Source organism: Diadema antillarum, unplaced genomic scaffold, assembly GCF_040938485.1.
Source record: "Diadema antillarum isolate AM-2024a unplaced genomic scaffold, OU_Dant_1.0 seq00000769_RagTag, whole genome shotgun sequence".
Taxonomy (NCBI): domain Eukaryota; kingdom Metazoa; phylum Echinodermata; class Echinoidea; order Diadematoida; family Diadematidae; genus Diadema; species Diadema antillarum.
In genome coordinates this window covers 438069-510157 of record NW_027271659.1, presented here as the reverse complement: position 1 = coordinate 510157, position 72089 = coordinate 438069, and the positions used below count along the sequence as shown (strand labels likewise).

At 39.1% G+C, this 72089-nt stretch overlaps 3 protein-coding genes across 4 annotated transcripts in view; 1 reads left to right on the top strand and 2 right to left on the bottom strand.

The window, feature by feature from the left end:
• Positions 1–10878: 10878 nt before the first annotated feature.
• Positions 10879–28902, bottom strand: LOC139738825 (eukaryotic translation initiation factor 5A-1-like). Of its 2 annotated transcripts, none has more exons than XM_071649460.1 (5): positions 28857–28902; positions 23229–23413; positions 18138–18242; positions 15609–15740; positions 10879–15003 (listed from the first exon to the last, which is right to left on the bottom strand). In XM_071649460.1, the coding sequence occupies exons 2-5, from the start codon at positions 23391–23393 to the stop codon at positions 14941–14943; spliced, it is 465 nt and encodes a 154-aa protein (XP_071505561.1). In that variant the 5' UTR covers positions 23394–23413; positions 28857–28902; the 3' UTR covers positions 10879–14940. The 2 variants fall into 2 exon arrangements, with proteins under 2 accessions (XP_071505561.1, XP_071505562.1); XM_071649461.1 differs by having other exon boundaries at positions 28825–28881.
• An 8104-nt stretch (positions 28903–37006) lies between these two features.
• LOC139738824 (uncharacterized) lies at positions 37007–49859 on the top strand. The gene is made up of 7 exons (XM_071649459.1): positions 37007–37122; positions 40634–40697; positions 41362–41395; positions 44919–45008; positions 45611–45913; positions 46655–46930; positions 48913–49859. The coding sequence occupies exons 1-7, from the start codon at positions 37062–37064 to the stop codon at positions 48994–48996; spliced, it is 912 nt and encodes a 303-aa protein (XP_071505560.1). The 5' UTR covers positions 37007–37061; the 3' UTR covers positions 48997–49859.
• An 18421-nt stretch (positions 49860–68280) lies between these two features.
• LOC139738841 (peptidyl-prolyl cis-trans isomerase H-like) overlaps positions 68281–72089 on the bottom strand; it is a 9146-nt gene continuing 5337 nt past the window's right edge. The window contains exons 5-6 of the mRNA XM_071649477.1: positions 70719–70847; positions 68281–69058 (exon numbers count right to left, since the gene is read on the bottom strand). Coding sequence (XP_071505578.1) covers positions 68990–69058; positions 70719–70847 — 198 coding nt within the window. The 3' untranslated portion in view covers positions 68281–68989. The remainder of the gene's footprint in view (positions 69059–70718; positions 70848–72089) is intronic.

Genomic DNA, 72089 nt, shown 5'->3' with positions numbered 1-72089 from the left:
AGACAATAACTTGATATCATTATATCTAATAAGGAGTGATCAAATTGTGCGTCCCAACGCAAAATGATTGATATTGAATCTGTATGCGACATCATACCGATTAACGTCGCGTAGATTGCGGTATATACCATTATTTATTGAAAGGATTGGTCTCATATAGGCCATCGCATGTCGGCAGGTTAGATATAAATAGCAAGGATGCCGCTTAAAGGTACTGTTTACCATTGGGAGCAGTGATTTCAAAAATGTTCGAGTTATCACATTATTTTGATGCATATGTGTAGGTCAGTTTTATCACAAAACATCCTACCATATAACAATTTCGCAAAAAACCCCGTAAAATATAAGGAGATATCACTATTTCTATCTCATAAAACCATAATTGTAAACTATTCTAAATTGTTATTCTAAAATTTTATTATAACGATTGTTCGCATTTGGAAATTTAACTATGATATCTTAACATTGATTATACTGATTAATATTGTTACATTGTTTGTTTCTATTACTAACTCACATTTATTATTTTTTTAATTTTATCTGTAAATAGTAAATAATACCTGAAAATGGTATAGACATGCTGCAGCAGATGGATGACCTCAAAGTGACCCCGTCCCCTATCCTCTCCATTCACTCCTATGGTGTTGGGTCTTTTGTTGTTCACTGCGTTTTTCATGATAGAAACTTACATCTCCCTTGTAACAGGCGAACGATGTCTCAAAACCCCCACTTATTGTATAAGGCTGGCAAAAGTAGGTTTCACGCAGGCTTGAATTGGCGATCGGACGCACAAATTGAATTTGTCCACCACTGGAAAAGTGGTTGACGCGAACTTGACTTCATTAGATTGTCCAACTCTTGTGAGGCACATGATTATCATTCGAGGGAGAAGGAGAGTCGGAATGTGAAGAAAGCTCCTCCTCTTCCAATCTCCGTAGTTGGTGTATCAGATTGAAGAAAAAACGATGAATATACGAAGATTCTGATGACAGTATAAGTTATCTCCGTGTTGCAGTGTTACCTGCAATTACCGGCAATGGAGAAAACCACAAGTTGATTCGAAAGTCAATTGACAGTCTCATTACTCTGTAAGTGCAATTCCACTCCTGCGTTCCAGTCGACTTTAATAGGATAGAATTACCTCCCCTACCCATCCACCCACCTCCCTGCTCAATCGAACTGATGGGGGGGGGGGGGGGGGTCATTGAAATACACATGAACCAAAGGGCGATCAGACTTTAGAGTTTCACAAGATTTGACGAAATAGTGATTTTGGTAACATCCACACAATATGTAACCGAGAGGAGCACTCCAGACCTCGACATCCAACCAACCATGATTAAAACATCGTCATTTTCTAGGTAGTATCTTCAACACCAACATGGAGGTATAGGGACATGAACACAATATACCAGTATTTGGTGAAAAATCTGATCATTCAATGTCCAGTGCTTGGCAGGGAAAGCTTAATTTATGTCATTGATGATCCATTTGACCTTTAACCTTTGACCGCAGGTTCAATTCGATTCAATTTATGCCCATCATTAACAGAATTTAATAGATAAAAGTATACATGTATCAGTTAATGAAATTGAGCAATTTGAAAAAAAGAAAGAATACTGATCATGAAATGCACTACCATATGAATACAGATAATTTTGGAAAAGCAATGAAACTTTACAAATAGAAACCAAGAAAAATTAAAAGAATGCTTAATTATTATTGTACATATGGGAATTTCTTGCACAAAATCAATTAAGGTAAGCTGAATTGACCATTGCATAATCTTTTACACAAAATCAAAGACAACGTAAATGGATGTATGAAATTGATATCGTTTAATCAAAGTTAATGGTAAGGTATGGCGGCCATTGTTTACCAAATACGGGAATCTCTCACAGCCATAAACAAAGAGTAAAGTATAGCGACCACTGTATTCCATAAGTTGTGGAAGTCTCTTTCATAAAACAAAGAGTAAGGTATGACGACCATGTATTACTATATGGGAATCTCTAACACACACTAACACACACACACACACACACACACACACACACACACACACACATACACACAAATAAGAACCGTAAGGCATGGTGACATTGTATCAAGTATAATATGATACAAATATGACCATTGTATCAAATGTAATTATCTTACACGTTTAACGAGGCTAAGGTATAATTACCCTTATCAAATTTCCATAAATTTTTGCCAGTCAGCTATCTGACTGCTCTTGCAATCTCAAAGTCATAGCCGTAGAACCAATCACTGAAGAGTAATACATGTAATTGGCTTCAGATATAAAAACAAAGGATATCACTGAAGCAGGCGAATAATAATAACAAAAACAAACAAAAAGAAAAACGTTGGTCGGTCGGCTTGCAGCCTTTGAATGAAATACACTGTAGTCTGCAGAAAGCATCTCAATCTAAAGAGAGAGAGAGAGAGAGGGGGGGGGGCAGGATGAATGAAATAAAGAGTAAAACATATCAAGACAGTATTAAAGGGTGTGTACAGTTCTGGTCGAGGTGAAGATTTGGCTTTTAACGTTTTGCGAGATATTCAGAAACCACTCTATGAGATGTCAAAGAGCATGCAGTATTAAGGGGTATCAAAAGTTTTTTCGATGAAAATCGGTTTTGAAATGGCTGAGATATCCAAAAACAATGTGAAACAAAGAGATCCTAATAAAGTTGTGGCATGTCGCCTTTTATTATTAGCACTTTTTTGGATATCTCAGCCATTTGAAAACCAATTTTCATCAAATAAACGTTGAATCCTTCTTAAAATTACATGCTCTTTCCTATTTCTTAAGAGGCTTTTCATTATCTCACGTAGGAATGTTCAAAACATGAATCCCTACCTTAACCAGTACTGTACAGTCCCTTTAAGTCAACTCGAAACCAAACACCATTATACGCTCATGGTTCACGCTACGCAGAGAAAAGGATCCTCCTTGTGAGTAAAAGTTTTTGATACCTTGTTGCCATGGCACCAAATGCTGGGTCAACCAATTCTTCTTTGTCCATTCAATCTTTTTCTTTCTTCTTCTTCTTTTTTTTTGTTGTGTCTTCGACGACAACGCTTGATGCATTTATCCAAGCCAATTACTATTAGTATTAGTACTTAAATAACCACCTCAATGTCAGCAACGTGCCGGCTTTTTGGGACCTATGCAGGAAAACGAATTATTCAGTTGACCTATCAGGTACTAGAACCATATTGTGCGTGGATTTTTAGATTGCTGCTTGACTTACTGCTTTCTTAGACGATCTTGCTGATAAGGAAGTACCAGGAAATATATGAATGCGTAAGTAAACTGCTTCAATATGCTGGCCACTGTGGAAGAGATTCGGTAGGTTAAAGGGATGGTATAGTATTGGTGTAGATGAGGAATTGGCTTATAACTTTTTTGTGAGATACCAAGAAACCACTTATGAAATAGCATACAGCGTACCATTCTAAGAGGAATTCAAAGTTTATTTGATGAAAATTGGTTTTGAAAGGCTGAGACATCCAAAAACAAAGTAAAACAAAGTGATCGTAATAAAAGGTTGGTCCCACCTTTCATTAGAATCGTTCTGTCGATGGATATCTCAGCCATTTCAAAACCAATTTTCGTCTCAGAAAATGAATGTTGAATTCCTCTTAGAATTACATTCTCTCTCTTGTTTTATAAGAGATTTGTCATAATGTCACCGAAACCTGAAGTTAGGTCTCAACCAAAACTATACGATCCCTTGAACTCCTTGTGTGATTTAGAGAGCGAATTGGCACACTAGAAAATCCCAGTGGTGTATACACTGTCCAAATTACCTGGTACAGAAAGGTTAACCGTCATCCCCAGGGCTGCCAGGAACCGTGATTATCAATTATCGGAACTTTCGTTTGCTCTGGAGGCCGGACTTAAGAACTTGTAAACACACTTAAAAGCGTGTCGGAAGCATCGAGGTAGGAATTCACACGACATATTCACATAATTGTAGATAGGCACAAAACGTATACCAGTGGATAGGCCTTTACCCTCGGTCGTATACATTATTCTACAGAAGCTTATAGTGCCATCGAGAAGGCGAGATCATTCCTCGCTTTCCCGACCTTTTGGGGTCAGAGTAGGCATGAGAAAGCGAGATATAATCTCGTCTTCTCTCTCCTTTCTGGCCTGAGAAGTCGAGAAGTCGAGATCCGACATTGCCCGAGATCTCATCCTCTCAGTTATGTGGGTACTACTACAAGAAAACATTCTGAAGCTACATTGTGTTACAAAATCAAATACAATGGTGTATACAGTCTATATATATATATATATATATATATATATATATGTATATATATGTTATTATTGTTATCATTATTATTATTATTATTATTATTATTATTATTATTGTTGTTATTATTATTATTATTATTATTGTTATTGTTATTATTATTGTTATTGTTATTATTGTTATTATTATTATCATTATTATCATTATTATTATTGTTATTATTATTATCAATATTAATATTATTATTATTATTATTATTATTATTATTATTATTATTATTATTATTATATTATCATTATTTACAAGCACATCACAAATAGTATGAAGAACGGGGTTAGCCACTGTGATTAACCGTTAGTCGGTTACGGAATGCTCCCAAAGATGGCGCTGCAACAATTTCCAAGGACAGGGAATTCCAGCTCCTGAAACTGTTCTCGGAAAGAACAAATGACGATGCGATTCAGTTCTCGCGTGTGATGGTATCATTCTGATATGAATGTAGTTGGGTGGCTCTCGTCAACTAAGTAACCTGCTTGATATTATAGTCCTGTGCCGAAAGATGAGCAAGATTATTGAGTATTTTGTACATCATGGTTAGCATGTGATTTTCTCTGCGCTGTTCCAGAGTGATCCAATCAAGTTCTCGCAGCATTTTAGTGACACTAGAGGTATTATTATTATTATGATAGCGATTAAGAGCGAATCTCGAAGCTCTTGTCCTGACTATTTCCACTTTCTGGATGCGGTTCAGTCATGTATACTAATACAGCTATAGTCATTACACAAAACCAACTTCATCTTTATTCAGTTTTATAAGCAAATTTGTATACACTTTACAGAATACTGGAATTGTTGTAGAAAAATAATACATCGTCTTCGAACTAGAGTGTACTGTCTGGTTTATTCGTCTGTTTGTTCGAAGGATTGTTGTTTTTCATGTTGAGTTATCGTTCGCATCGCAATATACTGAAGTTCAATCAAGCTATCGAGCTCTGAGTTTTCCGTTGAGTTTTCATGTAATCAGGGGCGGATCCAGGAATTCCATAACGGGGAGGCGCCTTCACAAAATTAAAACGGGGGGGGGGGGTGCACGAGCCCCCATTTCCTCTTTTTATTTCTTTTGTTTAAAAAAAATGGAGAGGGGGCGCTCGCCCGGTCCCCCCCCCCCCTCCCTCTGGATCCGCCACTGGTAATGGTGACTAACTTGAAGAATGGGTCTTTGTCAGAGAGATCATACATGATTTGGTACTGTGATTGTGTGAGCAGGTTATACTAATCCAAACATAACTTGTTTAAAAAAAGAAAAAGCCAGGTTGATTGTGTCATCAAAACTTCTTGAAGTAGTCCTTTACAGAAAACGATCCCTCTTATGCTTGATTCTCCATTACCTTTACCCTTCTCCTGTTCATGCGTTTCATTATGCACGCATGAACTTTTAACAAGTATACTGGTATATATCTGCCCATACAGAGTTCAACATGTATAGCTCAAGTGAATTAATGCATGAATCACTGTCTTGTGTTTTTCCCAGAGCAGCCAGCAAAGTTTGGATGAATTGGGGTTAATCATTGGTCTCATCAGCGTTGTTGACGTCATGATCTTGGTGTTACTAGTAGTCAGTCAGAGCAATGATGTCGTGATTTTCAAAGTGTCTCTTTTTTTTCTTTTTTATTGAGCGATCTTAATCTTGTATTCGTCTGCGATTAACGCCTTCTGATCTTCTGATCTAAGAGCATCGCTTCTTACACGTTTTTTCAAAGAGTCCTGTGGTCGGATCTTTGGTCTTTTTTTATGGTGGGTATCCCTTCTGATGTGATAAAGTCGACAAAGAAGCTCGGAAGACTCATTTTTGATGTTGGTGTTCTTGAAGCCCGGTCTTGAACTTAATGCTTTTCATCACCGCGTTTGCTATAGTTTCTGCCGTCAAGTCTTCACAATCGTCTAGTTTTCTTGGTTTGAGCACCATTTCATAATCATAATCAGAGGGAGAAATGGTGTCTCAGGGCAATGACTTTAAAAAAAAAATTAATGAGTGCTGATATTATCCCCTTTTGAGTTTTTAGTTTAAAAATGGAGAAAATATCCACCAAGACGAATTAATATGACACTACAGCTAAGAGACATGATCAGCAGAGCCGACTTTTTGCATGGCACCTTGTAGTCTGTTTCTTACACGACCAAGCCCTAAGAGGGTCTGGATTGTCCTGTTCGTATACTGTTTCCAGATTTTCGCATGCAGCATACTACATGTATCTGCAATAAATTTGTTGACCGACCGGAACGAAAAAGTAGTTACACGTGGTAAATTGCTATCCTTGTTTTTGCTTTGTCACGTGACCAGTATCGACATCCTTCTTTTAAGTATAGTGTTTTTCTCTTTTTTTTTCTCTCTCTCTCTGTTTTTAATGAGTCGCGGTCAGTATGCCATCACAACTTCAAATAGTTATAGCTTTCCCAAATGTTATATTTGCTGTTGTTTAGTTTGATCATGAGAACCCTATACGTGACCGTGCATCACAAAACAAACAAAAAGACGCACCCCTTTGTTTTACGTGAGGACTCAAAAAAAGGTGAAATGGTTCAACCAAGTCAATCTTGAGTTTAACATATTTTCTGAAATAACTATCCTTCTTCTACATTATTCTTCAGTTTGGCATCTTAACATGAATGGGAAAGTGTGTTTTTAGCAGTTTTTCTACAACCCTTTGGGGGGGGGGGAAGAGTAGAATGATCAGTTATTGATGTCTTAGAGGCCCCTTTTCATGTTTTGAAATCCTGTGCACACTCTTCACTTTTAAGTCTAATAAGGTTTGAAAGGATGACGCTACTGCTTTGAAAGTTAGCATTAATCATGGGCAGAATGTGTTAATAGAACATGCTAGATTTCAGCTTAATCTGATAATCCCTTCATTGTTGTTGCTCCGGTGGTTTACATCCTGTGTTTTGTCCCTTTCATGGCACAGCTAGCACGGCTTGGTAAAGATTAAGCGCTTGAATAGATTGTATACTTCAAAGCCTCTTCTCGAAGTTCACACTTTTCCAGAGTGTGTGCTTTCTTTCAAGTGTTTAGGTAGGTTAGGGGAGTCCATTTGAATTGAGTTATACATCATTTTAAAGCTTAGAGTCTGCTTTTTCTGAATCTGCCCTTCACTAAAAATCCATGTCTGGCGACTTTTTGTTGGTATTGTGGTGCAGGGTCACATACGGTCTACTTAAAGCGAATAATAATTATGCCTTTGGACTTTGGTTATACCAGAGGCCATAAGTGCGAATCCTGCCCTGTTTGAACATCCTGTATAATCAGGATAGGAGATTGGAAAACATACCACTTGACCCTGGAGTAGAAATTGGGTCAATGGCAAGAGGTGGGGGGATAGTCTTTTGCAAATCTAGGCGGCTCGCTATCTACAATTATTATTATTATTATTATTATTATTATTATTATTATTATTATTATTATTATTATTATTATTATTATTATTATTATTATTATTATTATTATTATGTATATTTGTATATACATATTGACAGCAAATCTTGCACATATAGACGTGGCTGGTGTTGGGTAGCACCCCTTTAATCATCTAGCTTTCGGGCGAAGTGCCCTTCTTCAGGATCTACACAGTCAATGACAACACAGTATAAGCAAAACCAACCTAGGTGTAAAATCATACTAAACTTAACTAACCTTATATATTATACATTTCAAAATATACTCAACATAAAACATACCTCATTTCAGCGCATTTTATAACAAAAAACAAACCAACATACTTTTACTAAATACAATCTCAAAACAAAACTTACTGTGTTGGTGCTGAGTGTGGTCTTGTAATGTTGTCTGTGTGAAAGTTACGAGCCTCAGTACAGAAACGCCCCCCCCCCCTCATGTTATACACAAACACATATAAGACACACCCGACCATAACTTTCACACAGACAACTTCAGCATTGCCAAATCTAATGCAAACTATCCCGAGGACCTAATTGGTTAAACGATTGAAGCGTGGGTTTCGTTTTGCTAAAATACGTCATTCTCGACTTTGGCATGGCAAAAAGGGGGACCGTCATGCCTATCTCACACAGAGGGCGCTGTTTCAGTTGCCGCGTATCACAGGACTGGTTTCTCACTGTGAATATTGATTTCTGTGTAAGAATATGGTACATGTACAGCGGACTGTGTGTGTGTGTGTGTGTGTCTATTTATATATAATATATTATATCTATTATATATATATATATATATATATATATATATATATATATATATATATATATATACACACACACACACACACACACACACACACACACACACACATATATATATATATATATATATATATATATATATATATATATATGAAGAGTTTGTTCGCAAAAACCGATTAGTCCATTTTTGAAGATTTTGAAGTACAGTCTCTGTCATAAAGTACAAAGTGATACCTTTTAAATGATGTATTGGTCACTACATATAAAGGTACATTTTTGAACTTATGGTCAAAAGAAGCAAAAAATTTCTTATTATTCTCTTTATTTTTCTTAACCTTTAATCGCAAATATCTTCATTGGGCAAATATGGACTTATCGGTTTTTGCGAACAAACTTCATATATATATATATATATATGTACCATGGATTATGTGGGTGTGCATGTGTGTGTATATATATCTATTAAATATATATATATATATATATATATATATATATATATACACACACATTATTTACGTAGGCCATTTATTATATGTATCTATCTACATATACATAATTATATACATATTTGCATGTGTGTGTGTATGTGTGTGTGTGTGTGTGGTGGGTGCGTATAAGTAGACCAGTCTGCAGCTCTACTTCTGAGGGGAAAAAAAGTTTAAAAAAAAAACATATACAGGTATACATGTACACGTATCACACTCGCTTGACTAAATACAGCTCACTACTAGCAGGGAGGTGTTCGAGGAGTGGAATCTCTCCGCAATTTGTGCAAATCTATGCATAGGTTCCATAGCATGACAATAATTGAATGCTCAGCATTTCACTGGCTTTGATGTTCCATGCCCCAAGACACTCTTCCATGGAGTTTGGATATGGAGACAAAAGAAGAGCTTCTTGATTTGAACAATTTTAAGCTGTATTTCAGGGGAAATGTTGAAATCCTGTATGAAACTTGGTGGTAATCTTGTACGGTAGAGCTACGTCAGGTTTAAAAAAATAAATAAAACTGAATAAGGAGTAATAGAATCTCATAAAAAGTCAACACGAGTGCGTACATTTGTGCAAAATAATCATTGTTCATCAGGCTTAGCACTTACTGTTAAATCTTTCGAATGAAGTACATGTACTTGACTAAGCGTGTTTCAGAGTGTTTAGTAGCATTTTACTGTTAAAGAAGTACACTTTCTACTAATCTTCTTCATGTGTCCCATATTCTTTGCACACTTTACAATTGCCGCAGAAAATTCTGAAGGGGACGGTGAATTGCTGCTGGCTAGGTATGTTGTATTTCAGGAATGCTGTTCTTTGCCGAAGCAATTTATTAAAGGGGAAATCCAGTCCAATGGATACGTTAATTTGACAAAGAAGAATAAAATCTTACAAATTCAAAGGTAAAAATTTGACTGAAATTGGATGGAGAATAAGGAAGTTACAGTATGACATTTTGAAGTTTTGCAAATTTCTGCAAAACAATTCTGGTACTGTGGATATGAATATGCATATGAGTCATAAGCTCACAATTTTCCACTGATTGTGTACACACACACACACACACACACACACACACACACACACACACACACACAAAATGACGAAAATTCAATGTTTCTGTCATTGAAGTCTCAAACATGTTATTCCTGGTTGAATAGCTTCAAGAAACTGTTTCCTGAAATATTAGCGAAACTGCAAATTGTCGTAACTTCCTTATTTTTCATCTGATTTCGATCAAAATTTTACCACTGAACTCTTAATATTTTACTCTTTCTTAGGCCCCAGTCACATATAAATACGGATCCTCAAGGATCTACACGGTGATCCGCGGAGATCCAGGATAGTTTCGACCTTGATGAAGTGTCGACGAGTGTTGATATGATTGTACACACAGTATCAACATGGCAGCTACACAGATTTAAGGCCAGAATAGCGCGGCGTCTACACGGACAAACACGGCATCTACACGGATCAACAGGGCAGCTACAAGGCAGCCACACAGACCATCCCGGATTTCTCAGCCAACATGGCAATCCCCGGATGACCCCGGATGTTTTTGACCTCGTGTTGGCCTCCCAGATGTGCCCGGATCTACACGGACATACACGGATGTCCAAGGATGTCCAAGGCGTCAACACGGATCTCTCCCCAGATCTGGGGTGGTCCGGAGTGGTCCGGGGTGATCCGGGATGTCTATGTGACTGGGGCATTACCAGACTAACTTATATTTGGACTGGATTTCCCTTTAACATCAGTGATGGAGCACATAACTTCTCGGCGGCACAGAGCATGGGTACAAGGAGAGATTCTTGTTTCTTCTCCTTCTCTCAACGCCTCCCTGCTACTAGCTATGTCAGCATCAAGAAAAGACACACAATTCTGGACAGTTGTTCAAACATTTTGAGTTATATATCTTTATTACATTGTGTCTTGAGAACTCCTACAGATGTAAATGGTACATGGACAAATCGGTAAATGCTAAATCGAGAATTGTACCTGAATTTGTGGAAAACATTTCTAGCTTTTGCATGCACAAGCTACAATTGCTTTGGTGATGTTACCTCATGTGTATATAAAAGCAAAGCTCTACATGTTCTCTTTTGTTTTTCCCAATACAGGTTGAACTACTGATAATCTACAGTCTGGGTATCATTCTTGCATTAATACTGAATAACCCATAACTTCAGAATAAAAATTTAGCATAAATGTAGCAGTAATGGATTTTTTCTTTTTCTGTCTTCCATCAAGTGCTTTGGGTATACAAACTGTCGCTGCATCGATGTGAGATACTTGTCAAGTGCTAGAAATTCAATCACGCTATCATTTTGTCTCCTGTCTTTGGAATTGCGGAGAACGATTCCAATAGTTTCCAAGGGAAGAAATGAAAAAACAAAAACAAAAACAATAACAATGCAAGGCAAAACGCAGCATACAGAAGGACATCTCTCTTTACTATAGAAGTGAGCCCTCTGTGGTCAGTTTCTTGCCAGACACTTGCTCCACGTGAAATGAACCATTTGTTGCTACATCTATTTCCCTCCCGTAGCACTCGGGGTTTGACGGCAATGTACATACCTCTCTGACATGTTCACACGACAAGAGATAAATGAATTTGCACTCACAGGCCCTGCGACATATATCTCTTTTTACTCTTCATTTTTTTTTTTTTTTTGTGCTCACTACAGATCCTAGAAGAAGACTGATTCACTACAAAGCCATTTGATGTTTTCTCATCAACACCAAACAAACACAATTTCGAAATTTTACACACTGTAACAAGAGATCTTACTCCACCCCCCCCCCCCTTGTTAATGTTTCCCAAATATCCATTCTTCTCTACAAATAGGAATAGCAGTTTGAATAATTTCATGAAAGAAAAAACAAAACAACAACACATGATGCCGTCATCTGCTTAGAGTGTATCAGAGTGTCACATTACATATGCTCAGTCAACCAATCTTGACCTCGCTCTTTTACTGCCGTCCCACAAGGACCTAAAACAAATTTTCGGCATTGACAGCTTTGCGCACGGAAGTCCACCCTGTCACCCTACCCTACACAGGCTGACGGCCGAGTCTCTACTGGTCTGCAATATCTCAGTGCAGAATGACGTAACAAAATCGATCCATTCTGCAGCGTCACTCGCCGACAGAAAGCGGTTCGGGGCTATGGATCGTCGAAAGAGCATCCAGCCCTCGGAGGAGGCACTGGACTGCAGCACACTCGTGGCACGGCAGAAGTTTACAAAACCGTCCACGAGCTGGAAACAAGTACATCTTTAAAACATTTTTTTTTCCCCTATTCCAAATAAAAAAAAAATCAATAGATAATTCAAAGAAGAAAAAAAAGACACTGACCACCGACATGTATTAATTCCTTTCTTTATAAGCACTCAGGTTTACCTGCTTTCGAACACACTGGATGGGACTATTACAATGCACCACACGTGGCATCTGGGAAGAAATGCTGCTTTCGTGAGGAGAGCGACAATGATGCAATAGAAAATCTGCATTCCACAGTAAAATGTATTCTTACTGTACACAAAATCAAGAACATGTGAGGCTCTAATGCCAAATCGAATGCAGGTTCTTTGTAATCTAGCTAATGGTCAATTGGCATCTGCCTCTTCAATTTTTTTTTTTTTTCAAAATGCAGAAATGACCATGCTCCAGTGACACTGGAGAACAAAATTGTACACAAAGGCGAATGACGAAATGACTCCCATGGTGCTCCTGGGCTGAGAACCGCTCCTGTGAGTCCTCAAGCGAGAATGGGATGAGATGGAGCAGAAGTCCATAAAGTAGTAACATGGGATGCAGTTCAACATGAACCATCACCAAACACAACATAGAGGACCGACTCCAACGCGTAACTACAGTGTACTCAGGCACAGTCTAAATATGCAATGATAATTTGCTTTTTCTTTACTTACAACAAAACATGGCTCCCGGCTGACAAATAAAACCCCCCACACAATAACCCCTCTTATCTATCATAAACAGAAAATATTTGGGAGAACACTCTACAGGCATGTGTTGACAAGAAAGAGAAAAAAAAAATGCCATTAAAACAGTCCAGGAACAGACTTATTAATAACATAAAAACAAAAACAAAAACAGAGAAAAAGTAAGTTTAGAAATGTTGATATTATTGTGACATTCACACAGACAGTATGCTTTTGCCAAATACACAGTACAGGGGAATCTCGTTATAACGAGATGCTTGGGACCAGTGAAATTCCTCGTTATATTGGCTTTCTCGTTACAACAGGGACAACAAAAGAATATACAATGTAGAAGGAATGGGTAATGCAAAATTACCTTGTTATATCAGGTGTCTCGCAATATTCGACCTCGTTATAACGTGGTTCCGCTGTATTCCTAGTTTTTTTTTTTTTTTGCTGGTAAAGTTGGGCAGCACAAATCTATTAAGAGTACACAATCTTGAGCAAAACAATGCTGTACATATATTTATTTATTATTTTTTTTTTTTACCACATGATGCAGATCTTTGTAATCCACTCACGGTCACAGGATACAAATAAATCTCGTTTCATACAAGATTCATTAGGCTTTGTTCCATTTGTTGCTACATCTATCATGCACACAGACATATGAAAAAAAAAGATCATTGGTTTCCACCCTCCACATCACTAACAAATGTGATGCGTCATCACGAAAGCCAAATGTCAGGAAAATGATTTGTTGTTGTTTGACAGATATGAATTTGCCCGATAAGCTGTAAATCGATACATAATTTGTCCCACTCCATTACAAGGAAAATATAAATTAAAAACAAACAAAGAAAAATTAGAAAACTCTATGGGGCGTATTGCCAAAGTCGGCTTCACGCTCACTTTTCTTTCTTTTATAATCTCCGCATTCATACGGTATCATGATGACACACCACAAATTAGAAATAAACAAAAATGTGAATAGAACATACATGTACAAAGCCAGAATTTTAAAATATCTGTGACACATAGACTCACTTTGTAAACCTCAACTTCACCAAAAACGGCCAAAGAAATGGCCCGATGGTCCAATGCGAGATAACTCATTTTTTTTTTTTCGTTCTTTTATAGAAAGATTGTCATGCTCTATCTTCTAGTATTTGCTGTTTGTTTGTTTAATTTTGTTTAAACATAATATGACTGCATGACTGACATCATTCCAGAATTATGATTTTCTCATTTATACGCAGTGTTCAAATTGGCATCACCACACAGAATTCCAAAGACCTCTTCTACGACAGGGTCCCGTCAAGGCTAATTCTTTCAAATACAGGCTCCAGGAAACTTAAGATTTACAGCGGCACATACAATCAAAGGCTGGTATAGATCTCTTCAAATGTCACACAAACACAAGAAGTCGATCGGGCGCAGACCGCGAAAGGGGAAAAACTTAGTGCCCAATCTTCTTTCCTGTACCAGCTGTGACCTGCCCATGCATTAAACTATAGTCATGACAGGAATGAAGAACAAAAGATTTTATCACAAATTAGGTAAATGTAGTCACACAGTGCACATGCAATCAGTATTATTTCAAAATGATTCAGCCCCTCCCATTATTCACAAGATATTGGTGATTTTAAAAAAATAAAAAAATAAAAAAATCCTTCAATTCAACTCTTATCTGCTTGATTAAATTTATCATCACTTTTTGTTGTTGTTCTTGTTGATCCTTAATAAAGTTTATTTCATGCAAACAAATGAACGAACACCTTGGGTTTTTTTTCTTTTTCTTTTTCTAGGAATGGAAAGATGAGGAGCCAAGGAAAGAACACGCGATGGGACTCTGTACCGGAAAAAGAAATTTGGATAAATTCATTCTGAATGCAACTGATGTGCAGGGGACAAAGCAGTGGACCCGCGGTACGAGAGCACTGGAGAGTGGACGCAAACTCTTGACGGGTTGTCGAGTCTGGTTGTACGCCCATGCCACCAACAACACAGTCTCTCCTAAGATGTCATGTTTTTGATACCAACGACACTCTCTTCACCCATGGCGGTAAGCACAGTGCACTGTAGAAGAGAAGAGAGAGAGGGAAAAAGAGAACAAGAAATAATAGTCAGGTGAAAGGGCAAAACCGACTGAATAAATAATTGGTGAATTTTCCAAACAAACAAGTGATGATAAGTTCTTGTCTGAAAGGTTAATGCATCAATTACATTGACAAGAGGTACAATGTATACAGTAGCACCACAGTAGCCTTCCAATGAGCCTACCAACGAAATGTCCCTGGCACAAGAACGAGAAGATATGGTGCAGAATAGTCCCCCCCCCCCCCCAGATCTCGGCCATCAACAGCACGATCGCTATGTAAATCGGCAGACACATTGCCTGCGGGATTATCTATGAAATTATCATCTATGCTAATTCATGCATAATGTATGCATGAAATCAGACCATTTCGTATAAAACACAAAAGAAAGCTCCAAAGAGGCACATTTTTGGTGTACATATTCTTTCCAGAATTCTAAAAATTGTGCCATCAGAAAAAAAAAAAAATCTAAATAATTCTATCGTGGTTTTTTGAAATTTCCTATTTTCTGTTTCCTATTTCTGTTTCCTATACGCAACAGAGAGCTGGAAAAATGCTGCATTTCTCGCTTCCAGCAGAGCTTACCAAAATCTGGTCATCCTTCTCGTAGCGAGTTGTGATCTCCTTGCCCAGGTCATTGTCTGGCAGTTTGATGTCCTCTCTCACCACACCGGCATCGTCCATTAAACTGAGGTAACCATCATCGATGTTGGTAAGCTGAGGAGAATGGAAGGAAAGAGAGAGGCATCATCCACATCATTCCATCCCAACATTCAAAACATTCTCAGACTTTGGACAATATAAGGAGCATGAAACACAAATATTGTCTATACAGCCAAACCTGCCTTAGCGGCCACCTGTATATAGCGGCCACTGAAAAATTCCCCATGAGAAAATCCCTGTTAAAGACCCTTTGTATAGGGGCTACCTGTCTAACGCGGCCAGCCGCCACAAATTTTGTCTCCCGCGGCAGATTTTACCCGTCTATAGCGGCCAGAGACTCGATGGAACTGTACCCGAGCCAATAATTCAGTGTGTTTTTCTGCTTTGTAGCTGTGCCAGTCATTCATGGGCAACCTTCAGTGATTGCCATCGCTGCATTCATCACTCATTCAGTCATTATCATGCACTAGGGTTTAGCTTTCTTCGCGACTGTACACATGCTACTGTGCCACAATTTTATAAACACCAGCATTGTTCAATGCATGAAACACACGTGTGCATACGTACACACATACAAATGTACATGTACGTGTAAGTACTCATAGATGTATACAACGATGAAACACGTAAATGTAGGCAATGCACACAAAGTTGGATAACCTCTCTATAGCGGCCACGTGTCCATAACGGCCACTTATTTAGTCTCCCCTGGGTGGCCGCTGTAGATAGGTTTGACTGTATAATAAGTGGACTGACGGAATGCACCAATACAATAGTACAATACACATCAGCAAAGTTTGAAGAATGTTGAAGAGTTTTCAATTTTCAAAATTTTGGAGCAGCCACGCTGGATGAGATGACTACTAAAGTTCATGATGAAAAAAAAAAGAAAATATACAGAGTTCCACAAAATGTCATTTATTTATGAAACGTACACATTCCCTCGACTTGTTACTGACATTTGTTAAGGGTAATACACGTGGTGTATAACTCCCCGTTTACTCGAAGAGGTAAGTCAAATCTGTCATTATACTTGAAAAGTGAAAATATGTTGAATCTTACTCTGCACACCAAATGAATGAGCAACTATGTGCATGTTATTCCGAAGGAGTAAATTTTGATGAGCTCTTTCCGCGATCAGCATCACCAATAAATTGAGTTCACTGTTGGTTCACCTACTTTATGCTGTACTTCTGCAAACTATGACATTTCTGCACATGTCAAACTGTAAACATACTGAAAATAGGTTCTAGAAATATGCCTCCGCCATATCGCATGGTTCTCCCAATACGTAGGTACGTCTGGACAATGTGAGATGACAGTTTCACAAAACTGGCAAAAAATTGAAATGAGTGTTTACATTCATTGACCTGGGCTTCATTTGCATGGTTAGCTTTAATTGCTTACTACAGAGAGCAAGTAGTTGGGAATTGGATCATCGTCGCTTGACCTTTGATCCTTGCCATTTGACCCCATGACCCACAATTCTTCAAATAAGCTCTAACAGGTTTACATCTATTTTCATGCCAATACTTTGAGGTATTTTCAAAATATGGTAAATAATTGTGATATTTCAACTTTTTCACTTGACGTTTGACCCCATGGCCAAAATCTCTCCCTACAGAATTAGTTTTGCAGCAATGCATGTACAATCCTAGTATGATTAAGTTTATACATTGAGTAAAATTTGACCTTTGACCCCAAACTTCCCACGAGAATCATCGTCAGGCAGTATAAGTTTCATAAAAATACCTCGAGACATTTCCGAGATATGTAGAAAAAAGAGAAAATTTCAGCATTTTCACTCAACCTATCAAAAGATAACCCCATGGCCCAGAACTTTCCCTAGAGAATCTTTATCCGGCAATATATGTCACACAAAGTTTCAAGAAAATAACTTCACACATTGCATTGATATATATGGGGGAAATGGTGAAATTTTAATACATTGACCTTGACCTTTGACTTTGTGCATGAGAACCCAACAGCATGAATGCCAAGTTTCATTAGGAAACCTCAAAACAGTTTTTTTTTTTTTTTTTACGCTTTCCACAAACTAGTTTACAGATCAAAAGACGATGGACAGACATCCCGAAAACATAATGCCTCTGGCGACACTTTGTGGCTGAGGCAATTAAAAAATAAGTACATCAATAATCTCAGTCTAACACCATGTGTGTTTTTTTCTCCCACAACCCCTGCCTTATTTCATCCACCATCATTTCTGGTTCTATACGTGACTATGACAAGATAACTCTTACCCATCTTCTTACTTTTTTTTTTCTCTCATCCGAAAAGGACATATACCAAGACACGAAAACTAATGGCTGGAAGATGTTGACGCAGCAATAATCATCATAGTAGCCCTACCACCACCAGTCAACATACCTGAACCAGATTTCAATTTAGCAGTGTCGACAGAAGATTTTGGAACATCTGGTAGGGACTTACCTGTAGATCTTTCCTCGAAACGTTAGGCACGTTCATATTGTGGGTGGATGGACAAATGTCCTCATACTTTTTGCCGGTGAATATATCAATCCCTACAAGATGAACCTGCATATTGGGGGGAGGGGGAGAAGGGAAGAGACCAAAACAAAAATAATGAATAAACAAACATGTTGATTACTTGTTATTCAACTGACACAATTTGCAATTTGACATACATGTATAATAAGACAATGTCAACATGACTACACGTACCGTAGAAGGTCATGGCTTTATAAAATGACCCATCAAACATGCTCAAATTTTGTCTACATTAATTGTAAGCTGCTAGCTGTACAATGCCTCCTCCTTTCTGGAACAGAAGAGTAAGCTCTTCACACAATCGTTACAGGGATTCTTGAATATATCAGAGCCGGGGCAGCCTTCCCACTCCAAAGTACACATCCCGATGTCGCTGTGTCTTAACATGTTAAAGGGATGAGCTAATTTGGCTGGAACACACGTTTCCCATAGACACCTGCCTGAGTGTACTCGGGACTGGCCTTCAATGGGTTAAAAGCCCATGGCCATCACAGGCTACCAACATACATCCATCAAAATCAGAAAGGTTCCAAAGAGTGATCGGGGAATTCTTTGATGCTGGATGCATCTACACATGCAAAGTGATTCCTAAATCAAGATTTTTTTTTTTTTTTAAATATTCTCTTTACAATGACATCAAGAGAAAAGTTTTCAGGAAGCCTCATGCAGAATCACAGTGACTTGGCATCATAAGGAGACTTCTTGAGTTTATGACAGGGAATTTCACAAAATTTCATTTTCGGAAAGAATTATACATTCCCTTGGCTTGTCACTTTATGTATATGAAGGGTAATATTCTTTATTTCCCTTGCCTTTTAATAAGAAAGAGGCAAGTCAAGTACTCTTTTATTATGTGAGAAAAGTGAAACAAGGCAAGCGCCAAAATGTGTCTCGCCCATTCGCATAAAAGAAATTAATGTTTTTCTAAATCCTAGAAGTTCATTGACCCCACCTACGACCTTTAACCTTGTGGTGATCTTCAACTCCCCAAGGGACATTTACCAGCCAAGTTTGGTCACAAACAGACATACAGTATGGATCAAAAGTTTTAAGCCATAATCAAAACACGACATAAAAACTTAAAGGGGCTGTAGAGTACTGGTTGAAGTGGGGATTCATGTTTTAAACATTCCGAAGTGAGATAATGAGAAACCTCTTTTATGAAATATGAAAGAGCATGTAATTTTAAGCAGGATTCAACATTTATTTGATGAAAATTAGTTTTCAAATGGCTGAGATATCCAAAAAATGACAATAATAAAAGACTACAGGCCACGCCTTTTACTAGGATCTCTTTATTTCACCTTGTTTTTGAATATCTCAGTCATTTCAAAACCGATTTTCATCAAATAAACTTTTGATGCCCCTTAGAATTGCATGCTCTTTGACACCTCATAGAGTGGTATCTGAATATCTCGCAAAATGTTAAAAGTTAAATCCTCACCTCAACCAGAACTGTACACACCCTTTAACATTGAGCCCTTAAAGTTTGTTGACCCCTGTCTGTGACCTTTGACCTTGTGGTGACCTTGAACTCCCCAAGGGACATCTACTATGTACCATCTAAGTTTGGTCACAAACAGACATACAGTATGGATCAAAAGTTTTGAGCCATAATCAAAACACGCCATAAAAACTTAAAGGGGCTGTAGAGTACTGGTTGAGGTGGGGATTCATGTTTTAAACATTCCTAAGTGAGATAATGAGAAACCTCTTTTATGAAATATGAAAGAGCATGTAATTTTAAGAAGGATTTATTTGATGAAAATTAGTTTTCAAATGGCTGAGATATCCAAAAAATGACAATAATAAAAGACTACAGGCCACGCCTTTTACTAGGATCTCTTTATTTCACCTTGTTTTTGAATATCTCAGTCATTTCAAAACTGATTTTCATCAAATAAACTTTTGATGCCCCTTAGAATTGCATGCTCTTTGACACCTCATAGAGTGGTATCTGAATATCTCGCAAAATGTTAAAAGCTAAATCCTCACCTCAACCAGAACTGTACACACCCTTTAACATTGGGCCCTTAAAGTTTGTTGACCCCTGTCTGTGACCTTTGACCTTGTACTGACCTTCAACTCCCCAAGGGACATCTACCACCCAAGTTTGGTCACAAACGGACATTTACATCAAAAGTTATGCGCCATAATCGAAGCACTAAAGCTGTTTTTTTTTTTTTTTCTTTTTTCATAGCCTGCAAATGTTAGCATACAGTTGTAGGCTAGTAACTGATTAGTGGGAATCAGTGGGAATGCTGAGGGATCATTGTTCCAATCCTTGTGGGATTCATTTAAGAGTACATTATATATCTATTGTTGTGTGAAAATTGTTTGCTTCAGAATGGTCTCATATTCAAGTAATGAGCAGTTTAATGTTCCCAGGTTAGCATGCCTGTACAGTGACGGGGCATTAAACTGCACATTACTTGAATATGAAACCATTCTGAAGCAAATAATTTTCACACAACAATAGATATATAATGTACTCTTAAATGAATCCCACAAGAATTGGAACAATTATCCCCCCCCCCCACGCATTCCCACTGATTCCCACTGATCAGTTACTAGCTATCCCCTTTAAAGTCCTGTAACTCTTTACTTCATATCTGAGCTCAATGAAACTTGTACATGTGGTATTTTCTATCCATTCAGGCTAGTATGTCTTCACACAGAGTGAAGGTGCGCTTCAATTCTTAAGTGAAGAGGCAGCTATCAAAGGAAACACCCCCCACCTTGCTTTCAAAACATAAAACACATAGTAGCCTAGCAAATTTCAACCGCACTCACAATATTTCCAAGTCTTTATATGGCATGTGACGGTGTATGTGGGTGTTTTTTTCAGTCTGTGAGGAGCGTACTGAAACTGTACCAAGAATTTCAGCAGCCTTGTCATTTTGTCTGACAGGAGAGTTACAGCAACAAAATGAGGTTGCCATTGGTCAGTGTATTAAAGGCACCCACAGACAAACAAGAAAGAACAAACACAAGGCAAGTGCCATAATGTGTCTCGCCCATTTGCGTGAGAGAAATTGTGACCCGCGACAACGGTTTCAGGCAAAAGTCGCAAGAGCAAATTCCCTCCTAGGCGGGGTACAAAGATATTTACCATTATTTTTGTCGATTTTTGGTTTTTTGCAGAAATCGAATCTTTGATATGTTTTCTACATCTACACTAAATTTCATAGCATAAGACTACATTTTTCCTATCGAAAATGGAATTTTAAGCACCCTATGTTGGATCGCACTTGTCAGTTTCGAGCTTCTTTCGAACACCGCGCCAATATCCCCAGCGTTGCTACGGCGCATGGTCTCGCATGCGATTGGCTGGTGCGTCGCACACATTTACATAATTCGGCCTTCGGAGACACCAGTTGCAGCGTTTTGGGAGTGCTTTGTCCACGCGTGCATGATTACATGCTCCATTGTTCTTGTTATAGTGGTTTATACGCTCGCTCTGTCATAGTGCGTGCTCTTCGTTTGGCTTTCTATCCAAACTATTCTACCGCATTGTTCGACAACGGAAGTGAAACAAAAATCATGTAGCACAACATAATCGTGTGAAAAGAAAAAAATAGTCTACTTGTACATGTAGTAAGAATTATGACAGCAGACTGACTCAAGGGAAGGATGATGAGAGGAAAGGAGAGGTCACATGTAACCAGTTATATTCAAATACTACACATCAAGATCTCACCAAACGAGTCGTACGTGTTTGTTTGTTTGTTTTGATATAATCAACACCACCGAACAAGGCAAAATATGCACTGTTTGTAAAAGCAAAACAAACAAGAATCATGACCCTTGCCAGCACTGGCATTTTTCTGCCTTCAAAAGGGTCGTCAATGATAAAGTCAAGTCAACAACAATGAAAACGCGATTTGTAAATGTGTGGATTCGCCACCCGCTCCCGTTTACATGCACATGGTCATGGCGTGTGGACCATTGCGTCATGCGTATACCATACACAATGTACACAATACGTGCAATTATCGTATCCGCCATCTTGAAAGACGTACTGGTATCTACAAACCCGAGCGAACCGCATTGTTTTTCGGCTCACGCTGAGCTACTAGGAAGGGTGCCCGGGAAATTTGACTCTCTCAGTGAGCCAATCAGAAGGCGATGTGGTTGCTAGAGGCGGAGCTTAACATCGATTGGCACCATCGTACGGATGGGTGATTCTCACCTCGCATCGCCGCTCGAACATTGTCTTTGAGTAAGAGGTGAAACTTCAAAGCCCGTTTTCTCGCAATTTTGTCAGGCTAACAACTTAAAAAGTGCATTTTATTTCGCTTTCCATGCCAACTTATGGTGCCGAAGAATACAAGTGTTTTATATCAATGCAAAGCTTAGGAAATGGGCAATGTGATTCAGTGAAAACATGAATTTTCAAAATGCCCGACTTTTGCCTGAAACCGCTGTCGCGGGTCACAATTGTTCGTGAATGGGACATAACAGCTAAAAAAAAGAGATACAAAAGGGTACAAATTTATGGCAAAAAAGAAACGTGCCATAAAAACTTAACATTAGGCCCTTAAAGTTTGTTGACCCCTGCCTGTGACCTTTGACCTTGAAGTGACCATCCACTCCCCAAGGGACATCTACCATCCAAGTTTGGTCACAAACGGACCTATGGATCAAAAGTTATGACCCATAATAGAAACACGCCATAAGAACTTAACATAGGGGCCCTGAAGTTCATTGACCCCTGCCTGTGAGCTTTGACCTTGAGGTGACCTTCATTTATGGTAAAATGTGAAATTTTGTATGATCCCTCTTCCCTTGAAGTTTGATTGCAATTGAAGCCCAGAGTAAAGAGTTATTGAAGTTTTTGTAGCGTTACGGACAGACGGACGGAAGGACGATGGACTGACGGACAGACGCCACAAGCGATCCCTTAGTCTCCCCTCACCTCCGGTGGGCTCGACAAAAACACACACAGCATGTGAAAACAGATAAAAAATAAAACTCCTACATTTTCACAGAGTGGTAAATCAGTGGGCATACCTTAGCATGGCCGTGCTTGCCAGTCTTGGAAGTTGACATTTCTACGATCTTGCACGGACGACCCTTGATGACAACGTGGCCATTCTTGCGGAGTGCAGAACATTGCTGTGGGTAAGTTGACGAGGCACCCGACTCACCAACACTGAAATCTTGGTCATCAGCCATGGTGCTTTTGTTTCTTTCTTCTACATAAAATGAAGCAGAAAAAAAAAGAAAAAATAAAATGAGGGAGTGCTCTGGTGCAGTACACAAGACCACAGAATATAAATTGTAGCATTCCTGGTTTGAGGTGTGTGCTATCTACACCGTTCAGTACAGCTTCACACTACATGTTTGTTTCCCAGTTCTTGCACGAAGAGTACGGCTGCAGGTCCCTTGATTGTCTGTAAACTTGATCTTGAACTAGGTATTTAAATTCCTCCGTAATGGTCCTTAATGCTTTAAAGGACAAGTCCACCTTCATATACATAAGGATTGAGAGAATGCAGCAATATTAGTAGAACACATAAGTGAAAGTTTGAGGAAAATTGGACAATCCGTTCAAAAGTTACGAATATTTTAAGTATCTGCGCAGTCACTGCTGGAAGAGAAGACTACTACAGTGTGTATGATGTCACATGCGTACAACTATATAAGGAATAAGAATACAAAGAGAATTTCACAAAACTTTACTTTTTGAATAAATTGCACATTTCTTCGACTTGCTACTGAAGTATTTAAGGGTAATATTATTCCCCCTTCCCTCTGAAAGAGAGAAGTCGAGTGTTCTTTTGTTACGCGAGAAAAATGGAAACATGTTGAATTTTCTTTATTCTTCCTTTATATCGTTGTACTCATGTGACATCACAAGCTATAGTAGTCTTGTCATCCAGCCGTGACTGAGCAGAAACTTCAAAAATTCATAACTTTTGAACGGATTGTCCGATTTTGCTCAAACTCTAACTGATGTGTTCTAATAATATTGCTGCATTCATTCAGCCCACATGTCTATGAAGGCGAACTTGCCCTTTAATGGATCCACTTCAATGAAAAATAGCTGGTCTATGAAGCACGGAACTTGTGAATATGTCCACCTACAGGAGAGCATTAGGGTATATTAAATGCAAATAATTTCAGCACCTAGAAATGTCTCTAAAACAAATATTACTCACTGAACAAAAGGAAGTGCTTTTAATAGTCAACATACAATGTATACACAGAGGATGTCTCGTCTTATCGAGTGTCATTCAAAATTATTTTTGTTTTATAGAAAATATCTTTGAACAATTCCCAGGCACCTCATTCTCTTTGTTTTCTTTTTTTTTTTTTCCCAGCCAGAAGTGCATAACTTTCAATAGGAAACTGAGAGCTGATAAGTTACTGTCACCTTTAGCATGCTTATAATTTCAATACAATGTAAAACTGTGAGTGGCTCAATTTCAGATAAAACTGTCAAACTTCACTGAATGAGCTGTGTGAAGGTGCTCCAATAATGTAAGGAAAAACACTCCAGCATGCAAAAGTTTTGAGAATGTCATCACTACCAAGAGATCTAAAAGCATGCACGTACATCACTGTGCTAATACACATTTTACAGTGAGGTTTATTCTCATTCTCATGCGCACACATCACATGCGCACAAATTTCAAATCCATGAATGGATAAGATGTCTGTGTGTGCATGCGCTGGCCGTCAATTCAGTGTAGCTCTCCCAAGGTCTTCTCGCCACACTCACTTATTGCGAGCTGCCTTTGCAAAAGGCTAAACGCTTGTTCGATTCCGCTCAACGATAGCGGGCGGCAGCCACTTCCGTTTCACCAGCAGCCATGCAAAATCGCGAGAATTGACCATCTTAAATAGTGTGTAGGATCTTTGCTATTAATTAATATCATCCTGGTACAGGAAGAACACACAATAATGCTAAACTGTGTGACAGCATCGAGCATGAAGCTGAGAATAGAGCACTTCTTCCACAGGAAGTCAGACTGATTGGCGTCCTGAAATGTGCTGGACTCTACCTCTCACTCATCCCTGTGTGACTGAAACAGGCCGACTGATTCAGACAAACAGGATTGCTTTAATTTGCCATGCTTCTTCCAATTAACCCGTTGAGTACGCGAGCCTGACGGCCTATGTATTAAGTCTACAGGCATTTCAAAATTCAGTATGGAATAGGTTAACATGCAGATATCATCTGCCTGGCACCCACTATTCCGAGTGTGTTAAACCATCAACATTTGGAAGTTATGACAATCCTTAACTTACAGATTACCCGGTATAAATGAGAATTCAATTCTGCTAATGTTTACATAAGACAGGCAGATTTTGCAGTTTGCAGGGACATTCAAAATCAAAATACACACACGATTTTCCTTACATTTTGTTACCTCTGACATCAAAACTGTGATCAATATATCAATACACACATAGTGTGTACCACATTTAACAACAATGCATCCTGATACTACAGTACAAATGTATGTAGAGTCCTGTGTAAGGCAGTATACTATGTGTACAGTTTGGTTCACTCGGGAATGAAAAGCTGGAGGGGATGTATGGCTACATGTATTGCAATATCACCTCTTCCTCCCTCACTATTAATCCATTGAGGACAGTTTGATTTTACTACAAGTTAACAGGCATTTCCATAGATGCTTTCACAAGTATACTCTTGACTCGTCCTTAATGGGGTAAGAGCTATTCTTCATCTCCCCCCCCCCCCCACCTTTATTGTGTGTACCGCCTATCATCTCGCGCTGCAAACCCTTCCACTAGCTGGCACATACTGCAATATTTAGTGGAAATTTTCGCGGTGTTGAAATTTTCGCGCATTTTGCTCACTAGAAACTAGCATGAAAAAAAAAAACAGACAAAATCGCAAAAAATATAACGATGACTCCACGCAAATCAGAGCTCTATTCACCTGTTGTCCTATTATTTTCGAGAGAATATTGATAATTACATGAAAGCTTATGATCTTGATACGTCGCAGCAGCATCGCTGACATACAAACTACAGGCAGCCTCTGGTACCTACTTTATTTGCCCTCCCAATGTCCTGTAATTTGCAACTGCATACAATGTTGTACAAATACTCTAGTCCCAAACACACATTTACATGTAGTGCTGTATGCAATCATGTCTTGGTGCTTTGCATGGTGCAGCTGTCCATTGCACTTTGCCGCCTTACTATGCATCATGTTTTAAAATCCAAACTCATCCCAGGATACTTATTCGGCATTTAGTCAAAGACAAAGGCAATATTAAATATTAAAGAAAAAAACAAAGTCACAAATTCCACATATGCACCACCTGCACAAGCCACGAGATGTGACACCTGAAATCGAAATGTTTTTCAGCAGCGGCTCAACATTAGGATGTGACGCTTGACGCCTTGTCATACACTTGCGGCCTGCGGTCGGCATGGCATCGTTCTTGTTCACCCAATTGAAAAGTCCCTTTTTTTAATGTACATATGTATGTAGTATAAGCACACCTGACAGCAAGGCTTTTTAGCCGTCTTATACACGAAGAAAATAGAATTCTTACCATGCCCATGGCCATGCCGGGCATTTACACATTAATGTAGCTACAAAAACAGCTGAAGTGCAGGTATGAAATAGCTGTTGGGTTTTCATAGTTCGAGTTCAATATATCTACTCAATAATATTTAGAAAACTAGGTTTCAGGACAAGAACAATAACGATTACACTTACTCCCCCTACAGACAGATTGCTCAATTATGAGTCAATGTCATACTTTACTGAATAGTGAATCTGTCTCACTTTCTCAGCTGAGCCGAGACAAGTCTAAGTTAGGCACCGCCAATGGCCCTAGCTGCCACTGCCGCATATGTGCACCGAAATTCAATGTGCGCTGTACGTCACTGTATCCCCATAGGCATACTTGTTATATGCGGGATGATCGTTGTGCTATCACTGCGAATTTTTAGTGCATGTGTCAATGGAAATTCGTGGAAGGATATTAGTTTTCACTTTGTGTGAACAGGCATTTTTCGGTACGTATCGAAAATACAGGATTTTCACTTACCAGCGAAGGTGACAGTTACCTTCGGAAAGCCGGAATTTCAGCGCAAATTGGGATGATTCATGACGTATTGTACCAAATTTGCAGCGAAAGTTCGTGAAGTTATGTCTTTGTCTATTTACCTATATTAAATGCAAACTTCATTATTTTGTTTGACATTTTCGGAAAGCTTAGGTGATGAACGATTTCTTCAATGCACAACCTACATATTGTAAGCTGCGCCAGCCAGCGCAACGGGTGTGTGGCAGCTGGAAGTAGGGGCACTGCAAGACAATTTTCAGTCGATCTCGAGTCAAAGTTTGCGTGTTGTTGTATTTTCTCCGCGCGCACGGGAACAAACCCGTGCGTGCGTCTATAGTTGTATACGTTGAAGTTTGCATACAAACGTACAAATGCCATGCAACAAACTTGCCTCCTTTTCATCGTCATTAATTTAAATTTGTTGAATTCCACCAAAAAAAAAACCTAACTTAGTCTAACACTAGTTATTCAGAAATTCCTTCCACCTCCGTGGGTAGCCGTTGACACATGCACGCATTTCGGTAATAAATGAGCAATTTGACTTTGACATACGCATCGCATGACGCCGAACACCGCGCCGCTAGGCCATCCTGCAAATAAACAAGTACAGCATAGTCTGCCAGCCTACTTCAGGCGATGCCTTGTGCGAAACGGGACTCCCTGATGCCATGGACGCGCACCCATCACTAGCAGGCGCTGAGCGGTGACGTAGCAGACAACGTAGACTTCAGAGCGCACATTTAAAAATACGGACACGCACAAGGTTCGATCACAACTATCACGCGATATCGGCAATGGTTTGTGGTAAAAAAATCAACACGTAATTTCTTACATACTGTAATCAAATTTTGGGGTCAGATTTTACTGATCAAAATCACATTTTTGAAGTTCCAAGGCACAAGGTACGATTTTGTGGTTTTTTACTTTGCAATGAGACTTGAGAGTTCTTTTGAAGAACGTAGAACATTTTTTGATTTCTATTGAATGAGCCTATCTCAGTCCACTCTAACCTCTCACCGACTCACTTATTCTGACGTTAGATGGCAAAACCAGGCCAAAATACACCATTTCCAGGCACTCCATTCTACAACTTCACATTTGTAATTTACTGATTGTAAATAATTCAAATCATCAACAAATATTCTGTTCTCAATCCTGTCTTGGCTTACTAACACTGCACTAATCCACAGAGATTTTGCCGCACCCATGTGGCTTAGTGTACTGTAGTGCATGCACAAACCTTGCCCTCGTGTCGGTATACAACAATGAATGACCATGCCCCATGCTATTGCAGACACACCGCCACTGCACTGCCATCCCATACATTTACAACGTACACATGTACGCTGCGGTACGCGGCAGAGAGTGGCGGCGCGCCGATTACAACATGGCGCGTAAGACGTACCTATTTCTGCAACATCACGTTTGTATTTTCAAGTTAGACATGCTTAAAATGAATAATTTCGCTTTACAATACTGGTCTACGAATGATTTTACACATGTTCTTCACCATCAACCCAGTGAATAACGTAAACAATGGATTTAATTACCTTACAAGGGCCCCAACAATCACGATACTTACACGTGCAAGATCTGCGGAACGGAGGCGAAGGAAAGACAACTTGCTGTAATTCATGCGCATGCGCATCAGAAATTGATATAGCGCCACCTTCGTTGAATTGTTACACATGCATAGAACAGTCACTGCGCTGCTGATGACAGTCCATCATTTTTCCCCCCCGATATTTAATGTAGGTTGAATGACAAATTGTTCCGTTTTATTATTTGTACGTCATTTTCTTCATGTAGTTAGTCTTTGAGACACCAAATTGTAAAAATGAAATACATAGCAGTTCGTGCAAAAATCAACAATCATGAATGATGTTATTTTTGTGTACACGCTTTAAATAGTAAGACAATTTTTCACTGACCAATCATCGTAATGATTATTAATAATTAATTGTATTATACGGACTTATTTTATTTTTGCAATATTAAATAATGATGGCCTACATGAAGATGAAAGGAAGAGATCAGTGATGCATTATAACCATTAAAAAAAATGGTTGCACTCAAATTAAGATGGGCTGTACGCGACTTCTTCAGGGTTTCAGACAATACACAATGATTGTATTCGTTGTTTTATTTATCTATGGAAGCGTTACAGTCTCCTTGGAAACTGTGTGTATAGGGATGCACTCTCCTACATATACCACACACACTCATGGTAAGAGCACAGCTTCTCTTAAAGTAGATTTAATAATTGATCACCGCGTTAATTTGAACAATGAAGGAATACATAAGGTGTATGTTAGACGGGTGGAAAATTTGATAACCATTGGAAACTATCTTATTGGAAGTAGGTTTTCATTCATTTTAGGGCCAGCAGAGCATTTTCAAAATGGGGGGGGGGGGGGGTGGGGCTCACTTCCGGGGTTTCATGAGCTAACAAGCAAAAAAAAAAATGAAGGTTAAAAAAAAAAATCTACCTTACCGCGCTCACACGTGAAGATCTCTACCTATTTCTTTTTAGTGCCACTCACGCACTTCCGGGGTAAAAAAAAAAAAGAAAAGAAAAGAAAAGAAAAATGGTGGGGGCCCAAAGTAATGACACCTTATGTATTCCTTCGTATAGTGCAAAAAAAAAATCAACATGACGATCTTAATTAAAACAAAGATGGCAAACATAATTATGACGATCTTTACTGAATAAAGAAGTAGGCTGAATTAGAGATAAAGAAAGCCCTGTGATGACATGACGAAATTAGGATTTTGTTTTGAAGTTTAGATAACATAATTCTATCAAAAGAAAAAAAATACATGAGGCGCGGGCAGACTGGCAAAAGATAGAGAAGATTAACTTCGCGAACTTTAAGATCTCAAAGTTTTGCCTGTGTGACCGCAAACTTCCCGCGAAATTTCTCCGCAAATCTTATCCCGAAATTTCCCATTCCAACTAACAGGGATATTTCCCTCACCAGCCTTGCCGCCAAACTTCTCGATCTTCATTATTCTGTTTGCGAGCGGACCACGATGTCTCCGAAGCGCGAGGCCATTGTCTTGTACAAATGTGTATTGTTACGTCACAATCACTAGCCATGGGACGGTGAGCTCTTTCTTCTTTCTTGCGCCCGCGTACGATTCAAATTTTCTCGATCCAAGTTTGGTTGCCAGTGTGACCGCACGACAAAGATCGCGAAGACTGCTTCGCTATGTAAACTTGAAGAGTTTGTTTGCAAAAACCGATAAGTCCATATTTGCCAAATGGAGATAGTTGCGATTAAAGGTCAAGAAAAATAAAGAGAATAATAGGAAAATATTTGCTTCTTTTGACCATAACTTCAAAAATGTACCTTTAATCTATGTAGTGACCAATATAGTCATTTAAAAGGTATTATTTTGTATACTTTATGACAGAGACCGTACTTCAAAATCTTCAAAAATGGACTTATCGGATTTTGCGAACAAACTCTTCAAAGTCTAGATCTTTTGCCAGTCTGACCGCGCCTTAAGTATTCAATTAAAAGCCGGACATAAACATTCTTGCTTATATTATACATAACGAACTTGAATGTTCAATAATGAAAATGCTAAAAAATGAAATATTGACAGTGAGTATATAAAGTGGTTATCCAGCCTATCGTACTATGTATTATAATGTGACTGTACAAACTTGGAATTTCATGTCCAAATACGAAATTGAATGCTTACATCATAAGTATTTTAACGTATGACCACTAATATGGGTGCCTAAAAAAAAAAAAAAAAAATTAACGTGAAATCTTTTCACCAAAGTCACCTACAGGATACGAAGTTGCCAATGTGGCATAAAATGAAAATGAATGACAATTTCACGAAATAGGCCTGGAAAACCCCGGGATTGCAAAACAGTCTTGACGGCCAATGTTCGACCAGTCGATTGTTTCTATCTTTCATCTAAATCATATCTATCCAGTTATAGAAGTAGGCATGAACACCCCTTTATGTCAAATGTGATAATTTCATGAATATGGTGGTGTCATGGAAAATCACATTTATGCCTCAATTCGATTTTTATGTATGTTATATATACGAGGGGGGGGGGGTTGGGGCGTTTGTAAAGCCTGACATAATATAGCTCCTATTTTTTTAGATATAGGCCTACTAGTAATCCATTATCGGCATTATAAAGGTTTAAAACATTTTAGATTTTATTCAATTACTTTTTTCTATATTTTTCTTTAATTTTTACTCACCGTATAAGTGGTGCTTGACGCATTTTTTCATTTAAGTATTGCTTGGGCCTATTATTGACATTTATTGTTGACTACCAAATAAAATCATTTCACTGTTTTCCTTGATTTTTGTTTTTCATGTCACCATGCAGATTTCATTTTTGGGCTATTGCATCAACTAATGCAATTTGATGGTTTGGGTGGCCCGAATGGGCCAATGACAGAAAAAAAGTTATTTCTTAACCCTTAAACTCATTATATTGTTGTTATTGAAATGATCATGTATTCACACTTCTTTGAAATATAATTTATAAATAAATGAACACATTTTATGATTATTATACATTAACATACTTCATAGAACTTAATGTTTGTTGTTATCAAGGGTGGTGGGGGTTGTGGTGGTTTTAAAGATTCTCATTCAGTTCTATTCTTTTTTGTGTGTTTTGTTTTCTTGTTATAGTTGTTACTTTCTCTCTACTGAAAGCGATTGTACTGTTTAAGGTAGAATTGTGAATAATTGTGACTTCCTTCGTTGGTTATGTCTGTCTCATCAGAAAAAGTTTCTCATCAGAAAACGACAAAATATGATTGAGGGTTACATGTGTGGTTTCTAGACGGAGTGAGGATCCCTTGAAATTATGGGTGCTGTTCGTTTTTCCGAAGGTTCACTATTCCGAAGGTTCGTTATTCCGAAGGGTCGTTAATCCGAAACACGCAAATTCCCTATACCTGACAGGTTCGTTAATCCGAAAATGAAACAGGGTTCGTTAATCCGAAAATATGTAGCGTTATTCCGAAGGTTCGTTATTCCGAAGATTGGTTAATCCGAAAATGATTCGGAACAATGAACCTTCGGAATAACGAATCTTACACTGTGAAAACATCGGTGTTAGATTTAACACCACGGGTTTTAAATCTAACACCGATCAAACTTCAATAAAGGACCACACCCACAGGTGTTAAAAATGCACTGTGATGGTGTTGAAAAATGTTCACCTGACACTTCGTGGTGTTAAGTTGACACTGTACCTGGTGTTATTTTGACACTGTGCTGGTGTTGATTAAAAAATGACACCACATGTTGTTAATTTGATATTTGTTGGTGTTAATATCAATGGTTTAACACCCGTCCAGCTTCAATAAGAGACCACACCAGCTGGTGTTACTTTGGTGTAAATTTATTTTCACATTTTTTTCAAAAATCTAGTATTTTAATGTAAAATTCTTGATCGTCTAGTTTAAATTAAAAATCAACAAGAAGCGCAGTTACTATATAAGAAACTCTTCAAAAAACAGTTTAAAATTTGGAAATGACACCCGGAGGTGTTAATTTAACACCATATAATGAGCACCGAAAATTTAACACCAGCTCGGTGTTCACTATTTAACACCGGACTTTTTGTAGTGTAGGAATAAAGAGCCTTCGGAATAACGACCCTTCGGAATAACGAGCTGTAACCGAAATTATATACGGAAAGATGAGCCATTATTCTTTTCGCAAACCTATAAGACTACCAAAGTGTAATTCTACAAGCTTAGTAGGTTTCACCCCCCCCCCCCCCCCCCGACCCTTTAAAAGAGCGACCCCAACGCCGGACGCTAATCTTAATAATTATTCGTTTTTGTTTTTTTTCCCCCATTTTATACCACGGACAACGGATAAAAAAATTCGTAGGCAAAAACAATTCGCACCCCGGGCTCTGGCAGCACTATATCTACTATAGTATTCTATAGTGTTTATACTTGATCTATCGACCGTTGATCCGTACGGTACGGATCACGTCACATGGTACTCGTTTGGGTGTGCTATACACAAGTACAGGGTCTATAGGTATACAGCACGTTACTTCTGATCAATCCATTTTGATAATGCGAGCCCAAGTGCGAGTCTTATATAGCCTCATTACAAAAAAAAAAAAAGAAAAAAAAATGGAGGGGCAAGTACTATAGGTATATCATTTTGCCCACACCCCCCCCCCCCCATAATTCCCGAGACGAGAAGATTTTCTTGCTTTTTTGACAGAAAAAAAATTGTCTCCATAAAAGCATTGAAGGGGCAAGCATATTATAATTTTGCCCCCACCCCCCCCCCCCCCCATGATTAACCCGTTGAGGACGAGTCCCGAGCGTATACTCGGGCAGGTGTCTTGATGGGAAATGCGTGTTGTAGCAAAATAAAACCGTCCTCAACGGGTTAATAATTTCTGGGATGAGAAGATCTTCTTGCTTTTTGACAGAAAAAAAGTTGCCCCCATAAAAATATGGGGGGGGGGGCAAGCGCACCATTTGCCCCACCCCTCATAATTACAATTCCCGAGATGAAAAGATTTTCTCACTTTTTGTTAGAAATCTGTCCAATTATTTCGCCCAAAGTGTGCACCAGGTGGAAGGTTGCTGAATTTCAATTCTAAGATAGCAAAGCCTCTCTCGTGTGGGAGGGGGATAACCCTTCCCACACCCTCCCCCGTTCGGTCTATTTTCCATTGACTTAATACACCTATACAACAGTGAATTTCATATAGATTGACAGATTTACAAATGTTTCATCAAAAGTGTGCACCAGATCTGTTACTTTACTTATGATGAAAAAAAAATGCAAAAGTTCCGTTGTGGGGAAGGGATATTGGCGTACTAGTATAGCCAAGGGGGGGGGGGGGGGGCGATGGGGCAGTCGCTCCCCCCCCCCCCCCCAAGATTTTGACCGGCGATTTGGAATATGGAAAAAATATAAAAGAATATGGGAGAGGTATCTTGCCACCCTCCCATCGCCTTGTCCCTTCTATAAACTTACTACATTAATGGGGAATGACAATTTCCGAAATTTTCCACAAAGGGTGCTTCAGATCGCTTTCTTTCAATTCTAAAAACTCAAAAGCTCCGCACGAGCGGGAGGGGGTATCCCCCTCTCACATCCTCCCCCTAAGCTATATACTTTGTACATATACACAGAGATGATGCACACTCGGAATTAAAGCCATTAACACTTCAAAAGAAAAAAAAAATATTTGTTTAAATTGTTATTTTTGGGAGGGGGCTGGAAAAAATTCAAGTATTGCACCAACAGTTTCAAGCAGATCGCTGAGTTTCAGGTCTGAAAATACAAAATCTCCTTCGTATGGGAGGAGAAGTGCCAGTTATCATGTGATTATGTACATTTACAGCATCAAAATGCGATTTCAGTTCTCACCGTGGGAGGGGGGACGACCCCCTCCCACACCCTCCCCCCTCGCCCGCCGCCCGCTCCGCTTGCTCGGGCTTGGTCGCGTTCATGACATCAGTGTAAGAATTAATACAAGAAGTTTATTTAAATGATATCATTTATAGGCGCATCGTTCAATCATACAAATTTACATCAAAATATACTGCTACCATAAACAAGTGGAACTGTTTCAAGTCGATAAAACACGTAAAAACATGCATCAGATTGCACCATTTACAACATCAAAATGCGAAAAGTTTTCACCGTGGGAGGAGGGACAATCCCCTCCCACACCCCTCCCCTCGCTCACGTTCATGACAGCAGTGTAAGAATGAATACAAGAAGTTTATTTAAATGATATCATTTATAGGCACATTGTTCAATAACAATTTTCGTATACTGATACCTTAAACAAGTGGGACTGTTTCAAGTCAATAAAACAAGCAAAAACACACATCAAATTGCACCATTATAGTACAACATCAAAATGCAAAAAGTTCTCACCGTGGGAGGGGACAACCCCCTCCCCCCCCCCAAAGATGAAATCCCAGCTACGCCGGTGCCCTTTCCCCGCTTGGTTTCCCTTAAAAACACTAAAAGAATGGGGATTGAGAACTTCCTAATTCCAAATGTCTGTCAAAAAAAAATCTAGTTACAGTTAGTGTCAAAACGCACCACCCCTTGAAAATAAGCCGGTGACGCCCTTGAGTTTCAAGACTTTAATCATTCAATAACGTTTAATTGTATGTATAATACACCGGCTCATGTTTCATGGGTTACAGTTCAGTATTCCGAAGGTTCGTTATTCTGGAGTGATGGATGGAGATTCGTAAATCCGACAATAGGGTTCGTTAAGGTTCGTTTTCCAAGGTTTCGTTAATCCGAAAATGGGGAAAACTAAGAAGGTTCGTTATTCTGAAGGTTACAACATTATTATTTCGGAAAAAAAAAGGTTTTAATTCCGAAGGCTCGTTCGGACGCACCTCGTTCTCATTTTCGGCTTACCGAACCTTATTTCATTTTCGGATGAACAAATATCGGAATAACGCACTTCATTTTCGGATGAACAAATCTTTGGAATAACGCCACCAAATGTTCGGATGATGCACTCAAAAAAAAAAAATCCGGGTCAGAACTGACACAGAACTGGGTCCGTTGGGGTCACACCCCGTTCCGGGTCAAAAATGACTTGGAATTTGGTCATGAAGACCCGGAACGGGGTCACCCGTCCCAATTCATGACTCCGAATGGGGTCATATCTGACCCCATTCCTTGTCATTTCTGACCCGGAACGGGTCAGAACGTTTAGCGTTGGTTTTGATATTCTACATGAATGGGAAGTAAATTGGATGGAAAAGAAAATGCGATCTACAGTAAATTGTGAGATGAACCCCCAATTATACTCCCCATTCTTTCTTTTTCTTTCTTTTCAATGTGATTATAAGCTGTAATGAAGACTACTTAAGTTTGTCGGTAAAGTAACATTTAGCTTAATAACTTCAAAAGTTTTTCAAAGGGTTACTACACTCACACATTCTGTGTGTATAGTGTTTAAAAATAAAGTGGAGAACTTATTATTTCCCCCTTCTTTAGATCATGATGACTATAGCTATACAAAATATCCCCTTTGTTGTGAGTGTTCTGGTTTTCAGTCATAGTAAGGCCTATATAAGAAGGATCAAAGCCCCCATTTATGGAATTTCACTGATGAGATAACATGAATTAGATCCGCTGAGTCAATAAGGCCTACACTCGTCATGGTTTAATTCAAACTTATAACGGAATAGTTGTTTGACAGCATAATTGTATTGTCACTGTAAAGAAAGTAATTATGTTTGTTTGCTTGAGGTATTCATGACTGACATTAATCGTTACTTTTTCCACCACGGACGTAACATTAGGTCTACATCAGTTGTATAAAGTTTTATTTGTGTCCCTGATGTGTGTTTAGGACCTGTTTATTGTTAGCAATTAGCAACTTAATATGCACAGATTTGGTCTAAATCTCTCAGGGCGGAATGTCAACAACGCCCCTTGTATTTCTAGACTTAGCCTTAAATTCACTGTATTCGTCTTTCAGTTTCTTTAGTTTTGTCTTTTCTGTTTCTTTATATTCTTTTGCCTTGTTTCCATGCACGGTACGGGCAATCAATCAATCATTGACAATGGATTGCGAAGATGCGTGGTTGCTAGGGTGGGTACATGGCGCGAATAGGCGCGGTATGTGGCATGGGCGTGTCGCAGGGCAATCCCACAATCCGGTAGCTGGTCATGGTCTGAGATGTTCTTCCGGTATCTCATCAGCACAAAGAAGACCGTTGTGCGATCGAGACGGAACCTTTCCACCGGGAGAAAAACACCATCCAGAAAGATGTCCGAGGGCCAGGAAGAACAGCCCCAGACCAACGAGGCCCCGGAGAAGACAGTTCTGGGTACGATGTGTGATTTTTAGGGTGTTTTGAAGTCGGGAAAGTGTGGTAATCGTGATGTTAATGTTGGCTGTCAATCCGTCTTGCTGCGGTTGTGTGTAGCCATCTTGAGTTCGAAACACGGACGCGCGTACATGTTCCACACTCGAGGCACACGAAGGTACACGCGGAAAGCTTTACTCTCGCGAACTCGTACTGGAGTTCACGCCGCCCCGCCACGTTGTTGCCAATGGACATGTTCTGCACGTAGCGTGGCCACCGAGTAGAGCTAGGCCTGATTCCACTCGGTTGGAATTCGAAGTATGCTTCAATTTTAAACAGCCACTGGCACATATTTGCCAGTGACGTTTTTACACAATTACGCACATTCCATTATGCTCCCCAATAGGTATGAAATATGAGAACAAAGAAATTGCTTAATAACCCAAAATTGCATCATTGTGACAGTGTGTGATGTTTGTCTGTGATGACATGTGTTGTTTGTAGACAGCTAGTGCAGTGTCACTCAATTGTCAGTGCAGAAAAGGTAAAAACCAGTCGCCCCCACAAAGTCAAAGGTTTAAGAAAGGCAGACTGATCCCATTGGCATTGCCCTTCATTGTAGTCCACAGGTTATTTACAAATAAACTTACATGTATAGTGAAGTGCCCGCACCTCGTCAGGGGCCCGAATACCGTCACCCCGCTAAAAACTGTTTTAAGCGCACTAAACAAAAATTTATGCCTGGGACTGCGTTCAGTACGCTTGAAACTTGACAGGGCTACCACAACCAAGCAAATATTGGTGAAAACCGAACAGTTTTTCGCGAAAATCTGAAATTTTAATCGGGATAGGACCCTACGTGTTATAGTATCACCACTGTCCCCGCACGCATCTTTTACGTGTATGTCTATGGGAGCATCACGGTCACCCGCACACGTCTTTTACGTGCTTTGTCTATGGGAGCGCGGGTGACGAGTTGCGGGCCCCTTCCCTAGCGCGCAACTTTTTCGCATCGTTCGCGTTTGACGACGATAGCTGCAAATTTTCGATATCGATCAGTGAGCTTGTGATTCCATTGGAATTTTCAGCATTTTTCCTGTATGTGAGTTGGATTTCAAAGAATTTTAGTGGCAAAATGTGATTCAAATATGCGCAAACATTAACTATGACGAGGTGCGGGTCACCCAAGTATACCATTAGTGCACCAGTTTCGACAAGACCCAGATTTCGACACCCAGCATATCACTTGATATAGAATCTAATCTTATTAAATCTTATGATTTAAATCTAGACACTCTACTCAATACAAACGTCTGACTTCAACAATCAACCAAGTTATCAATCACATTTCTGGTCAAACACCGTTTGTCACTTGTCATCATAATCCGACGGTAGAATATTTAGGAGAAAAGCAACACAGTGTCAGCAGAAATGTTGAATAGATGTCAGCCATTTTTAGGGGTTCAAAACAATGTGACGCATTTTGTATACATCGCCGTAAAATGAAATTCAACCATGCCGGTTATCTTACTTATAGTATCAGTTTGCTTGCCAAATCCTGATGTTTGATTTCATAATCGTCTTTAGTAATTTCATGGCTGAATTCGTGATAAATGAGCAAACTTGTAGTTCAAGAGTTGGCTTTGAGTTTGAGAATGTGGCACCAGATTTCGACATTCCCATGCAAAGACACGTTATAGAGGAAATAACAAGTTCTTGCGCAGGTATGATTGCTGGTTTGCATCCATAATGCAGTGTACGCGTACTGTACGCGCCATGTGATTTACGTATGTGTGATGCGTGCTGTGATTGTGTCGAAAAATGATGCTGGGTGTCGAAATCTGACGATAGCGACGGCGTGACGGAAATCGCTTAAAAATTGAACACGAGTGCATTCAAATGGGAATTCGCTCAAGGCATATTATTTTTGGCCTTTGTAGCTCATCTTCATATTGAAATTCCTAGGTAAAACGGTGCAGTATTGATGGTAAACAAGGAAATGTTAAAAACTGGTACCCTAACTGTACATTGTTGGGTGTACACTGTTCATCTTACATAAAACGTTGATGAACACAACACCTGTCAAGGGCTAACTGTAAGGCATCAACCACTTTTTGAATGAATCCCCTGTATCTTAGAAAATATCCCTCATTTTCACCTTAATTTCATACTCGTTCCACTCGAGGCAGAAAATACTGCATTATAGTGCAGATTCCTATCCCGGGCTCAGATTGTTGACTCGTACCGTATGGCGCGTAGTTCGCGGTGACAAACACGAGTGACATTTTTAATTGTACACCTACTTGCGCAAGCTCATTTTAATCGACCGCCCGTTTTCCCATTGAAAAGCATGTAAATCCAGTGAATGGGCAAATATGTCTTAACAATTATTAGCGGTACGTATATTACTAATTAATGAGGATTTTCTTCAATTCCTTTTCCTCTTGTTTCCTCAGGTTATTTACCTGTACCCCCTAATTTTTCTTGATTTGTATTCATGTTCGAATGTTCAAGCATATTGTGCCCTGTCCCACGCATATTTTTTATTTTATACGCGAGAAAGCCATTGCGCGAGGGTGGTCTGTCTAAATAGGTGGTCGATGAGTAGAAGACTTACTATACATCTGGCTTCACAAAATACCCTTCTGTTTATGGAGCTGGCGTGAAGTAGGGGCTGTAAAAATAAAAATGAAAATTACACATTCATCAACTTGATACTGACAAAGGGAGCGATTATTCCCCCTGCTTTCTGAAAGCGGTTAGTCAAGTGCTCTTCCATAATGCTAGAAAAGTGAATTTTTGTGGAATTTTCTGTATGTGCGATTTTCTTTAGATTTATGTTGTTGTCCACTCGTACGTCATACATTTGTACCTCTAATGTTAGTAGTCTCCTCATGTTACTCATCCAGCGGTTCCAACACCAAAATTTTGAAATTCTAACTTTGCATCGATTGTCTGATTTTCCTCAAACTTTCACTGATCTAGTGATGTCTTTTACATATTACTGTTTCACTCAATCCACATATTCCTCTTTTGGTTTGAGTTCCCTTGAAGATTAATGTGAAATTAAGGTATGACTTTGGTTTGATACGTGTTTAATTTTATTTAATGTTGATAGAATCAAATTGTATAAAAATTTACAGAAAAAAAAATGTTTGTCCCTTATTTCATTAGTTGCTGCACATACATGTACATGTACCATACATCTCCAAAATTCTAATTTTCATTAGAACATTAAAATGTTGCTGAAGACACACACAGCATACCATAATTTTGAGTTGATATAAACTTTACAACTGAGATATTCTTTGAGATATTCTTTGAGAGACACCCCCTGCCTTTTTGTATTTTATGTCTAACTGACTCTAGTTTGATGCTCAATAGGGCAGGCAAATGTAGTGCCGTAAATATAACCTATTCTTCCTTGTTGCTTGTTTTAAAGACATATTTGCCCCATGGCTTTCTATGAGTAATTTGTCCTAATTGTTTTTTTAAGGTTGTGATTTTTGTCTCAATTTCCGTACACCTTTAGCCACTAAGGTATCGGGCACCGTCAAGTGGTTCAACGTCAAGAATGGCTACGGCTTCATTAACAGGCAAGTACTATTTCTTAGTCTTCCACTAGGGTGGGTGTGCTGCTGTATACATGTATAGTTAAACTTTAATACAGTGTATCCTTCTTGAGGGAGGTGTACTAGTGATGAGGCATTCTGCAAGTCAGCTGATTATTATGTATTATACTTTTCAACTGTTTGTTTAGTATTGGTTGTCATGAGAACGATCTACCAGGTTAAATAGCTTTTCATCTGTCAAAAGCAAGGTTTGTGATAGAGTGCGTAATATATAGGAACCATGTTATAATGAGGACCTAGAAACCATGATAATTACCTTTTCTATATCAGGTTACTCACTGTAACACAGTACAGAAACAGAACACAAATTTGAAGAATATGAATGAGTCATTTATTAAACCCCTCAGGACCACTAGTACACATTTTATGTAAACATGTTTCTGGGCACCGTTTCACAAAAGTTGTCAGCGTTGACAAGTTGTCAGTCACTGACAATTACCATAGTATTCACAGTCAGTGACAAGAGCGTCTCAACCAATCAAAACCAAGGATTTACTGATATAGTCAGCGGTGACAACTTGTCAGGGCTGACTATATTGATGAAACACCCCCCTGATATGACTGAAAGATATGAAAGAGAAAAGGTAACCTCGATACTTTATCTTTTGTCTCCTCTCTCTATTTTCAGGGACGACACGAAGGAGGATGTGTTTGTCCATCAGGTAAGTCAGTGAACTGGGAATGAAGAGCTAGGCACAGGGAATATGATATCTTTGAAGTACAGTAGGTTGAAATGTGAGATCGACACCCCATTTAGAAAGTGTATACACAAAGTTAAAGGGATGGTACGGTATAAATTTGTGGAGATAGAATGGGGCTTTTAGCTTTTTGCGAGATACAAAGAAAACACTTGTGATGGAGTACAGAGCACACCATTTTAAGAGGAATTCAAAGTTTATTTGATGAAAATCGGGTTTAGAATGACTGAAACATCCAAAAACAAAGAATAATAAAGCGATCGTAATAAAGTGTGGGTCCCACACTTCATGAGAATCACTCTTTTTGGATATCTCGGCCATTTCAAAACCAATTTTTATCAAATAAACATTGAATTACTCGTATAATTACATGCTCTTTCATATTTCATAAGAGGTTTCTCATTATCTCACCAAAAAAAAAATGTTAGAAACCTGAAATTAGGTCTCAACCAAAACTATATGATCCCTTTAAGACACAGGAGTGCTTGCCAAAACCACATGCACAGTGCCTGAAGGGGACATAAACATTGATGCAGGGTTTAAAGTGCTTCAGGGACACTCCTGAACCAGGCCTCAAGAGGGGCAGAGATTTGCAGCACTTTAAGGAGGTGCATGGTCCCGGTATTTTAGTCAAATGCGTACGCGGGCGCACTGCGCAAGTTTCCTATAGAGACCTACGCTATCAACTCCTCTTTAGCGTTTACGCTTTGGCGCGCTTCCCCGAGTCCGAAGAAGTCCGATTCACTGTAGTCAGTGGTCCGATCACAGTTCGGCTCATGATTCGGCTGAGGGAGATGACAGCTTTAGCAAACTTCTTTTGTGATGTCATAATAACAAGCGCATATGCACACTCCCTGGCATTACTACAGACTGCGCTATGCGCAAAGAAGACAACAAAGGCAACATTACTTAGCAATACCTACGCACTTTACTCTTGATGACAGCTCAATTTCGGTAATCTTTGTATCAATGCTAACGGTGATCGGCAGTATCATCAACAGCGCCCTCTACACTACCGGGACTATGTACCTTTAAGGCCTGCTTGTCTGTTCATACAGAGAATTAGAGGGCTACGGGAGTGCTCCTGGAGTGCTTTAGATGTCCCGTGTGAATGGGGTATGTGATGTCTATTAGGCAATAGGACAAACATATGTGACCCTGCATAAAAAAACAACAACAAAAAGTCGCCAGACATGGAATTTTAGTTTAAAGCATATTCAGAAAGAGCAGACTTTAAGCTTTAAAATGATGTATAACTCAAATCAAATGGACTCTCATGACCTATCTTTCTACTGGCAAAAAGCACACACTCGGGGGAAAAGTGTGAACTGAGAAAAGAGACTCTGAAGTACAGTGTCTATTCAAGTGCTCAATCTTTACCAAGTCGTGCTGGCTGTGCGATAAATGGGACAAAAAAACAGGATGTAAACCAGTGGAGTAACAACTATGAAGGGATTATCAGATTAAACCGAAATTGAGCATGCCTTATCAACACATTCTGTCCATAATTAATGCCAACTTTCAAAGCAGTAGCATCATCCTTTTGAAAGTTATTAGAGTTGAAAGGGAAGAGTGTGTACGTGTACAAGGTTTTTAACTCTTAACGTGCCATGGTCGCCAAACGGCGACCTTAGTCCTAACGTGCCATGGTCGCCGATCGGCGACTAAGAACAGCGAGAAAAGCATTGATCATTTAAGTTCTTGTGGTACCGTAATGTGTTACACCAAGCAACTGCCAATGATATGTACTGGTAGCTGATTAGCATAGCCATCGTTTCCACTAAAAATATGAGCATGCTTATATTGGAAAATTTTGAGTAAATACACAATTTTTTCAGCTAGATGTATTTTTCTCACATCGGGAAAATCTGCAGCGGGCGCACCCTCTGCGAGATGTGTATGGATCAAAAGTCTCATAGGTAAACCACGCGTGTGTATGCTGTTGACTCTGCGTGTATTGTCTATGCGGTTCCACTCGCATTGTTCCGCTTGGACGCTGTCCTGCGGGAAGCTGCTTTGATTTTGTCCCTCAAAGACGGTCAGCTTTCGTTCGTCGGTCAAGTCTTTCATCTTTTTGTTTTGGTGAACGTCACTAATCATCCCCACGCTAGCATAGGAATTGCGCGTGGACAAAGGCCTGCCGATTTCAATAGAGTACGCCCGCCTGGGGTCCACGTAGACAAAAGGAGGATTAGCAGGTTCTTCCTTCTCAGGTGGACAAAAGACACTATTCCAGGGCCCGGGACAATTACTTTAGTTTCAAATACAGGATCTGGGACTAAAGGAGTCAGATTTGGGAATGAATTACTGAGGCAGAAAGAGAAATTGCTAAGACAAAATAAACTGCTAGTATCTTTGGAATCATACAATTCTAGAAGGCAATTTTGTTATCATTTGAAAGAGGAAATGTTGCTCTAAAACTTCCTCACAGAGTCAAGGGAGCGTTCCATTGAAGAAAAAACAAGACTGACTCTTTTTTTCCATACTACACAAAAATTTCTAATAATTGTTTTGATGTATCCAATATTTCTGCAATATTTCAGATTCAGATAGATATTGTGGCAAACTGACTGCATGACACGAAAGAGCAAACATTTCTTGATATATGTTGTGTAGAACTCAATTCAAAACAGTCAATAGTTTCAGAGATATGGCGGTTTTAAATTTCATTGTCAGTCCAGTTTCGAAACGTTCTGGCGTTAGGTAAAAACCTCTGGCACGTTAGGGGTTTTGGGCCTGGCACATTAAGAGTTAAGAAATCAAGTAAAAGGGGACTCTAAAGACTCACTTAATCACACTATTCTACCCAAAAATGTTGGAGATAGACTGCTAAAAAAACCCCCACACTTTCCTGCCTGTTTTATGATTACAAGCTTTAGCATAATGATGAAGAAGACTTGCTCTTTCAGAAAATCTGAGAAAGTCAAGATTGGCTAGGTTGGCCCATTTCAGCTATTTTCAGTCACACAAAATCAGTGTGTGTGACTTTTTGTTTGTTTTGTGATGCACTTCAGAGTACCATAAATGATACATGGAGATGTTCGTGAGCTTTGTACACTACTGAACAGAAATAGAATACAAATTCATATTTTTGAGGGCATAACTTTACAGAAAATTTTCTCTGCCATGAATTTATGAATTTTAAAGTGAAGTGCAGGAAAATTGGCCGAGTGAAAGGTAAATTACGCAAAGGTTTAATACCTGTTTTACAGCACACACTAATTTTTTTGCAGTCATAAAGTGTATCACAATATTGGCTCTAATCTTCGATGTGCGGGATTGCTTTGAAAAGTAACACCCCCCGAAATGAACAAGTGTCTAACTGTTTATTAAAGAAATGTGTCTTTTCAACTTGAGAAGTAGTACAGTGTCATGCTTTGATTGAATTGCATTCAGTTTTCTGCATTGTCTCAGTGCTAGGTAGTGTGCACTCACGTAAGGGGTTGTATCATCATTCATTTCTGTTTTGATTTGGTTGTTTCCACAGTCGGCCATTGTACGAAACAATCCACGCAAATACCAGCGAAGTGTTGGCGATGGAGAAGTCGTGGAGTTTGACGTTGTAGAGGGCGTGAAGGTAAATCTTACTCACTCGATGTATTTCAGTAATGTATCACTCTAAAATTACCAGTAATATGAGAATAATAATAATGAGAATTTAAAATCATTCAATTCCTATTTGCTATTTTTCAGCCATTGCAGTGAAATGAATGAATAATTGGCAAAGCTAATTTGCTTAAAAAGGGACATGTGTTCTCAAAAATGACTGTAATCAATGGAACATAAAATTCTTGGTGTCTTTCTGTCCTCTTCCCAAATATTCTCCAGTTAACCCTTTGAGGACGAGTCCCGACTATACTCGGGCAGGTGTCTATGGGAAATGCGTGTTATAGCAAAATTAGTCCGTCCTCAACGGGTTAACCCAACTATTTAGAGTTAATACATAAGTGGATAAGCACAGTAAATTTGAAAGTGTGTCAGGTAAGATTTCTCTGTGTTGCTGTACATTGGATGAAATTGAGAATTGATTCTGTGTTTTTTCCCATTACAATTTGGCAAGGGCATGATGTACTCCTGGAAAGGGTAATTGCAAGAATGTGACATACTTGCTTTAAAATGATTGTTTGATTTTAATAGTAATCAAAATATACCTTTTGATTCCTCTTTTTGTCTGTGCAGGGCAATGAGGCAGCCCGTGTCACTGGCCCCGACGGTGCCCCAGTCCAGGGCAGCAGGTATGCGGCGGACAAGCGCCGCTACCGTGGACCCAGACCCCGTTACTACCGCCGACGCAGACCCCGCGGCTCCCAGGGAGACGAGGGAGAGGAGGGCGCGTCGGACGAGAAGGAGGCGGAGGAGAACAGCGCCCCACCGCCTCGAAGGTCATACCGCGGAGGAAGGGGCGGTTACCGCGGACGAGGCCGGTACAGGGGGCGCAGACCCCAGCGAGGAGAGGGCCAAGGAAGCCCGGACGGTGACCAGGTGAGGAGACGATACGAGGAAAAAAGATGCAGCGCCCAGGGCTAGTTTGGTCTGATGTGACTCGGACGTATCTCTACTGTAAAACTAGAAACATTCGTGGCATGATTTTTTTTAAAAATTGGAGCCAACAGCCTTTTTCGCAGCATGAAACTTTTATGAAGTACCACTGAGATGCAGTTCACTGTGTAGACAAAACTTATTGTGACTGGTATCTCCTTGGAAAATTTGTAAAAATTTCATGCACATGTAAAATTTCAGATTTTACAGTATCTCTTCCAAAACAAAATTCTTACACAGCATTACGAAGGTGATACTTCCAATACTTATGCTGTGAAATACTAGAACATCCAGTTTTGCTTTTTTTATGTGGTGGTAATATATATAATGAAAAACTTGTAACTGAATTCAACTGATGAACCACAGAGCAAGAAGTCTGATAAGGAGTGTGCTGCTATTAATTGCAATTAGACCATCTGGTCATTAGACGAAATGATAATTAGCCAAACTGTGCATTAGATCAACTGAGGATTAGACCAAACGGGCATTAGACGAAATTGATAGTAGAACAAATGGGTTTAGCCGTCATCGTGTAGGACGAACTGGAAAGTAGACCATCTGATAATAGGCCAAGTGGCAATAAACTGGAAATGGAGGGGACTCAAAGGTGTCAGTCCTATCCATTGCTTGTTATCAGTCATGTGAAATAAATCATAATACGTAATTCTTTGATGGTGCCTCCAGAACGGTGATGGCGGTGATACAGAAGAGAGGGATGGTGACAGGCAGGAGAATCGCAGGCGCCGCCCGTACAAGAACCGATACCGCTACAACCAGGGTTATCGGCGTCCCCAGTCCCGCGGAGACGAGGATCGCGACGAGGACAGGCAGAACGGCGACGCGGGAGGAGAGAAGGACGGCGATAGCAAGAAGCAGCGCCGCCCATACCGGCGCCGTTACCGCGGCCGCAAGCCACCCACAGGAAAAGGTGGCGATAACAGAGGAGACAACGGAGGACAGGTAAGCGGTGGTACCCTTTAACCCTAACCAGGCCGGGCTTTTTGGGTTGTTCTGTGACGTAATATATGCTTAAAGGGAATGGCTAGTAACTGATCTGTGAGAATCAGTGGGAATGCTGGGGGATGATTTTTCCAATTCTTGTGGGATTCATTTAAGAGTACATTATATATCTATTGTTGCATGAAAATCATTTGCTTCAGAATGGTCTCATATTCAAGTAATGTGCAGTTTAATGTTTCCAGGCTAGCATGCCTGTACAGTGACGGGGCATTAAACTGCACATTACTTGAATATGAGACCGTTCTGAAGCAAATAATTTTCACACAACAATACATGTAGATATATAATGTACTCTTAAATGAATCCCACATGAATTGGAACAATCATCCCCCAGCATTCCCACTGATTCCCACTGATCAGTTACCAGCCATCCCCTTTATAATCATACATTTTGCTCTAAATCAGAAAATATAGCTCCTAGATTCCTAATTTTTGGTGATAACATTCTTGGAAGCATTCCTAACAATGTCTTTGAAAAAGACCTTGATATCAAAATTAATTTCTTATGTATTGTATTGTACTATAAATTTTTTATGTATTTCTTTGTTTTTTGACCATTTTTATAATTTTTTTTTTCAAAATTTATGACAGAACCAATTTCAAGCATAATTATGCTAAAATTAATTGATTTCAGCCAATGAAATTGAAAATAATCATATCTTTTTGAATGAGGGGAGAAAACTCCATTTGCATAGACATTGTACACAACATCACGGTTTTGAGCAGTTTTCGGTCTGACAAGCATGTATAAAAAATCATGCAGCGTCGTATAAACCGTATGGCCGATTTTCACGAAAATGGTGTCATAAGATGTGCGAGACATGAAAGTAAAAAGTCAGTGAGCGATGTGGTCAAAAAATTTAATGCGGCGGAATATTCCTGGAAAATGTCGAGGGGGGGGGGGGTGATTCAACTCCCCTGGTCATATTAGCACAAAGCCTCCAGACTTCTTCCAAATTTCGTAATCACTGTTGGACCACAAAATTAAGAACACACAAAAATATCGCCACCTGATCTTGATCGCATATTCAATTTGCAGAGTGAACAGACCTTTTTGTCAGACCAGTAGGTGCCCAGTTTTTCCATTTTTTACTGGTCCATTACTGAAAAAGTTACTTGGCGGTGATTTTTTACTGGTCAAGGACCATAAGACCAGTGCCAGTGTGCAGCATTGCATTATAACAAATATTGTTAAAGATAATATAAAGTTTTGGTACCTCAAAAGTTTCCCTGAATTTCCTTGTCCTAGTTTGTGTTTCAGGTTAAAGTACCTTTCATATAACTAACACTGAGACTTACTCGCTCCAAAGTGCTCTCATGTCTTAGTAATCATGTAATAATGGTTTCGTACAATATGTGTACATTGATTATCGCGGTACCGCGTCGAGTGACACTAACGGCTCGTTCGAATTTTTCAGAGCCCGCTCTGCTCCGGTACGAAACCATTATTGCATGATTACTAATAAAGACATGAGTGTACTTTGGGGCGAGTAAGTCTCACAGTGTTAGTTAAATGTATATGAAAGGTACTTTAACCTGAAACACAAACTAAGACAAGGAAACTCAGGGAAACTTTTGAGGTACCAAAACTTTATATTATCTTTAAAGCAGAATTTTGTTACACAAAGGAAAAATTCAGGTCCCAAAATTATTGCATTTCTGTCTTTGTATACTTTATTTATTAGGCTATAATAAAATTTCGACATATACATGTAACGAAAGAAAAGTGCCAGTCCCGAGGACTTCATTATGGAAGTTGCTTGTAGAAATGAATGAAATGGTGCTCTTAATGTATTCGAGACACTGGAACTTGTGCAGAGTTCAAGGTTTGTGAAGCTTCAGTGCATGTAACTGTGAGCGTGAGCAGGTCGTTGGCCATGTTCGTGACCGCACCCGTCCATCTCCCTCGATTGTCTTTTCAGAATGATCCCTCAGACGGACCGGTCATCAAGGAGGAGCCTGCCGCGGCCGCAGAAACGAAAACCACCATCAAGAGTGAGGAGTAGAGGAGACGGATGACGATCCAGGAGCACTGCACCTTGCCCATAGCTCTCACGTTTTAAATCTAAGGCACTTTACACAGGTCCAGACATTGCTCACTCGCAACATGAACAACTGTAATTCCAACCGAAACAGAGAAAGCAGGCGCATGGCACGTTTACTGCGCTTCGTACCCGTCTGTAACCCTTCACCGCAGGGATTTTGATATCAAATTTTCCGTTCTCTATACTGGCATATCATAATTTCACTGTAGCGTGGAAGTGGATGGGTTTAGCGGAAAAAAAAAGCCAAAAACAAGTAAATATATATTTTGCATGCCTCACATCATTACAGTGATATTCAAGTACTATCTGCATCCACAATCCAGCGGCACATGCACTCTTTCTCTGTTTTGCAATGAAAACAGTATTCATTACATGGAACGCTTAGTGAATTGACAAACAAGAACTATAGAATTTGGCCAAAAAAAAAAATCAACCAAAAACAAAAGATGAGAGAATGACTACATTAGACGGAGGTATGTGGTGCTTTATGGGAAGTAAAATGTGTGAACTGTTCACATGGTGTTTGCATTTCCCAAGCGCTGTAGCACCTTGGCAAGAATTGAGCATTCTGCATCATTCAAGATGACCACTTGTTTTTACACCAGACTATGTATTCATTTTGCAAATCAATCTGTGGAGAAATATAGCAAGACTCTTTTGAGTAACTCCGCGATTGCATAAGCATTATTTAATTTTGGCTTGAAAAGAGAGAAACAAAAAGTTCCATTTTGCCTCTGAGCAGTGTCACCTGTTAAATGAGTGGCAGGTGTAAGTTTGGTGTTAATTTGTATTAGTTCAAGGAGAATAAACACAAGGATTGAAGAGAAGATTCCAAGTAGATCATATGATAACATCTAGAAGGTACATTGTAAGAACCATACCTGTTTGAATCGCCTGTTGCAATACCTGCGGCTTGCACTATTTAGAGCTGCCGCAGAAAAGTTCTATCTTCAGATCAAAAATGTTGGCTTTGTTTGTTAATTTATTAATTTAATTTATATGTAGAAAAATGAGTTTTGAAAAAGAAAAATGTTGTAGATGGTTTTTTGACAATGTTAAAAAAAAATTATTTTGATTTTTGAATTTGCATTTCAAGAGAAAAGGATATTTGAAATTTTGAGAAAAATGTTTTTGGTTTTCATTATCATTTGGCTAGAAAAAGAAAAAAAGTTAGATTTTGACTGTATTCTTTTTTTTTTTAGAAGTTAAAAGAGAAGAAATTTTGAAGGCTACATGCTCATAGTGTAGTCAGCAGGTACTGCTGTTTGATACAGGCAAGAAGTTTTCAGAAATGTAATGCCTCAGCATATAATGGTAACACACGGAATTAAAGACCTTTCTCTACATATGCTTTTTCATGTTAGTATTATAAGACTCGTTGAAGCAAAGACATGCCCATAAGATCAGAAGTTTAACAAAAATAACATCTTGAGTCTTAAAAATTGCAAATCACCTCTCTGTATTTCACAAGAGTGGGCTGAACATCTGGCTCGCTGCAGATGTAGGTTGAATGTAAGCTCAGGAAAACAAGACCCTTATTTGAGCAAATTTCTACCGTTTGTGGCATTCAATTCTTTCCTCTTGTGTGCCTGTGAATCAGTGAAATGAATGACTTTGCTGTAGTGTGAGAAACAACAATTTGCCACAAAGACACATTCCAGGTGATGTCGTTATCAGCAAACTGTTTCTGTATACGCCATCTATTTTGCAAGGTTTTTATTTCTGTGAATTTTGCGAGTGGGGTGCTATTTGCGAGTTTTAAAATATGCACCAATATTACTTGTACTCGTAGTTTTAATCCTGATATGAATGTGACATGCATGTGTACATTATGCCATTCATTGCTGTACTCCATGATCGCAGATCTGACCACTTGCCAAATTGTCGAGAAGTCTAGATTGGCAAAAAATTAGACTCGCTAGATAAATGGCGTGTACAGTATACTGTATACGCCATATATTTCGCGAGTCTAAATTTTCGGGAATTCGGGAATTCGGGAATTCCCGACGATTTCGCGAGTGGTTAAATTCGCGATCGTGGAGTCCTGTACTGAACGGAGAAATGTACACGTGTACGTCACATCCACATTGGGATCAGAGTCAATAATTATATTCGCGTGTCTTTAATTTCGCAAATACCACCTCACTCGCGCAAATAAAAACCTCGCGAAATATTTGGCGTATACAGTAACTTAGATGAGGCATGTTCCAATACATGCCACCATTTAAGGGTAAATTTACTATTAAAGTCTGGTATATCACATAGGAAAAACAAAATTTTGTGCTATTGCTATGTTTCCACCATGTTCCTGCTGGCCACGGCAGTCTCGTTTCAGGCTAACGTAGACAAAACGGGATGGACATGAGATAATGGGGGGGAGGGGGGGGGGGGACATGATGAACAAACGTGACAGACTGCGAATGCTGTGGAGTCTGTGTCAGATTTTTGGACTGTCAAAAAGTTTGCCGTAGCAGTCACGATGCTGCATAATAAGAAACCTAGTACAGTACTCTCCGCATAATCGGGTAGGCTCGGGCAGAGCATTTCTTACCCGATTAAGCGGAGTACCCGATTAACAGAAGAACACTTCTAATTCACAATTGACACACGCAATGTGTATGTACATGCATCGTACACTGCACCAAAAACCTACACCGTATGCTTAACACGCGTGCTTGCACGGCACATTATACTCAGTACATACACTGTACCTTACACTTGCTCAGTCACGAGCAATAATTTACACTCGTTTTATGGACAAATATGTCTTCAGAAAACTTTGTCATTTGACTATAGACTCCTCGCTAACACGCAGGCGTTTTCTGAAATGCACACGTCTTTTTGCGTGCACTAGTCATGTAGAACATCGGGTTACTTTTCGAGAAGTGACTGGGGAAAATGACAATTGGCCCATTCTCAGTAAAAGCGTGCAAATACGGAATTTTGGTGTCGCCGACATTCCATGACAGTTTGCGGTTCCCTGAAACCTATTAGATACTATTTAAATGTTTATAATATATCACGAGGACTTTATTTGTTAAAAATAAACACGATCAAATGCGGTTGTCTGCCTTTTTGTATAAAATTTTGCTGTTAAACTTCGTTAAGACCCCCAAAACGCAGTGTCGCTGGCTATTTCAGAATTATGTTTTATTGCTCCTCTCCGTCCACAAACACACTCTCCAAATATCATTTTCATGGACGATGAGCATATCATATGTGCTAATCACAATACTCGAAAAGTTCCAAAATTTTTATTGACTTCTTTTTTTATAGCCTTTTGAAACCTGTCGCCAAGTTCACCGCCAGATACGTTACCGGTTTCTTTAGCGTTACAGCATTGCGAAAATAACAAGACTATGCAATGACCCTGTGTATATGAAACCCTGAGGATATACTTCATACATTGCAAGTACTTAGAGTTTTTGTGCAACAGCTCTTTTTTGAGAATACGGTACAATGTTTGAAATATCGGTTTTCTACACTTTTATTTGGACAGATACGTGACATACTTTTCACGCCACCCACTGCGACAGATATTGCAATGTCAGACAAATTGTATATTATACATTACTCCTCGGAATGACGCATCGATTCAACATTAAAGTTTAGTACAAGTGAGAAATATTTGGTAGATATCGCTCTCATAATAATATGATCGACCATATACGTTACCACAGATACGTTACCCCAGATACGTGACCGAATTTTGCTCATTGGTCTTGTATTTCTGGGGATCAAATCTGGTCAAAATTCATCCCTACACATTACATGTTTCGTTTTGTTGGACCTCAGGATTATATTCTTACACCAAAAGGACAGAGAGGTGAAAAGATCAACACTTCCACATGATTTTTCTTTCTGCGTCAGTGTCTCACAACTTAATGCCAAGTTTTCCGACAGATACGTTACCACATAATCAAAATGCTGAAAAGAAATTGTAAATGTTTTTACAAACAAATCGTTGTGTGCTCATAAACTCCAAAGTTCTATTCTATAAAACCCAGCCACTTTCATATTCTATGCAACAACTTTGAACGTTTATTTTACAAGACGAAGCTAAGATTCAGCATATCAGTTTTTTGCTTTTCAGATTTAGCAGATACGTTACGTATAATTCAGGGCACCCACGGTGACAAATAATGTTATGTAAAACAGAGTGTTCATAAAACAATTCTGCATAGAATGACGCTTCCATAAGAAATTAAAGTTATGTTCAAATGAAGAATATTCAGTAGAAATTGCTCTGTAACTTCACCGACAGATTCATTTACGGTACGCCAGATACGTTACCAAACTTTGAAAGAGTAAAAAGTAGTTTATGAAACGTTTCCGAGAAAAGTTTCAGTGTTCTGTTGCATATTTATTCTAGCGCCATTAAAAGAACATTGTTCGGGGATGGATAACCAGTCACAATAGTTAAGGTTTAAGCAAACTTTATTATGCTCATGCAACACAAACTGCCGGCCGAAAGGGGCGAAGGTTATACAACAACAATTTAACATACTTCTCAAACACTGCCCGTAAGAGGGCAGTATAACACACTGGCGCAATCACTTTCTTCTTTCTGTCTTCTTCTACATATCAGAAAGGAAAACACTTGGCATTCGAATAATCATGCACATTCAATATGCCAGGGATGTGTGTAGAATTAAGCCAGTCAAACTTCCGACTAATTGCATGGATAGATAGACCACGTTACGAACACTCAATGATTTGATACCATTAACACAAATATTATCCCGATATAGACACAATGTCTCCAAAAGCGTGTATGAACTGACTGACAACTAACTAATATGAAACATCAACTTTACATTAGCTGTAATCAGCACTGCTATACAGTACATACATGTATATTCACTCATTGGAGCAACAATCAGAATCCTGTGCATACAAACATAACAATAATCTATGCTTTACATGTGCCTTCATGTACATTCTACCAATTATAAAAAATGACACTAAATACAACTTCAAAATCAACTACCTTACGCTGTAAAAACCAGAAAATATTTCACAATATCAACTATCAAATACATACCTAACTCACTCACATTCTACCCTTTTCTCACAACATGAAACATTACTAATGTACATAAGTACCATGATCCCCACATTCTCATTCACTCTTTTGTTACAACACTATCAAACACTGTACATGTACATGAATAACATACAGCTGTAATCACTTTTCTCCTAATGGAATGTGAGACAACAGTACATAAACACCACACCATAGCTGTCTTTCCTTTACAGTCCCCAAAGAAACACAATGCTGTCAGAACCAAATAGATGACCAACTATAGGCCCCAAAAGGACAGAAACAAAAATCCCTAGATAAATCAAAGTAAAGCATAAACACATTACGGGTTAAGTAAACAGTATATGGCATGGAAAACAACAATGGTGTGTATTCATTATGATACATGTCGTACCTGATACACGTATTCAAATCGGTATGAGTAAGACACATATGTACATGAAAGCCGCTGTGAATAGTCACCCACCTGATGTAACAGTATCAAAACCATAGTGTCATCATCGACTTATCATGTGAGTTATTACTACAAAATGTACAACCCTTTGGCATATACCAAACAAAACAACTGAAAAGGATACATTCAGTAAGAAAAATGTTACATATGAAAACAAATTATCAGAAATAAGCAAAGATCAAATACACCTGTATTATACTTTTGAAAACATACCCAAACTTCCTAACCATATTTCGTCCTTAAAGTGTATTGATGAACAGCTTTGTACGCATGCATCAAAAACGGAATCCTACATCGACGTCACTCCATACAATATGTCCTGACACATGATTCGTACATATCAAAAAAAAGGGGGAAGGATGAGCTACATGAGGTATCTCAAAACTATGTGCTATGTACAATATGTTACCATACATGTCATGTAGGCTTCATATAATTACAAATAATCATCATATATATCAAACATCTTTTCTTTATCAATAACCTTGCTACTGATGTTCTCCCTTTGTATGTGGAACAACAACAAAAAATCAAACAAACGTCATATAACAAAAACAAAACTCACCTCTCCTACATGTGCGCAATATGTTTTTGACATATGACACAGGAAATGACTCTTAAGAATCATACACATTAGGCAAAAGCAGAGGCCAAACAAAAACATAAGAATACTGAATTACTGTATTCTTACTGAATTGCCATCAAAACTATCGAACATATACTACATACATAAAAAGGTAAACATGTTGATGTGATCTGCACAACTTGCTATGTTCAAATCACTTGACGGCGTATGTAATGTAAACTACTGGCATCCATTAACAAAATACGTGTACTGTTTTTGTACACTACCTCGTATCAGAATCAATACAAAACACTGAAAACCATAGCAAGAATATTATCTGTTATTATATTAAGTCTGTAATATCCTTGAAAAAATATTACATGCATGGATTCATTCCGTACAATCACAAACGCAAACAAACAAAAATAAACACAAACTTTATACTTTCAACACTGCTGAAAATATTGAAAGTTGTAGTAGATATTGTACTACACAATTGACACAAACTTCAAAATACAACTAAAACTTTACTCATTGTTTAAAAAAGTAACAATTTAAACTGACATAATTATCAACTAAATTGTACAATTTTACCGGAGTTATAAAACGTACAGTAATACATATAAATCACGAACTTGTGCATTGCAAGTCCTTTCCTCACTTCTAAAAACTGATTTGACATACACTTATACATTATGGTAAAAAATATCCCATAAACCGGAAGATCCTGTATTGTTTCATGGGAATCAGTCCATTTACCCTAAATAAACACTAGGTGAGTTTATAAAGGTAAAGCAGGTATGGAGCACACAGTTTTGTTCAGAATCCAGAAACATCCGGTAGCCAAGGTCATAAGAGGAGGTTATCAGCTAGCTTAGTGATACACAGCCAATGTCCGGAGGACGGCCAGGAGGGGGTCCTATACGCAAGCCCACGGAGCGACCTGGTCGAGGAGAAGGAGCAATGTCTGAGGTTGGAGACATTACAAATGTGCAGAGCTGAACACGAGGTGCAGTACTCTTCTCACGCCGTGGAATGCGAGATGTACCTCCAGGAATGGAGGCACTGGTGAAGGCACGGGGTCCACTGGATGCATCTGGGGGGCGCCCAGGAGGGTTATTGATCTCGATAGTGGGAGAATGGTCTGGGGGGCCACTGCGTCGATCGGGAGTGGTGATGCTACTAACACTGATGTTGAGAACATCCACAGGAAGCTCATCAGTGGGTGAGGGACACTGGTTGACATCTGAAGATGGCTGGCGTGCTGGCAAGCCAGAGAGATGATGAGGTGTGGTTAGGGCACCAGAGGAATTATCATCTGTGACATCAGGGATGGTGTCATTCATCTCAGGGGTGGGAATGATGGCTAGCTCCGACTGAGCTAGACACTGACGTGCAGCCTCAGCATCCTGGGAATGGGGGCGTAGGCCTATGCCTTGGTGATGACCGTTGCTGGCTGGTGAAGGTGCGGTCACATTATCAGAGCTAGGTGAAGGCGAGTTGTACCGGGGAAGGCTGAGAGACATCGGAGGCGTGCGGGAAAGACGAATATCTACCTCTGGTGTAGGATCAGGACCATAGGTGTACGAAGGTCCATCACCAATTGTGATACTGCGCTTTGCGGGACGGATGGTAATGTCGTGCAACACTATGAACGGAATGCCTGCCTCAATTATAACATCTTGAGAGTCAACAACTAACCCTTCAAAGAGAAATGCCTTTCCATCTCTGGCAAGTGTGAGGCACGTCCCTCCAACAACTGCATACAGTGAAGAATGATCAACTGGATAAGCCTCAGAAGAGTCCGAAAAAACACCTCCAAGACTCTTGAACACTGAGTAGCCAATGAAGTTCTGTGGCGAACCGCTGGCAAGAGTAACCCGGATAGTCTGCTGACCATGGTCGAGGTCAATGTAGGGAGACATACAAGTCTTTTCAGGCAACACTGAGGGACTAGCTACTGGAGACTGTGGCAACTGGTCAACCCGGAAGTAGAACTCATCCGACTCCGATGAGCCACTATCATAGCAAAAGGAATTGTCGTGAACCCCTATTGACCAGTCTAAATCTGACATACCCTTTGCATCTCCAAGACTACTGTCGGGATCAGCAACACATACCCTAGTAGACAAGCAGACAATATCTGTAGCCAAAGCACTGTCATTAAGATCATCACAACATTCAGCAACTTCGGAGAAATCACATTCTGACTCTAGCTCATCATAATCATCCAGATGATTGTCATATGGACACAGGGAATCAGAGTAGCCAAGGATGGAAGCCGCTTGGCGAGCACACGTAACGATATCTCTTTCATGCTCTGGCAGGAATGAGCAATCACTGATGTGATGCTGGTTCGGACGATTGGCAACGAGACATATTGGGCAACTGTGAACTTTGTGTCTAACGGTAGAACGACTGGACTCACTAACACTAAAACTACTCATACACATAGGAACAGGATGACTAGTGCTGCTACATGTACTGGGACTGACTGCATCATACCGAGTAGCATGCAATACTCTATCATCATGGGAACGAGGTTGGTTTGGGTCCTCGAAGGGCTCATCACAACTGTCATAACTTTCACAATCATAATCATCACAGAAATCATCATAATCAAGACCGACATAATCATCTTCGGTCATCCATTCATTTCTGCTTTCATTTCTTTTGATTTGAATTGGCTCAGAATCATAAACACGGTAAGGTACCTGGTACATTGTACGTCTGGTTACAATACTGGTAGGGGCGGCCTCTCTCTCGGGCCTGGGTGCGAGGTCGTTGCCTCAAAAGGGGACAGGGAACAGCCATTCAAGGGCTATGTACGGGACTACAGCAGATGCAAGCAAACCATAACTACCTATCACGACACGTTTTGCCGACCAACTGGCTGCCATATCATGCATAAAATCCATCGGTAATGAGGGAAGAGCAGGGTACTTTATCCCATGTAGCTGCCACCACGCCATTAAAAGAACATTGTTCGGGGATGGATAACCAGTCACAATAGTTAAGGTTTAAGCAAACTTTATTATGCTCATGCAACACAAACTGCCGGCCGAAAGGGGCGAAGGTTATACAACAACAATTTAACATACTTCTCAAACACTGCCCGTAAGAGGGCAGTATAACACACTGGCGTAGTGTTTTTCAACATATGAAGAACTACTCAAGATTCATTGATAAGTTGAACAATTATTTATTCATTTTCATTAAAAGGGATGAGCCAAATACGTTACCATAGGTCAAACAACTGTTTAGCATATCGAGTTCATAGAGACTGTACCTACTTCCTTCTAAATGCCTACAAAAATATATTTTTTAAACCTTGTTTGCATTATCCATCAAAACTTAATGAATATTTTATAGTCAGATGGATAAATACATTCAGACGTAAGATGAGAATATTCTGTGAATGAAGAACTCAGCTTTCACATTTAGGGCTCTTTTCCACTACATTTCATAGTTTAAATATTACGTACAATGTTTAAAATGGTTAATTTGGGCTTACATCATTCATTTTTACATCAATTCATGAGGTACATAATTAAACAGGTGATATTTATTAATTCATACACAACTAAAATTATTACTTATATTTTACCAGATACGTTACCAAAGGTGATTCGATGTTTTTCAATAGTTATTTCCCCAGGAAAGCAATTCGTATTTGTTTCCTGTGAAATTCCAAATTGGATCGTTCCCTTTGCATGATTTGTGGGATTCGAAACTTTATTTGTAAGCGAAATTTGCTAAAAATACAAAGTGAATCTTAAGGTTATATTTCATTTCAGCAAAAAGCATATTTCAACCTACCACACAGAAATAATTTCTACCAGTTAGCAAGGGATGACAACATCTTTACCTCTTGAAAAACCCCAATATCTTTAGGGGGGACAGATGTCTTTTCCTAAACAGAAATTGGATCAAAACAATAAATTTAATTCAGAGTTAGGAGTCCATTACAACATGTAAATTTGCGGTAACGTATCTGATTGGTGATCAAAAATCATATATGATGCTCTATTTCAATTCATTTTTACTCAATGAATGGCCATCATTTAGAATGTTCCACTTTTTGTTTCGTATTTGACCGGTTTTGAAGTTTCCGAAAACACATCTTTGAATGTATTACTTTGTGGTTGATTTTTCGGTTTTACTCACATGGAATTGAACACTTAATCTGAGAATGGCCCAATTATGGAGCTGGTGCATGGCCTGATTTTCGTTGCAAACTTCTCATATTGTGAATGTTGTTAAGGTGCAAAGGAGGAGCGCAAGTGTGTTCAACTCCTGTCTGTCTATGCAATTGTGAGTGCCAGCTACATGTGTAATGTTCGTTTATGTGTGGCAATATGTCGGTACTGGTACATGTGTTTTCATTTGTAAATCACTCCCCAAATGATTGGTCTTCATTGCAAATTAAGCAGAGAATGCGATTAGTCGTGAAAAATTTGACATTCATGATTTCTTGTAGTGTTATACTATTGTATCTGCGATAAAATGTGGGTAGAAATAAGATTAGAAGAAAACTATTCACCCGTTTATGCGGAGAGGCAACCCGATTATCAGGTAATTTTAATGTGCATTGGAACTGATTTTGATATTACTACCCAATTAAACGGAATACCCGTTTAAGCGATACCCGATTACGCGGAGAGTACTGTACAATGTAGGCCGTGATAAAATGGGGTGAACGCAGCAAAACGTGACAGCTCATAATGTAAGAGGACCATAACAAAACTAGGAGTAGATTTGGGGGGGGGGGGTAGGAGAGTATCTCTATTATTCACAGCGCAGTGCGTTTCAGGCAAATGGGGTTGCCATGGCTGCCTGGAACATTGTGTAAACATAGCATAAGATAACGTATACACTGTATGTACTCTTGAGGGAAGGTCTTCATGTTTGGTGGAAATTTGGCAAACTTTGATCTGATCTCTTCATAAAGAGTGCTATTCCACATCATGTTCAAGTTGTCTTTGATGCCTAGTACTAAATCAGGTGTAGAGAATGGAAAAGGTCTCATCAAGATCAGACATCATATTGTTAGTCAATCACAACATAAAATGCAACGACATATGAGAGGAACAGAAGCGCGAGAAACGCTTTCATTGTACTGCGGCATTTGGCGATTTATTGATTGGTTTGGGCGGGTTCATGCGTTTGAGCAGAATATGCGAAGTTGGCACGCCGTCAACTGAGTCGGACGTGCGAACGTGGCTCATAAAGAGTTAACATGATGATGACTCCACTAACCTACCTAAATACTTGAAAGAAAGCACACACTCTGGAAAAGTATGAACTGAGAAAAGAGGCTCTGAAGTAAAGGGTCTAATTCAAGCACTTAATTTTTCACCAAGCCGCACTAGCTGTGAGATGAAAGGGACAAAACACAGGATGCAGGCCCGTAGCCAGGGGGGGTGCGTCGGGTGCGTACGCACCCCCAAAATTCTGAAAGGTCCACTTTTTCATAATAACGGTTTTTAGCAATTCTCAAGATAACAATCCAAATAAATATAAAGACACATTATATGCTACGTAAATGTGGAAGAGTACGTTTAACAATGTTAAAAATAATTGTACGAAACCCTTTTGTTGTATGAACCATCGGATCGCCCCCATGCACACAAACACAAATATTATGTATCAATTTGTGCGAGCTATTACATATTGAAAACTTTCGGTCATCTGCGAAGCCGCGCTTCCGCGCGAACGCTACAACACGTAAAACGGGTCAAAAATCGACGCATTTTTCCACAAAATCTGCCATAACTTTTGAACTGTTTAAGAAGCAAACTTGGGGCGCCCGGATTCTGAAAGTGGACACTTTAGGGATTATTTATGTGTATATATCTTTATTGTAACATTTGTAGCAGTGACGCAAATTAGATCAGAAAAGTACCTTATGAGTAGAATTGTCTATGGCGAACAGTCCAAATTTGACGAATTTGAGCTATTTTGCCGTCTTGCAATTCTTCCAGACGGGATATCTCGAGAACGGAAGATCGCACAAACTTGGGGCGCACGGTTTCAGAAAGTAGAGGTTCTGCCCATTTTTGTGACATAAGAATCTTGTCCATTGGTTGAGCAGTCCTGACGCAAATTTGCCGTAAAGCTAGACCAAGGAGGTACCCTCCTTGGCTAGACTACCCATTCACAATTGCTGTCATAGGGAACGTGTACAATCCATACAGAAGTATCACGTGGCGAGACTACCAACGAAAATTTGAGCCGTTGACCTTCACTGTCTGCCGTTGTCAGCAGTGTGAATTCCTGTGATTTCAAGCTTTTGTTTCTCGCCAAATATCATTTTCAACGCAATATCCAGATACAGTTGTATGTGAGACATTATCTAGATACGTAGCAGCCTTATTGACAACATAACTGTTAAGTTTGGGAGCAAAAACGACCAAATACATTCCACATTCCAATTCTCATTTTTCGATGATGGCTGTAGTCGGACTGGTGCATTTCCTTCGGAGGTGGTTAGTTGCAACGGTCACCTTGCCACCTGCTGTCTGCAATCGGGCGCTTATATACACGTGTTGTACACAGGTAATCAACTGAAATAATGTTGTAAAGGAATGATAAGGTCATAGACTATATCATTTCAACTGTAGATTTAACCCGATTGCACTCATGCATATCCATTACAACTTTGACGTTGATAACGAGAGGGTGGTGAAATTGTTCGCCAGAAAGCATCCCATGCAGAAGACTGGAACTTCAAACAATGCTTAAAGACTAGAAAAAGACTAAGCGAAGATCACACTGCACAAGTGCACATTCAAAGGACCTGCAAATGCTCCCCTCTAACTCCTGTTATGTAATCATCATTTTCTATTTTGGATGATTACTTGCCTGTCTCAATATATTGTTGATTATTAGTTAGGTATACATTTTCTCATGTTGTGACAGTTCGATTGGTTCTCATTTTGAAGTGAGCCAAAACCTAAGAACATTCTCACTTATAATTTCCAAAGAGTATTATGCAGGCACGCAAACTCAATTTAGTTGTATTTCATCTAAATGTAATGGGTAAGAGGGTATGAGAGAGAATGCTGAGCTATGAAGTAAAATGGTAAAGTAAAAAGTTTGTCAGATAGTATTACAAAAGCCTGAATATTGCAAGAGCTCCGGAGTAAAAACAGTCAGGGAAAAACCCTATGTATGATAACATTGTGAGATCGTTAGACTGCATTGTGACGCGTCGTTATTTGATCTACATTCTTTATTCATATTTTTCATAAAAAACACAGGTAATGAGCCGGATTGGGTTAAAATTCTCACTTACAGCTTTGCAGAAGTCTGAGTCAACAGTATCACACAGTACTTCAAGACGTATTAGTACAAACGATTTCTTGAGCCTGCACCGTTTCAGGATCTGTTCTGGATACGGCGGTAGAAACTCATTTTTTTTTTTGTTGTTTATTTTATCATTATTTACTAATCTCTTTTCTAACTTACAGGTAGCGGATTTCTTTGCAGGCCAAATTCGGAAATGTAGTGTTGATTATTACTTATACATTTCTACATTTCATACAGTTCTATTGGTTCTCATTTTAAAGTGAGCCAAAACCTAAGAACATTTTCACTTATAATTTCCAAAGAGTATTATGCAGGCACGCAAACTCATTTTAGTTGTATTTCATTTAAATGTAATGGGTAAGAGGGTATGAGAGAGAATGGAAAGTGCTGAGCTATGAAGTAAAATGGTAAAGTAAAAAGTTTGTCAGATAGTATTACAAAAGAAACTCATTCTTTTTTGTTTGTTTATTTTATCATTATTTACTTATCTCTCTTCTAACTTAAAGGTAGTGGATCTCTTTGCAGCCCAAATTCGAAAATGCCTACAGACAGCTAGTAACCAAATATGCTACTATAATTTAATAAATAAGAAATAACCATTCCAGTATGTATCTTAGTGTGCACAGTAAGACAGATCAAATCAAATAGGAAAACATCTGAGCACTAAGCCTGAGGTCTAAATTTGCACTCAACTTCTTCCAATGGCTAACGGATGTTTAATTTTTGAATTTCACTGACCTCCAAATTTCAAAAAGAAAACCTTCTTAGCATGATGGTTAATATGACATTTGACTGATATTGGAGATGTTTGCGAATCGGATCTACTACCTTTGATATTATTAAATCTAAAATGATTATTTGAAAGTTCGGAAATGCTGGAAATATCCTACCACAAGGAGGCAAAATATAAATGGTTCACATTTACAATTCATTTTGTTTTAAAAATTTTCTTATTTATTTTCGTTTTTGACAAACTCGCATACCAACGGCTGATATACTGTATAGTAAAGTGAATGTTTCATCTTCCAAACAGCATCCAATGGGATGGAAAACTCCGACTGAAAGGTGGACACCGTGACCATACTCGCTAAAGAAAACGCGTAATAGGGGTCGTTTTTTCTCACGGATTAGATGGAAGTGTGATGTACGAGCGTATATAATCAAAGGGTATCAAAAAGGCCGAAATTTGGGAAAATGGTATATTGTTCAATCATGATGAAGTACTTCTTTAGGGTGCAGGAAACATTTAAGGAATACTTGTTTTTAAGGCCCGAAAAAATCATATGATCATTACTCGTTTAGGGGCCATTTTGAAAGTCCATGTATGAGCATGGTGTCCACCTTTTAATTGTCGCTACCCCTCCCGGGACAGTATCAAAGGACCGTTTTGTTAATTAACGCAATCCCCCCTTCCTTTAAAAATCCTGGCTTCAGGCCTGCTAACGCGGGTATACAATAGAAAAAATAAAAGTTAAAACAACACCAGGAAAATCACTATTCTCAATTTTGCGGCGCGCTACGCGCGCAGAGTCTCGAACACAATTAAACTTTGCAACTTCCTGGCAAAATGAGTTTTTACTATTTCCTAGATGAAATACCGTAACGCGATTGCATGCAACAGACAAAAATACAAATTTCCTCGAGACTTTAAAACGTCATTAAAACAGTCAAAATTCACAATTTGCGGCGCGCTTCGCGCGCAAATTCTTATACAACTTTTGTAGTTCGGTCGTCCAAAGAATATATATATATATATATATATATATATATATATAAAATTGTGTGTGTGTGTGTGTGTGTGTGTGTGTGTGTGTGTCATCATTGGTATTGGTACCGAAGGTCCGTTTTTTTAGTGACCGCACCCCCCCTTGAAAAATCCTGGCTACGGGCCTGGGATGTCGACCACCGGAGCAACAACAATGAAAGTACATATGTGTATTATCAGATTAGGCTGAAATTGAGCATGTTCTATTAACACATTCTGTCCATGATTAATGCCAACTTTCAAAGCAGTAGCATTATCCTTTCTAGAGTTATTAGACTTGAAAGTGAAGAGTGTACAAAGGATTTCAGAAAATGAAAAGAGGCCTCTACTACAAACCTGATCATTCTACTCTCCCCCAAAAAGGGGTTGTAGAAAAACTGCTGAAAACACATTTTCCCATTCGTGTTATGATCCCAATCTAAAGAATAATGTAGAAGAAAGATAACTTTTTCAGAAAATGTGAAAAACTCAAGATTGACTCAGTTGACCCATTTCACTTGTTTTGAGTCCTCGCATAAAATCAAGGGGTGCGACTTTTTGTTTGTTTTGTGATGCATGGTCACATATGATCACTACTGTACCTCTTTCAATTTGCATGTATTGGGAGAAATCATTTGAAACTTTGAAATTCCATAATTTTTCTGTTTCATGTCCAAAGGTGATGAAATTTTGATCTTTCTGTACATCTCATTTTACTCTTAATCAATGTCAACTTGAACATGATTTGGAATCAATCTTTATCTCTGTTGCATGTACAATGTATGTACTGCACATTGATGGCAAATATCACACATTACGAATCATATTTGACATTTGTAGTGAGATTACAGTGGGTATTACAGCAATGCAGTTGTCTGCATTCCCAGACTAGAAAAGTACTTGGAGAGTGCTGACCTCCACCAAGCAGCTCATTTCCACCCAAGCACACATACTCAAAATTGCCGTTATATCCCAATGACAAGAAGCCCTTTATTCACCTCAGCAGCAGCTAGCTAGCTGCATATGTTGTGCCTTGAGCGCACGCTCAGTGCACGTATGCACGCTTCAAATACTCAGTCCTGATTCAGGTGTAAACCGACCGTTTATTCAATCAGACCACAGTTCCAGGAGATGGTGAATAATTGCCCAATACATTGTACAATTGCATTACATACATCCACGTGGAGGAGTTTTCATTGTGAGGCGGTGCTTGACATTCGGGGGGGGGGGGATGTCTATTTTTTGTTGTATCCAATAGAAAAGTTTGACATGAGAAGGAGATTCCTCCCAGATATTCTGTTGCTTTGTATGAAAACACAAAATTTGAGAAATGGATTAGTGATAATTTGGGAAAAATATCTAGATCACACTGAGTTGCTTATTTGTCTCACTCTGCAAATTTTACTTCATCAGTATTCATGACTTTTTAATGTGTCTAATTTTTCCCCCCCAAAAAAATTAATGACTTTCTTCTTTGATGTTTTTTTTTCATATTAGCAACATTAAATTGGCACAGAATTTCCCTTTAAGGTCATACAAATGTAAATCCCCACTGTAATCCAGTGCATGTACACGTATCATGTAGTTCATCACCAAGGATAAACCAGCACGTACCACTCTTATAGTGCACTCTCACGAACACGGTTATAACAAAATTCCGCGTACAACGAAGTAAAAATTCAGGCCTCAACATTATCCACCGGTATTTTTATTGTTCATTTGTTTGGCTATAACAAAATTTCGATATAACGAAAGAAAATTGCAGGTCCCGAGGACTTTATTATAATAGGAGTCTACTGTATCAAGGCTTTCTGATGATCAATGGCAACAATACCGCCCATTTACTTCAAAGAAAACAAATTTAAGTAGGTATCTCATTGAGCTGGAGACTAGCTGGTGTCCTGATGTCAACTCGAGTCTCAGAGATGTCACATGACACCTGAAATCTACAGTAGCCGAGTCTCCAGAGAGTCGTGAGAAAATCGAACAAGTTTAATATTTTTGGCGACTCTTTCCAGTCTCCAGCTTGTCACAGAGACGTCTCCGTGATGTCACCTTAGTCAAGGCCAAGACACTGGGAATATCTTTATTCGCGAGGCCTCCGAGATGCCTCCACGACTCTGTGAAGACCCACTGGCGCCCTACCGGAGACCTCGTTGAAACGTCTCCACGACTTTCGGAAGAATAAATTATCACCTTATTTGGAGATGTCTCTAAAGTCACTGTGGAGTTGCCTTCTAAATGAGAGGGCAAGCCATTTTTTTTTTTGTCTTTAGAGTCGTGGCGACATCTCCGATGAGATGGCCCTTCTATGGACTACACACTATAAAGTACATTAAAAAGTACATGTATAATGCTATATAAAAAGAGACATTTGGATGATTTTTAATCTTTGCATTTGAACAACTACAAACAGGTTTATACGTACTTGGTACAATACAGAATTTCAGAATTTATAGTGATTGGGATGAGGAATAAGAATGATTTCAAAATTCATAACAAATCACAATGAACGAGGATGATGGCACAGCAGCTTCACATATGAATGCATGATTGGGTGTTCTGGGAAGAACAAAAGAAGAAAGCATGCATAAATTCTACACAGGTGAGCGTGTTAAGCAATTGGTACAGACTGTGGAATTAATGGAATATGGGAGCCTCCTATGTTTGGCCAGGGAGGTGCTAGAGAAAGAGAGACAACTACTGCTCTCCTTTGAAGTCATGTTCGGCACCGCCGAGAAGTTATGCATTCAACTACAGGTGTTACCCATGTGCTTTGACAAAAGAGAGCATCAATAATCGGGACTAGCGCTCTCACATCTAGAAATACTTGCCCCTACTGCATTTAGCTCTCTCTTTCAATGTGATGGCAACAATGAATTTGTGTACCTTGAATTGGAGCAGCGAACCAAAATGCAGTGTAAAACTGACAATTTCAACAGCAAATAGTTTAAAAGCATGCTGGAACACGCTTTAGCGGAGTACTTTATTTTGAAAGATCAAAATATCCCAGATTAAAAGACAGAAAACTAACAGGCGGAAATGTGCGCATTATAGAAAAATATTAGGTTTTTAACAGGGCCTAATTTTCATTTCATTTCGATTTGCGCATTACGAAGAAACTAGAAATACATGTTTACAATATTGAATTGTTTCCTAAACTATTCTAAATCAATTTGAGTATTTCATTTAAAATTTTACGGTGAAATAAAGCTTGTAATTCAACGAAAGATGAAATGCGTTCTTTGTCTCCGAACTTCGTCTCGCAACTAGAGCAGTGCGGAGCATGACTTAAAAGCGTAGTGGAATGCTAGACATCCCATTGTAACGCCTTGAACCCAAACATGTTTTTGTATGAATTACGAAGAGTTGCCACTCAATCTCTGTAACACCTCCCTGGTTTGGCATTGTGGTGGCTCAACTCTGTTGATGTCACTGAAGCCCCACACTGATGTTCATCTGGATGAAAAAAAACAAACACAACTTTGCAAATGAAACTCACTATCCAGATACTGACATATAAACAAATATCCTGCTAATCAAACCATTCACTATGGTTTGATTCTAACACCACCGTCTTTGCGGGTGATTGAGCATGGTGAACATCAGATTTTGAGGCCAGTTTGGTGGCCCTTTTTAATATCTCGAAACCTTCAAGAATTATGTCAAGCTGCAAGACAAAGAAAACTCCAACAACATGAGCTAAATGATTAACATTTAACATCTGACTTTGTCAAGGCTGTCCATGTTAAACTGCCCATGTTCAATGTGTATTGACCTGGGGCCTGTTTCATAAAACTTGTCATCAGTGACAACTGCCACATTTCTATGACAAATTTGCTCTCAGCCAATCAGATGCAAGGATTTCAGTAGCTTGTCACTGATGACAAGTTTTATGAAACGGGCCCCAGATGAATGATCCCCAGCAAGACACCTGTATCTTGTGCCCCCCCCCCCCCCCCCCCCCATCACTACTTCTAAACAAATGTGATGTCTACCTCTTCTAGATACTAAACTTTTCAGGACTGATTTTACTACAACACGCATTTCCCATAGACGCTTGCCCGAGTATACTCTGGACTTGTCCTCAATGGGTTAATAACAACTTGAAAATGGCCCAAAAAAAGGGCAATTCGTGATATACTGTATACGCCATATATTTAGCAAGTCTAATTTTTCACGAATCAGGACTTCTGACAATTTCGCAAGTGGCTAAATTCGCGATTGTGGAGCACAGTACTGAACAGAGAAATGTATGCGTGCATGTTACAATTCATGTCGGAAGCAGAGTTAATATTTTTGTGTTTCTAAATAGCAACCGACTCGCAATATTCACGAATATTAAAACCTTGCAAAATATTTGGCGTATGCAATAAGACCCAAACAAAATGCTTTGGAATTTGTACTGCATTAAATACAGAGCCCCAACACTCATAGCCTCACTTCCAGGCGATGAGCCTTTGTTTTTCCCAGCTTAGTACATCTGCACATTCATCAGTATGTTTAGAGAACAATCCTCTGTGATGCACTGTACTTCTCCCATCTGCCAAGGAGCTAAAATCCTTCTTTAAAAGATACGGTTGCATAGCGACAGGAGCAACAACCACCTCTGGCTGTCGCTGCTCAACCCACTGGTACGTAGTAGGCCTACATCTCGCTCTCTCGATACCAGCAAAACCAGTTTGCATTCAGCAAGCGGATAGTGGATGGATAACTTCCATACTGGTAATAAAAGGTACATTTTCCTGTGAGATTAGAAAATATCTAATGTCCAATGTCTGATTGCCAACTGCCGTAAGTGATGTCCGACTCAATTTGGGGTGACGTCACGTGTCATCACATTTCTCCACACTGGGAAACCACCACAGGAATCTTGGGTCGGTTGTTCGCTCCCGTTGGTACATTCTGTAGGGGGAAAGATTGTGCAGGGAAAAACAGCAAATTGGCCATAGATGAATCCAAATACAGTCCGACCTCTCCTATCTGGACACGGCGGGACCGGCGCTCATCCGGATAAGGGATTTGGCCAGATATGGGAGACTCAACATTCAATACAGCAGCTGCCTACACAATGGTAGCTACGTGTACATGTATCAATTTTGCATGAACATGTTTACATCTTTGTCAGCTGATCTGTGTTAAGAGTTTTCTGATAATTTTCTCAGTGAACCATTGCCTGTACCGTGCCCTGATTTTAGTAAGAAAAACTTTTCTGTCCATCTTCTTGCTGTGATTTGGGGGTAGTGAATGTCTGAATGCATATCATTTAGATGAAAATTTGATGTGAATGTATGCTGATTATGTTGGGAATAATATGTAATTCATGTGAGTTTGTGCATGAATTTCTTCTGAGTTTGGAATCCCCCTTTTTTCCCTAATTATTGAGATTATAAAAAGAGAAAAAAAATCATGAGATCGCGTCCAGATAATGGAGAGATCCCGATAAAGGGAGGCCAGATAGGAGAGGTCGGACTGTAGCATTAACAAAGCCTCTCAAAGTACTATAAAAGATAATATATGGAGCTGAATAATATTTTTGATAGGCAATGGCTAAATTTAGGATTATCAAAGTAAGTCCCCATCTGAAATATCTCCCTCTTTGACATCAAATGTGAGTTTCTCTATGTTTGCTTCATATTATGAAACTGAACCAAACTCTGGAATCTATGTCTTTTCTAATATGTACGTGTGTGTTCAGTGATTTCTATTACACCACAGAACGGGAAAGACTTGCTTTGAGTCATTGATCTTACCAAACAAAAGGACAAAAAAAAAATATGTCGGTGCAATTTCTCGTTGTAATCAACATGAGAAGGAAATCACAGCATGTGATGAAATTGAAAGAAAGTGCACTTTGATGAGAAAATGTGACCCGCTACAACAAAAGGATCCGAAATTTGGGGGAGGACAATTTTCTGAAAATGGCATGACATTATTCCCTTACTCCTCTACTTTAATTTCATATATAGCACAACTCATAAAAGTACTAAATTGCGGAGATATCAATGATTTTATTAGCGCATGTCAAGTGGTTGAGGAAATCAGAGTTTCGAGAAAAACACCTTCAAAGTTATCCCTCCGACGCTATCATGATCAAGGGGAGGCGAGACAATTTTCACTGCTTGAGAATAGAAGGTATGCTTCTAGCGACCTCCGCGATGCTCATTCAAGCTTAGCCCCAGCGGTCTACGCACTACCAATCAGTAATCAGGATGCCACGCACTGACCAATAAGATCCCTCCCTCGTTGCTAGGGGTGGAGTCTAGCTGCGGCGCTAAATCCAAATCTTCGAACACGTATCTGCTACGTTGAAAGTCGGAAAATCATGGTTCAGAAAAACACTTATTTCTTGCCTTTCCTTTGATCATTTAGCTTCGAAATTTCGGCAGATGACAGACAAAACATAGACTACAAAATTATGTCAAAAACAGAAATCCGACTGTTTTGACCAATTTTGATGATGTGACTTCAAACTCGGTTTTCTCGGCTCAGCCGTCAGCGACTTTAGGATCCTTTTGTTGTAGCGGGTCACAAATACACTCAATAAGCAGGATAGATGGTGTACCTCTATTTTCCTCATGACCAGAAGACCGTCAACAACTTTGCCGAACACTACATGCTTGCCATCCAGAAAGTCACACTTGGCACAGGTGATGAAGAACTGACAGCCATTAGTACCAGGTCCTGAGTTAGCCTACATAAGAAAAGGTGATGAATGATAGTTAAAGGACAAATCCATCTTCATAGACATGTGGCTTGAGTGAATGCAGCAATATTAATAGAACACATCAGTGAGTGTTTGAGGAGAACTGGGCAATCCATTCAAAAGTTATGAATTCTTGAAGTTTCTGCTCAGTCACTGCTGGATAAGAAGACTACTACAGCTTAAGATGCGACATGTGTAGAATGATATAGAAAATATATATAACGAAAATTCAACATTTTTTCACTTTTCTTGCATAATAAAGGAACACTCAATTTGGCTCTTTCAGAAAGCAGGGGGAATAATATCACCCTTATAACATATGTCAGTTACAAGATGAGGAAATGTGCACTGTTTTTTCAAAAAATAAAATTGTGTGAAATTCTTTATATTATTTCCTTATATCGTTATACACATGTGACATCACACACTTTAGTAGTCTTCTCATCCAGCAGTGACTGTGCAGACACTTTAAAAATTCATAACTTTTGAACAGATTGTCCAATTTTCCAAAAACTTTCACTGATGTGTTCTACTGATATTGCTGCATTCACTCAATCCATATGTATATGAAGGTGGACTTGTCCTGAAATATAAAATGAGATTGGGCGAATAAATTTATCAAGTACATCAGAGGCAGAGACAAGGCAAATAATCCATACTTATTCTTTGTTTCTTTCACATTTTTTTTTTGAATGCTGATAGTTCTATGCAATGTCCCATATTCATTTTTAAGAAGTTTAGCTTCTTAGCTCATTCTACCTGACATGCATCGTGATTTAGAGTCACTTCAACAATTTAAGATCAACTGCAATTTTTGGATAAAACCAGAAACTAGAAATTTCGCTATGGCGACTGGTATGCCTCTGCCATAATGCATGATTCTCCCAATAGGCGTATAGTACAATGTCTTCACAATGCGTGATGACAGTTTCACATAACTGGCAAAATATTGAAATGACAGGTTTGTCACAAATGTGTTGAATGTTCTCTTTCCTTGAACTAGGTTTGCTATATTGTATTATAGTGCAGGTACGTACATGTATTTGGGGATATGAGTATTTTTCCTTGACTTTTGACCCTTTTATAAGTTTATGCATTGAATAATTTTCAAGGTATCAAAAAAAAGTGTACTTTCAGTATAAATTAGAAAATTTTTGCATTTTAGCCTGGCCTTTGACCCTTAACCTTTGATCTTTGACCTTCTAGCAGGAAATTTTCCAGAGAATCTTC

Excerpts from the sequence above, each read along its gene's own strand:
- LOC139738825 (XM_071649460.1), bottom strand. The coding sequence starts at position 23,393 with ATGGCTGATGACCAAGATTTCAGTGTTGGTGAGTCGGGTGCCTCGTCA. Across the intron at positions 18,243-23,228 it reads GCAAGCACGGCCATGCTAAG|GTTCATCTTGTAGGGATTGA; the intron begins GTATGCCCACTG and ends CCCAATATGCAG. Across the intron at positions 15,004-15,608 it reads AGAAGGATGACCAGATTTTG|TGCACTGTGCTTACCGCCAT; the intron begins GTAAGCTCTGCT and ends TCTCTTCTACAG.
- LOC139738824 (XM_071649459.1), top strand. The coding sequence starts at position 37,062 with ATGTCCGAGGGCCAGGAAGAACAGCCCCAGACCAACGAGGCCCCGGAG. Across the intron at positions 40,698-41,361 it reads GGCTACGGCTTCATTAACAG|GGACGACACGAAGGAGGATG; the intron begins GCAAGTACTATT and ends CTCTATTTTCAG. Across the intron at positions 46,931-48,912 it reads GAGGAGACAACGGAGGACAG|AATGATCCCTCAGACGGACC; the intron begins GTAAGCGGTGGT and ends TTGTCTTTTCAG.